Genomic DNA, 72,089 nt, shown 5'->3' on the forward strand with positions numbered 1-72,089 from the left:
AAAGAAATTTGCCTATGGTATGGGCAACCGAAGTCCATGGAAAGTCCTGTAGATGCTTTTACATGCTACACATAATGTAAATGCTTCCATCACTGTTGTAGATTAGCCTTGTAAAGCAATAGTTTGGTTGGGTATTGTTGGATATCTGCACACCATTTTAGGACACATATACATATTATTAATTGCTGATGAGCACAGGTAAGGTTCTTCCCTGTGGCATGTATGATGTGTAAAGTAATTACTCAGTAAAGGGAATTAATTACTCAGTTACACAGCCTTCGTACTGCAGGGCAACACTTTCCATGTACTGGTCCTCAATCAGGGGCATAACTAGAAACCACGGGGCCCTGGTATGAAAATTGTCCTGGAGCCTGCAACTTCAACAGCTGGTCTGTGACAACATTGCCACCAAAAAACTTGTCTGTGCCTTCTTTACCCCTTGCCCCCTCTTTCAACATACAACATATGTAAACACATGTACACACATTACACACACTTATTCATACTCACTAATACACACTCCATCTCACCCCACTTACACATCCATGCTCACAAACACCTACACATCCATGCTCACATACACACAATTACACATCCACGCTCTTACACACACAAGTATACATCCATGCTCACACACACAAATTACACATTCATGCTCACACACAGCTACACATCCATGCTCACACACAATTACACATCCATGCTCACATACATACATAAATACAAACACATATACATACCCCCACCCCGCTTACCTCTCACTGCTCCTGCAGCTGGCTGTCCAGCTGCTCACACACTGTGCAGCCTCGGTTTTACTGCAGGTTCACGTGATGTAACGTGACCCTGATACGCTCCTGTCTCCCGGTTAAAATAGTTTAGAAAGGGCCCTTCCGACCTACATCGGTGCGGCCCAGGTAGGAAGTGCCCTTTTTAAACAAGTTTGAATTGGTATGAGGAGACATGAACAAGGAGTTGCATGTAGTTACGCCACTGTCCATAATGTAAATGTGTCCTGGAAAGCATGACTGATGTTACCATACTGGGCATAGGCATGTAGTATACACAAGCTTTCAGCCCTCTCTTTATTCAGAAAGTTCCTAACCTACGTAAGTTGCTTGGTTTTGCACCTTTACGTGTAAGTTGAGTTTTATGTAACAGGGGGGCATGTTTTAGAAAAACTACAGCATCTACTACAGTACCTTATGTTACCAGTAGACTTGTACATTCAGATTCCATCAACTGCTTCTGTGTCCCCATCTCCTGAATGAGTGAGTAAATGAGTGAATCAATGTATATGTGTTATGGGGGAAAGATTGCACAGGCAGGCTGTTTAAAGGACAGAGGTGGCACAGGCAGACTGTTTAGGAGACAGAGATGGCACAGGCAGGCTGTTTAAGGGGCAGAGGTGGCACAGGCAGGGTGTTTAGTGGCAGAGGTGGCACAGGCAGGGTGTTTAATGGCAGGTGTGGCTGTTTAGAGGTGGAACAAGCAGGCTTTTTAAGGGGCAGAGGTGGCAAAGGTAGGCTGCTTAGGCAGTACACACTAGAACAGGAAGGGCTTAGAAGCCCTTTACAGTATTCAGTTAAAGATTATTATTACTTGATTTATATAGCACCATCATATTCTACAGAACTGTACAGTAGAATGGGCACTGTTCTCTTCGTGACCCAAATAACTCTTCTTGTGATCCCTCTTCTAAGAGCTCAGAATATTTGATGGGTATGAGTGTATCAAAGTGCTCTAAGCCAGTAAAAATCATAATAGTCTACATACAAACAGAAGAAAAAACTGGGGAAATTTAAAGAAATGATTTTTTAAATGCCATAAATACTAAAAAATAATAAAAAAAACCTTGGTGAAGCCCAACTCAATAGCCATGCCGGCAACCAAACTTCTAAAATAAGTGTCCCTATTTGTACACTTGAAATGAGTTCATAGAGTGGTCTGTAGCATGTAGAATTCATAGGTGTCTTGAACAGCCTTTCTGCCAGCCCGTTTCAGTGAAAGCAAGTCTTACCCAGCATGTTTTACCACCGTTTCTGGAAAAATACCAGTTATTCTGTCCTTGTTATTCTGTCCTTGGCCAGTACCGAATGTTTTATTACTGTGAGTTGGTAAAATAATCAGCTAGGTCAGGGGCGTCCAACATGCGGCCCGCGGGAAACCTCAAGGTGCGGCCCGCGTGAGATCGGCAGCCAGGATCACAAGAGCCCTGCTGCTTACTAGTGATGTCCGGATCATGAACGAATCGTTCATTTGATCCGGTTCTTTTTAGTGATCCGGATGAGTCGGTTCACTAGACTGAACGATTCGTTTGTAGCGGTTCAGTCTGTGAATCATCATGCAGCTGTAACCTGATCCTAGAGCTGTGAGTCATCTGCAGAGCACTCTGGGGTCAGGTTACAGCTCATTAATTCTCACAGGAACGATGACTCATAGAGTCAGAGATTCGTTCAAAGAGTCGAATGAACCGAAGAGTCGAATGAACCGAAGAGTCGAATGAACCGAAGAGTCGAATGATTCGAATCTTACAGGGATCCGGATCTTACAAGGATCCGAATCTTACAGAGATTCGAATCATTCAGAGAAAATCACTGATACCATACTTTTATAAATAAATACATTAATAATGTTCACACTGCCCCCAGGATTTAGATTCCCCTGAGTTTGCCCCCCTTTACCTATAACTGCACCTACAGTTAACTTTATTAAATTAATTAAATTAACCCTCAATCATCAGCATAAAATTAACCCTTATACCCCATCAACCATAACTGCCCCTGAAATTAACCGTAAAGATCCCATTAACCATAACGGCCCCTGAAATTAACCCTAAAGACCCCATTAACCACAACGGCCCCTGAAATTAACCCTAAATACTCCATTAACCATAACTGCCCCTAAATTAATTGCATGTACTCCAGATAAATTACCTAATAAATTGGTATGGTTGATGGGGTCTTTAGTGTTAATTTGGGGGCAGTTATGCTTAATGGGGTGTTTAAGGATAATTTAGGGGCAGTTATGCTTAATGGGGTCTTTAGTGTTAATTTAGGGGCAGTTATGCTTAATGGGGTGTTTAAGGATAATTTAGGGGCAGTTATGCTTAATGGGGTCTTTAGTGTTAATTTAGGGGCAGTTATGCTTAATGAGGTGTTTAGGGTTAATTTGGGGGCAGTTATGCTTAATGGGGTTTTTAGTGTTAATTTAGGGGCATTTATGCTTAATGAGGTGTTTAGGGTTAATTTGGGGGCAGTTATGCTTAATGGGGTGTTTAGTGTTAATTTAGGGGCAGTTATGCTTAATGGGGTGTTTAGGGATAATTTGGGGGCAGTTATGCTTAATGGGGTCTTTAGTGTTAATTTAGGGGCAGTTATGCTTAATGGGGTGTTTGGGGTTAAGTTGGGGGCAGTTATGGTTAATGGGGTGTTAAGGGTTAATTTTAGGGGCAGTCATGGTTGATGGGGTGTTAAGGGTTAATTTTAGGGGCAGTCATGGTTGATGGGGTGTTTAGGGTTAATTTAATGGTGAGGGTTAATTTAATTAATTTAATAAAGTTAGCTTTAGGTGCAGTTGCAGGTAAAGGGGAATGTAAATCCTGGGGGCAGTGATTATTAATGTATTATTTATAACAGTATGGTGATATTCTCTGAATGATTAGAATGCCAATGAAGGCAGAGAGTCGTTCAAAGATCCGGATCTTACAATGATCCGGATCTTACAATGATCCGGATCTTACAATGATCTGGATCTTACAGTGATCCGGATCACTGTAAGATTCGGATCCCTGTAAGATCCGAATCTTTGAACGACTCTCTGCCTTCATTGACATCACTGGAGGCAGGGGGGAGGATTCATAATGAAAGGGGCGGGGCCAATCGTTAGTGTGCCTGCACGGAGTTACTGGAAAACAGTAACTCCGTGCAGACACACTGAGTGATCCGAAGATCCGGATCATGAATCGGATCATTTCAGTGAACGAATCGAAATGATCCGATTCACTTTAATGATCCGAACTTCCCATCACTACTGCTTACTTGTTCTCTGCTCCAGTCTTGCTTAGTGATGTCCGGATCATGAACGAATCGTTCATTTGATCCGGTTCTTTTTAGTGATCCGGATGAATCGGTTCACTAGACTGAACGATTCATTTGTAGCGGTTCAGTCTGTGAATCATGCAGCTGTAACCTGATCCTAGAGCTGTGAGTCATCTGCAGAGCACTCAGACACAGACTCTGGGGTCAGGTTACAGCTCATTAATTCACACAGGAACGATGACTCATAGAGTCAGAGAGTCGTTCAAAGAGTCGAATGATCCGAAGAGTCGAATGATCCGAAGATTCAAATGATTCGAATCTTACAAGGATCCGAATCTTACAGAGATTCGAATCATTCAGAGTATATTACTGATACCATACTTTTATAAATAAATACATTAATAATGTTCACACTGTCCCCAGGATTTAGATTCCCCTGAGTTTGCCCCCCTTTACCTATAACTGCACCTACAGTTAACTTTGTTAAATTAATTAAATTAACCCTCAGTCATCAGCATAAAATTAACCCTTATACCCCATCAACCATAACTGCCCCTGAAATTAACCGTAAAGATCCCATTAACCATAACGGCCCCTGAAATGAACCCTAAAGACCCCATTAACCATAACGGCCCCTGAAATTAACCCTAAATACTCCATTAACCATAACTGCCCCTAAATTAATTGCATGTACTCCAGATAAATTACCTAATAAATTGGTATGGTTGATGGGGTCTTTAGTGTTAATTTAGGGGCAGTTATGCTTAATGGGGTGTTTAGGGATAATTTGGGGGCAGTTATGCTTAATGGGGTCTTTAGTGTTAATTTAGGGGCAGTTATGCTTAATGGGGTGTTTGGGGTTAAGTTGGGGTCAGTTATGGTTAATGGGGTGTTAAGGGTTAATTTTAGGGGCAGTCATGGTTGATGGGGTGTTAAGGGTTAATTTTAGGGGCAGTCATGGTTGATGGGGTGTTTAGGGTTAATTTAATGGTGAGGGTTAATTTAATTAATTTAATAAAGTTAGCTTTAGGTGCAGTTGCAGGTAAAGGGGAATGTAAATCCTGGGGGCAGTGATTATTAATGTATTATTTATAACAGTATGGTGATATTCTCTGAATGATTAGAATGCCAATGAAGGCAGAGAGTCGTTCAAAGATTCGGATCTTACAATGATCCGGATCTTACAATGATCCGGATCTTACAATGATCCGGATCTTACAGTGATCCGGATCACTGTAAGATTCGGATCCCTGTAAGATCCGAATCTTTGAACGACTCTCTGCCTTTATTGACATCACTGGAGGCAGGGGGGAGGATTCATAATGAAAGGGGCGGGGCCAATCGTTAGTGTGCCTGCACGGAGTTACTGGAAAACAGTAACTCCGTGCGGGCACACTGAGTGATCCGAAGATCCGGATCATGAATCGGATCATTTCAGTGAACGAATCGAAATGATCCGATTCACTTTAATGATCCGAACTTCCCATCACTAGTCCTGCTTCCTCTGTGGGGAGAACGCGCCCCCTGCTGAAGTCTGTGAGCGGCATCGAGAGCTGTAGAGCAGGTAAGGGGGTGGGGGAGGTTGTGTGAATGAGTATGTCTGATTGAGGGAATGAATCTGTGAATGAATGAATTTGTGTGTGTGTGTGATAGCATGGATGTGTAAGTGCTGGACCCTAGGCATGATGGGACTATGATTGCTGTTAGCAATCACACTCCTATCATGCCAAGTCAGCCAGTACATGCTGAAACCTGGCTAGCTGCCCCCCCTTGTGTATTGATGCTGCCAGCAGTATGGGGTCTGCACTTACAGCCACCCTGTACTAGCACGTATTGGCTGACTTGGGATGATAGGAGTGTGGTTGCTAACAGCTAACAGCAATCTGCTAACAGCAATCACAGTCCCATCATGCCTAGGTTCCAGCATTTACTGGTTGCCTGGGTATAAAAAGAGTGTGTTCGCTGTTAGCAATCACACTCCTATCATGCCAAGTCAGCCAGTACATGCTGAAACCTGGCTAGCTGCCCCCTTGTGTATTGATGCTGCCAGCAGTATGGGGTCTGCACTTACAGCCACCCTGTACCAGCATGTATTGGCTGACTTGGGATGATAGGAGTGTGATTGCTAATAGCAATCAATCACAGTCCCATCATGCCTAGGTTCCAGCATTCACTGGTTGCCTGGGTATAAAAAGAGTGTGTTTGCTGTTAGCAATCACACTCCTATCATCCCAAGTCATATTGTTGATTTTTTTTGTCCAATTGTGGTGTGTTACTTTTAATAAAAGTGTGGTTACACACTAAAATTGGACAAAAAATACAATGCCCAGCCAACCAGTACATGCTGGAATCTGGGTATGCCTGAGATTGCTGTTAACAATCATAATATATAATTTTTTTGTACAATTTTGGTGTGTAACTTACTTTTATTAAAAGTCTGTGGGGGGGTCACTGTCAGTTTCGGCTAAGTGAACCCTGAATTTTCGGTTTTGGTCCAGAATTTTCATTTTAGTGGATCCCTAAAATAAATAGAACTATTTTATTTTTACTTATCCAGAATCCTGTTTGTAGGCCCAGAAATCAGTGAGCGGAAAAGTAAAGGTTTTGTGTCATTTACTTTATTTTAATCTGCATATCTTATTAAAGGCCATATTTTCTCTCAGTGAAAAATGAGTGCGGCCCTCGCACATATACAATTCTGATGAAGTGGCCCACTGCAGAAAAAACTTGGACGCCCCTGAGCTAGGTGGCAATGACGGCAGATCTGGACATGCCATTTGTTACACAGATACTTGCAAAGGCATCGTAGGCAAACAACTATTATTCCTATTTATTTTCCAATAATACACAGTAAATCAGTAAACACAGCTGCCTAACAGCAAATAATACATGGACATTGTTTCTCAGTGCAGAAAGATTAGAGTACTCGACCATGAAAGAAATGGAGAAGGTGACAAGTAACATAAAGGTGCGGCTATAAACACTGTAAGCGTAGGCAGCATTTTTTTTCCCAAACTGCCTTTAAAATTAGGAACAAGAAGGAAAGAAAATATCCTGCAGGGCTAAATAATTGTAAAATGAGTTAAAATGTAATTTAAATATTTATTTTTATAGTATATTTTTACTATAGTACATCAAGTTAAGGGATCTATTATACACCAACAAATAATGATAGATCTGAGAAAGACTTATATACGGCTGTTTCTGGTAGGTCAGTGGTCCATAAGGCCACCAGCTATGAAGCTGTTTCCTCTGAAAACTCTCTATTTTATTTCACACCAGTGGAACTGATGGAATTTTGCATACTATATTTTATATTCAACAAATACAAAAAGGGAAGCACACCCTAACAGGGATATTGAAGATTTTAAGGCTTAAATGACTATGGGGGAAAATATAACAAATCAATGAATCTCTGGACAACCTGCAAATACCATATTGTCCCAATTATAGGCCTAAATTAGGGGTGCGGCCTATAATCAGGGTTTAGATATTTTCAATTCCTCTGTCTAATCCACAGACGGAGGCTGTGCCCCCTGTCTCCTTTTTATGCAGCTCTGCTTCTATCTCTGTCGGAAGAAAGAAGACAGAAGAAGATAATGTTCTGTCTTCATTTCTTTCGCTGGTCCTCGCGTGTTCAGTCTACAATCCTGGTGCACTTCTGTAAACGGGAGTCGAGACTGAACACACGGGGACAAGTGGATAAGGTAGGGAGAGAGAGTGAGAGAGAGGGAGAAATACTTTTAGAGCTTTCTAGTAATGTTTTGGTTTTTTTAATACATTTTCTTTAACTTAACCCCTTCGCGACCTTTGCCGGTTCAGGACCGTCATAACAAGAAGGTCACTAAATGACCTTTGACGGTCCTGAACCGTCAAAAAATTAAATAAGCTTAGAAAGTGATAAAGGATCACTTTCTTCGCTTAAACGGCCTTGCTGCAATGCCTCGATGTCGAGGCATTCAGCAAGGCCGAGATCGGCATCGGGGGCCATGTCTGGCCCCTTCCCGGGGCGTCAACAGCCGCCATACATTGTATGGCGGCGGACGCCCGTTTTAAAAGCGTTTAGGAGGCGATCAACGATCGCCTCCTAAACTTAAATGGTGTCGCTGGAATGCCTCGATCAGGAGGCATCCAGCGACACCAAACACTTACCTCTGGGTGGGCTGTGACCGCTCCGGAGAGCGGTCACAGCCGCCGCTGCCGGTGATCTTCGCCATCAAGCAAGATGGCGGCGGCCCGGGAAATAAAACAATAAAGACGAAAAAGTTCGCTAGAGGGTCTCCAGACCCTCTAGAGAACTGGCTCCACTTGCTGGTTGAATACAGGTACTGCATTCAACCATGCAAGTCAATGGAGCCCAGCTTTCTAATCACTATGTGATTAGTAAAATATTCAAAAAAAATAAAAATAAATAAAAAATGGAAAAAAATTTTTTTAAAAAATGTGCTAACATTTAAAAATAATTATGCAGTGATGTCACTAGATGAACCATCCAGTACCAGCAAAATGTGTAAAAAAAAATATAAAAAAAGTATTAAAAAAATAAAATAAAATTAAAAAATAAAGTTTATTATTTTGAGCAAGTGCTAAAATTTCTCAAAAATCTCAACAAAGAGTTAAAATAAAAGCACTTCAAATACCCAAGGGGTGTCTAATATATAAAAAAAATGGCTGATGGGGTAAATTGGAGTGGCCTAGCTCAAAGATAGGGCATAGGTACAGACTGACCAAAATGGCGAAAAAAAGCGCACTTCCCAAATGTGGCATTTTAAATCTGAAACAACCCGACAAACCCATGCATGTCGGGTATCACTGCACTCAGGAGATGTTCCTGAACACACATTGGTGTGTTGTTTGACAGTGGCATATACCAGGACCTGTATATCTATAACTAAAGTACAATTTGTGTGAAAAAAAATTAAAAAAAATTACTATTACAAAGTTTGACAAAGTGTAGTTCTATAATTGGTGCATGGAAAGGGTTAAAATAACAGCATTTGGAATACCCTGGGGTGTCTAGTTTTCAAAAATATATGGTTTGAATGGGTTAAATTGAGTTAACCGGCTTCAAAGATATTCCAAAGAGGAGAGGGAGGCACAATGACCAAATGACCACCTGAATTACGCATGCCCCAAAAGTAGCCTTTTATCAGCCAAACAATCTGACAAACCCATGCATGTGGGGTATCGCTGTACTCAGGAGATGTTGCTGAACACATATTGGGGTGTTGTTTGACAGTGACATATACCAGCACCTGTATATCTATAACTAAAGTACAATTTGTGTGGAAAAAAAAATAAAAAAAATTACTATTACAAAGTTTGACAAAGTGTAGTTGTATAATTGGTGCATGGAAAGGGTTAAAATAACAGCATTTGGAATACCCTGGGGTGTCTTGTTTTCAAAAATATATGGTTTGAATGGGTTAAATTGAGTTAACCGGCTTCAAAGATGTTCCAAAGAGGAGATGGAGGCAGACTGACCAGATTTGTTAAAAAAGATTTGGAAATCATAAAACGCTGCTTGTACTTATTGCCCTATAACTTACAAAAAACAGCAAAAAAACATAAAAACATTGGGTATTTCTAAACTCAGGACAAGTAGTAGAATCTATTTAGCTAGTTTTTTTACTTGCTTTTTTAGGTGAGTAAAAGATTTTTCAAATAAAAGTCATAAAATGTGTTTTTTTTCAATTTTTCACCATGTTTATTTTTTTTTATAGTAAATAAGATGATACGATCAAAATAATGGTATCTGAAGAAAGCCCATCTTGTCCTGAAAAAAACAATATATAACTTATGTGGGTACACTAAATGGGTGAGGAGAAAATTACAGCTGAACACAAGCACCACAAAAGTGTCAAAACAGCCTCGGTCCCACAGGGTACAAAACGAAAAATGAGCCCGGTCCTTAAGGGGTTAATATCAAGCTTTAGTGGTGGGGCCTATATTCAGGACAAATACGGTACATACAGTAAATGCTTATTTAAAAGCACCTATCTGAAGCATAAATATTGGGGATTCTGTCACACTGTATGGCCATGTGATGTCTAATGCAGCAATATGTCGACGTACCCCAATTTCAGTCCTGTCTAATCCTAACAACACTGCAGAATTTAAATGCGTTTATATCAGTGGACATCTCAGGAAAGTGGTGGCCTAAAAAACACCTTATTCATACTGTAATTTATAATAAATCACTGTTTCAATATAACCTTTATATTTCAGAATACATTTTAATTCCTTCCACCAAACTTAATCATCCACAATTTGAGTTTCAGAACCACTTTTCTGTCGGTAGATATAAACAAATTAATTTTGTGAAGAATTTACCCCCGGCGGTGCAAAAATAAAAGGCCCTAGTACAATGTTTTGCTTTCCATTTTTCTGGTAGTTAAAAAAAAAATTTTTTTAACAAGTGTATTTTTTTTACCACAGAATGTTCTTAATACGTGCCCTCCATTTTGAATTTTTTTCACTTCAAAGGCTTGCACTGTAACAGTTACCGTTTGTGTTATGCGATGGGGACTTGTGCATTGATTGTGTACCGTATGTTAACATATATGTTGTATACTCTTTGCAGCTGTAAAGCTGTAGCAAACGGTCCACCATGGAAGAGGTCTTTTCCGAGTGGGCCGGCCTGACAATGGCGTGTTAATGAAATGTAGCATATATCTGTCAGGTTGTGTCACTTTTCTCACGGAACAGTCCATGCCTCCCAACATTTTCAAGGGGGGCATTTTGGTTGCAGGTTGTGTGGTTAGGGTGCTTTAAAATTTACATTTTGAGTAACTTAGTGACCTAGTGGGAGCGATTTGTGTAATTTAGAATACTAATGTATCACGTGCAAGCATTGTATTTCCCACATTATGTTTAGAAACACAACAGTATGGCTTTCGCTATAGCAAACATTCTGAGCTGCTGGATAGGGGGGGACGTCAGGGGAGGAAAGACTGTCGCTCGTAAACAGTGAGGTAAATATGGCATGTACTGGTGTAACTGGCTCTCACCGCTGGAAATAACATACGCTTTAATACTATCACGTGGTGTGTCAAACCAAGTTATTATATTTTAGGGGCGTAAATGTCTAAACCGAGCGCTGAGAGCGCAGAAACATCATCCTGCACTTCCGAGACTATGTGTGCGCTTCTAACCTCTTACCTAGGCTGCTCTCTGACTGATAGGCTGAGTGTGGATGTAGGCGGGGCGTGCGGTGGGATGAGGCTGTGATTGGCCAATGACCCCGTTGCTGTGGTAGCGGAGTGGCAGGCCGGTCTCGGCTGTCAGTAAAGTCAGGAAGAGCCTGCGATGTCTGGCCGAGGCGCGCAGCGGTCCGGTAGGGTGATGCCGCGGTCGGGTTATAGCACCGTCCGCTTTCTGTGTCGGTGTCTATACGGGGGGCGTTCGAATTTATATGACGTTACACATTGGCAGGCATGAATGTATAAGCGTGTCTGCGAAGTGTTCGCAGTGCGTGGCTGCTAGTCGCAGGGATATACGGAGAGAGGCACACGCGTGACTATTTCTTCAGTGGAAAGCGGTTTTCGTGTTGGTGTTATTATTCGTGTACCTTGCAGTTACATCTCGCCTTCGATACGGGTCCATGTGGCTCTTGTTAGCCAGGGGGGTAATGTGACAATGTATCAGGAGCTTTCCTTCTCTTCTATTGTATGCATGCTTTTTAGAAGGTTGAGGGCAATAGGCAATAGTTACACCATCGCTGGATCCCTTCTGTGTCCATCTCTTCTGCTTGGATGCGCGTTATAAGGAATGATGATGTATCTAAAGTAGTGATATATTGCAGAGTACAGAACTATTACTATAACTAGATACTGGGCCAGATATTGTTTATTATTTAACATTTGTTTTAAATATTAGCCTCATATTAGTTATGTTTGTACATGAAAATGTTTATGTGTAGTATATGAGTAAAAATGCCAGTGTGGCGGGTTTCTTTTTCCATCCAGACTGGAAAACCTTAGGGATATGTTTTTTGACGTGTCTAACTAACTACACCCTCCATACCGGCCCTTCTATATTTAGAGCTTATGCTTTTCACACCCTAGTGACCAGAACTTTTTTTTAACCCTATATACCGTGTTTTTTTTCATTCATGATTTGTCTTTTTTTTTTTTTTTTTGATGTTTAATTTCTTTAAAAAAAATTAAATGTTTATATTTTTTTTTTCTCAAAGATGGATAGGGCTTTATTTTGCTAGCCCAAGATATAAATAATATAAAATATGTACAGTATTTTTAGTTTGGCGAGAGCTACACTAAATCATTTCTACAACATTTATTTTAAGGGGCAGCAAAGCTGTTATTTTGTATTTGAAGAGTATGAAATGGTTTGGCTTTTTTCTTACACACAATTTCTTTACTTTTATTATTATTATTATTACTATTTTGCTTTATAAACATTTTAATACGAGTATTCTTGTCATGGTGACATCTCTCGGATCCATAAAATGAATCCCCCACCCATTTATATTAGTTCTTTTCGAAGAGGGAGAAACTTTGTTTCCTTTGCTGCTGATCACACAGTGATCAGGAGCAGGGCTATGTAACCCATCATTACTGATCACAGTACTTGAGATCAACCATCAAAGGGGTCAATAGATATCTGTACTCTTCTCTTTGTGTCCGGTGATGTCAACATTCACCCCACCGGAAGAGAATGTTGGAACAGGAATTGCACTTGAACAGTGATGTTGGCTGTCGCTGACGGGGAAGGTTGCAGAGATCCCTTCTATTGGGATGAAATAGTAGATGTATCATTTATGCTTTGTCACTGAAGGGGTAACCTAACTTTTTACTTCCATAACCAGAAAACATTAACCAGTTTTTGGAAGGAACAAGTTTCAACTAATCCAATGACTCTTTTTGTTAAGCCATCACATTTTGCAAAGCAAGCCTAAGAAAGGCTGTCCATTCTTTGTTTACCTGGCAATACGAGAACCTGTAATATTAGATACATCATAATCAACACACACAATCAACATCATTGTTACATTTGCCTGGAGCAAATAGTCTAGGTGTGGAAATGTAAGCAGAATGGATGCCGCTTACAAGAACAGGAATATAACATTTATTTGTACGTGTTTCAGTCATTGAAATATAATTAATAGCCCTTACTTAAAGTTTCCTCTTATGAAGGCTTCTAGGGGGTTATCTAGAAAAGAGTGACTCTGGCACAGTATTTGTCTTGCCCCCCAGAAAAACTTGCAAGATGGGCTTATTAGCCAGGCCCGAGTCTAGTGTCACTGATACCTGGGTGCATTTTTCTTTTTTGGTGCCCCTGGGTGGGTGTGGTGATATTGCTAACCCCTCCCCTTAACAAACATAACCCCTTTTTACCACACCCATTTTCTACGGCGGCCCCACCATCCCATTGGGCCCCCCAGCATCGTCATGTAACATGTCACTCACTACCCACAGTGCCATCTTTGTCCCTAGACATCAGTGACATCTTTGCCCCCCAAACAGCATTACACTTAATGTGTCTGTGACATCTGACACTGTGACTGTAAAGAAATCGCAGAGCGACAGTGGCAAAGCAGTAGATAGCTCCTTTTTATGCCTGAGGCAAGAACAGAAAATTGTGCTCCCCCTATATGAGATGTAAAACAAATTTCCTCAAACCCATTTTATTTATTCTTATTTTGACACATCTATACATACTGAGGCTGATGGTGAGGCAGTATAACTTTCATCTATATATTCTGAGCCTGACAGTGTTATACCACAATTCCCATCACCACAGCAGTATAACTCCTATCATCATATAGTGATCCAGACTATGAGGGTGGTACAGTGTATCTCTTATTATAAAGCAAAACAGGCACAGATGGTGGTACATCACATTATACTGTGCCAGACGTTCATGGTTATACACCATGACTCCCATCACTATATACTGAGCTAGACACTGGTGGTGGTACAGCATAACCCCAATATTCCATCAGCATATTAATATCAGTTTTTAATTATATGTGCTGGGCCATTGGTGCAAACCCTCCAAGTTTTTACACCAAACATATTCCCAATTATACATTATGAAGAGCCGTTTTAACTATATAAAAAGACCAGCTACACCACGAATGCAGTAGAAGATATAAAGGCTTGACACAAGAATATGAACATTGATTCATTAGAGATCAACAAATTCAGTTGTTATGCCCTCAGCACCCAAGTTACATCCAAAGGATTTGCCCAGCACCCAGGTTACATCCATGTGTGTTTTACTTTTATTTTTCATTTAGATGTTTTATTGATTTCACGAAAAGGAAACAAAACTTTGCTCTCGCTACCTAATCTAATGGCTCATCTTATTCTGTCAGTTTTGCAAAGCTCTTTGAATATACTGTATGAAGTGTTGGGTATATTGATGCTATTTAAAGAAAAGATAATAATAATAGCCTGTTAAAAGATCATTTGCCGTTGGTCCTGGTGCAAATTCCATTGCTGGTAGATAAAGTCTTAATATCGACCTTTTTAGTTCTTACCACTTCGTACAGAAGCCCTACAGAAGTATAGCAAAATAAGGTTTAACCCCTTGTGAATGTGGCCTGAAGGGTACTTAGATCCAGCAACTCTCCTTCCTCTATTATTTTATTTCTAAGAAATAGAAGAGTCATTTGTTATGCAAATTATCACCTGCCTAACCATAGCTTTGCTCCGAAAACAATTATAGTAGTTGTAAAAACATAAATGCTATAGTAGCTTTTAATTTAATAAATGTAAAAGGGAAATGTCACAGTCGCAACTCTCAGCATATCTAAATTGGCTTATTCTAATGCAGGGCTTGACAAATTTGTTGTGAATCTAGGCGCCAGCTAAAAAAGTTAGGAGCCAGAATTTTTTTTTAAACTAACAGTTGGTTAGGAGTGATCTGATCATCATCAGCCCACTTACTAAACTCACAGCATTTGACCTGGAAGCACCCTGGACTTTCAGGTCAGTGCTGTTTTTTGTTGTTTTTTTTATTATTATTTTTGAGATATATATATATATATATATTTAACGCTTTCAATGCTGATGCTCAATTGGAGCACAGCATTGACTGATATTTAGTCCCCACAAGCTTGTGGGGACAAATGTTAACCCCTGCAATGCCATGAATGTGTTATACACAATTGTGGAATTGAAGGGGTTAACGCTGCACTGTCGCTCTCATGGAGCGATCAGGCAGCAGGGTGGTGTTGGGGCTGGTCTCCACACTCATGTGGAGACCAAAGAACCCTCTCCCCCTGTCCCTGAAGCTGCCTCTGGCAGCTGGGAAGCAATTGCTGGTCTATAGACCAGCCATTGCAGGGGGCAGTCTGATGACTGCTGTAGGCTTCCATGCCTATAGGAATCATCAAAGGGCTTGTGGGGGCTCGTTTTTGCTGTTGCTGGGCTTCCAGGCAGACCACCAGCAGCAGAGCCCCTTACAAAACGGGAATTAACCCCTAAATGCCACGATAGCAGCATTGAAGGGGTTAACGCTGCACTGTCGCTCTCATGGAGCGATCAGGCAGCAGGGGGGTGTTGTCAGGTCCCCACACTCATGCGGAGACCGAAGAACCCTCTCCCCCTGTCCCTGAAGCTGCCTCTGGCAGCTGGGACGCAATTGCTGGTCTATAGATCAGCCATTGCAGGGGGGAGTCTCTCTGATGACTGCTGTAGGCTTCCATGCCTACAGGAGTCATCAAAGGGCTTGTGGGTCCTCGTTTTTGCTGTTGCTGGGCTTCCAGGCAGACCACCAGCAGCAGAGCCCCGTACAAAACGGGAATTAACCCCTAAAATGCCGCGATCGTGGCATTGACGCTGCCCTGTCGCTCACATTTGTGTGGGTACCCAATCAACACTGAACCCCCTTTCCTGAAGATGCCTGTGGCAGCTGAAAACGCTATTGCAGGTTTTCCTGCAATCGCAGTTTCAGCCTACAGGATCACTCCAGGCTTGGGGGGCGGGCTCTGAGTGGCTGTGCTGTCTGCCCAGACTCCTGGGCAGACAGCAGCAGCAGCGCCCCCGCGTGGGCATTTTATTTGTGGATTTAAGAGGCTGACAAACTCCTAGGCGCCAGGACAAAATTCTGAGTCGCCATGGCGACCTGGCGCCTGGGATTTGTCGAGCCCTGTGTTAAGGGGCAATTTCTGTAGGTACTTTTATAAAACAGATTCCTTCCATCTCTTGATCATTACACGGCATTAATCCAACTCTATGGGTTTTATATTGACTGCTGATTGGCTGCCTTCAGCAAAGTGCTCCCATTGAAATAAATGGGAATGCTTTCTGCACAGTCGTACTGTGGGTCTCAAATGCAAAGAAGAAAACCTCAAAAAATGTAACTTGACTATCATATGCATTTAAGTACGTATGATAGCTGGAGTCTCTTATTATTTAAGTGTTACCGTATCAGGTTAGGGAACCCTCTGAAAATTGTTATTGTTGGCATGTGATTAAAAAGGTGATTTATTTCATTTATATATAAAAAAAAAAAGACGAACACTGAGCTATATGATATCATTTTAGATGCAAAACACCCAATAACTGTTTCCCGTAATATATCTCAGGTTAACCTAAATATTGGGGTCAGTTTATAGGTTTCTGTGAGCTAGATTTATTCACAATCAGAAAGCTGTTAAACAAAACTGTTCTACAGATACTTGGGATTGTATCTGATGATAGGTACTTTACTATTACATTAATATTGCCGCCAGTAGGATTAATTGAAAATTCCTTTGTCGGATGACTGCTGTCTAGCATTGGTAATGTTTTATCGTAAGAAGACAGATATCCCTTTTCTCATCCGTATGCAGGTCAAGGCACTGAAAGCATCTATCAGAATGGACCGTGGCTGAAAAGTGGGCAGAGGCATGAACCCTCGAGTTCTCTGCAGACCAGCATCAGGTATGTTAATGAGCACCACGACTTATGCAACATGCTGGGCTCGCTGCTTAGTACACAAACATTAATTAACATTAATCTGGCCGTGCCGTGCCTGAAACACGTTAAAATGCAAATAGGATCTAAAATCCTGTAACTGTGGTGACTAGAGCTGGGTCCGAAGATTCTTGTGAGCAAGGTCCCTAGAATTCTACTGCCGGTGACTAATATGTTGTGCTTTCATATACTGATCTCTGCATACAGACCTTCCGTGCTCTTTAAAAAAAAAACAAAAAAAAAAAAAACAGCTCCCAAAATGTTCTTTCTGGCTCAAGCAATTCCAAATCGGTTTGTCCAGCACTACCTGCGAGCATAAACAGATCTTGTGCGGGATACTTTGTGAATTCACCTGGTGCCACTGCCTTTCTTTTGCAGACACAATAAAGCTAAATCCGATATCACAGACATGGTGCGCTCAGCAGACATGATCGCGGCAAACAAAGCGGAAATGCTGCCCTTTCCCAAATTCGGGCTGCGTGACAATTTGATTAAATCCGAGCTCCTCAAAAAGGAACAGAGCTACACCTCAATCCAGAACTACAGGTAACTGTGCAAGGCGATCATGAGAAGCGTCTCATTCACTAATCAGAACTTTTCATTTATTGCTCACTATACGGAAGGCAGCAGCTCTTATGCAGCAGCCTTAATATTTTTATTTCCCTGCTTTTGGTAATCAGAGTAATAAATGGAAAATTGGGCACACAACAACAAACACGAATATCATTTGCAGGTTTTTTGTTGGAACATACAACGTCAACGGACAGTCTCCCAAGGAGAGTCTACAGCTGTGGCTCGGTAAAGACTCGGAGCCTCCTGATGTGTACTGTATTGGGTACGTAAACAACGCAAGACAATTCACCTTGAACTTTATTAAAGTTATAGAGCTATATATTTTTTGAGACCAATAATAACTTCTAAATGTAATGTGTAGTCTAATAAAAAAGAGAAAGTCAAATAAAAGTGAATATATGCCAGTGTCAAATTGTATTTGCTGTCTTGAAATGTCTTGAAATCGGTAGCTGAAATACACCTGCTTCTTTTTCCTAGGTTTCAGGAGCTTGATCTGAGCAAGGAAGCTTTCTTTTTTAACGACACGCCCAAAGAAGAGGAATGGTTTAAAGCTGTATCTGATGGACTGGACCCCAGAGCAAACTATGCAAAGGTAAAAAAAAAAAAAAAGAGCCATCGTAGCTTTGAGAAAACCTGTGTATTTCTTTCTGTGATTTATAAAAGTTTAATGTGCGGACCCATGCTTAGATGCTCCATAAAGTTCTGTCAACTGTCACAAACGTGCAGTATTGCGCCAATGATTATATGCACAGGTATACTGTAGTATTCAAACTGTGGTCCTGTAGACAAAATAACTTATCATTATGGAACTCAGTATATTAAATATTATATATGATATGATGATGTAGTGTCTTACTTTTAGCCTTTAGCTTGTTCTTATGAATTTGGCCTCTGTCTTGTAATGTTGATTCTTGCTCTTGTTTGTGGTCATGAATTGGAAACTTTGACTTTGAACTGAACTTTTGGTGAAAGAAAGGCATCTATTTTTTAAAATCAGAAACTACAGCTTTGCCCATGTACATCAAGAGTTTATACACATTCCCTGTACTTGGAAGTCCAAATCCACCTTTAAGCACAGGATTATTTTAATGATGAAAAGATTATGGGCTCTCGTGTCCTGCCAGTAACCTCAGCGAGGGGAGCTGATTCCTTTTCTAGATGTTGTGCGTTCTGTTTTACATTGGCTTCCATTTAGAGCTGCGTATTCACAGTAAGCGTCCAGCTAAACAACAGAAAATATGCATCTTGTGGGTCGTGACCTTGAACCTTGAACTTGTCTGCAGATTTAGTTAGCAGCTTCGTTGTGCCTAAGAGCTTCTATGCAACTGGCTTGCTTACTCTGCTGTTTCTATCCTCCACCTGTGGTGGAAGAAGTCGGCTTGAGAGAAATAACACTCAAGTATTAGGTAGATTAAAACAGTGGGTTAACCCTTTGATCATGAGAGGGTTGTGTAATGTAACATTTTGCACATGCCTTAGAAATATACAAAGAACATAATGAGATGTATTTAGGAATAAGGTAAATACAAACATATTCCCCCTGCCTTCTAAAACTTTTTCGTTGTAGGAAAATGTAGCTTTGGATATACCGTGTTTGCTCAATTATAAGGGGTCGTCTTATAATCAGACCTCAAATAGGTCTGACTATGAGACTAAGATCCAGATCCCCTGCAGCGCTGCAGGGGACCTGGATCCTCCTGTCTTATGCCCCCCATTTAATACATTTCTCCCCCCCCCCCCCCAATTTACCAGTGCTTCTGACTCCCTGGAGTGTAGTCGGGGCAGCAGGTAGACGTCTGCGCGATTCGCGTAGGCAACTTCTGCTGCAGCCGGAAGGAGGTGCCATTAGCAGCCGGGGTTGTCTGTGTCCATCGCGCATACACCCTCTGGCCGTCAGAGATGAGTTCCCCCCACCGCTGTTTGATCTTATATTTGTTGAATCATGTGTTGTCTCCTTGTGAGCATTTGCTAGAAAAGGTATCACAGTTTATATTAGCAGCCATATATGTAGTTTTTATTCTGTCTGTAGCAGATGGCATTGGAATTTCAGACAAAATTATTGGGAGAAAACATTGTGTAGGTGATTGTTGGCTTTAGAAAGTACCACCTTCATCTCTGTGTTTATGTAACCACATGGACAAATGACTTATGGTGCTCTGCATTATTTCATGTTAGATCAAGCTGGTCAGACTAGTTGGCATAATGCTGCTATTGTATGTGAAGAAGGAGCTAGCTATATACGTCTCAGAAGTTGAAGCTGAAACAGTGGGCACTGGAATAATGGGAAGAATGGTAAGTGTAATATCCAGAAATGTTCCCTGGGACTACTTACCCTTGAAAATTAAGGGGACACGTTCGCCATTTTGTGTTGCACACCGTTTTAACAAAGTGGCACTGCACTAAGCCTTTGCGAAGTTACACAAATGTCTGAATAGGTAAGACAGTCGTCCACGTCTGCTGTTGATCTGCCATTTTTAGTAAAAAAAAAATATTTTTGCAGGGTAACAAAGGGGGTGTCGCAATCCGGTTCCGATTTCACAATACGCACTTGTGTGTTGTCAATGCTCATTTGGCCGCTCATGTAGAAGAATATGAAAGAAGAAACCAGGACTTCAGAGAAATCTGCTCACGAATGCATTTCTCCCAAGAGGACCCCACGCTTCCACCACTGCCCATTCACAAGCACGAGTGAGTTTGCACGCTCCGGTTTGCAAAGTGAAAAGTATACTTAACTCGGCATGCCCATAACACAATGTAGTGATGGTTTTTAGATAATAAACAATGTCAGTATTCCTTAACCCCTTAACGACAATTGCCGGTCCTGGCACGACACGGAAAAGCATGTGCTTTACGACAATTGACGTGCCAGGACCGGCACGTCTTTAAACGGGTGCAGAAAGCGATCTGTTTTCGCTTTCTGCACCCAAAAAACGTTGCTGAATGCCTCGACCTCGAGGCATTCAGCAACGCCGCTATCGGAACGAAGGGGCCATCTCTGGCCCCTCCACGGGGCGTCAACATCCGCCATACTTTGTATGGCGGCGGACGCCAGTATTAAAAGCGTTTAGGAGGCGATCGACGATCGCCTCCTAAACTTAAATGGTGTCGCTGGAATGCCTCGATCAGGAGGCATCCAGCGACACCAAACACTTACCTTTCGATGGGCTGTGACCGCTCCGGAGAGCGGTCACAGCCGCAGCTGCCGATGATCTTCGCCATCAAGCAAGATGGCCGCTGCCCTGTAACAGGAACAAACAAATTTTAAAAGTTCGCTAGACAGTCCAGACCATCTAGAGAACTTTGGCTCCACTTGCAGGTTGAATACAGGTACTGCATTCACCATGCAAGTCAATGGAAGCCAGCTTTCTAATCACAGTGTGATTAGTAAAAATAAATTAAAAAATAAAATAAAATTTATAATAATTAGAAAAAAAATAGTAAAAAACTAGTAAAATGTAAAAATCATTTCCCACTGATGTCACTATCAGGGGAACCTCCAAGTTGAAAAAAAATGTAAAAAATTTTTTTTTAAAAAGAAAAAAAATAAATATATATATATAAAAAATATATTTTTGTGAGCAAGTCCTAAAATTAGCATATTAGCTTAAAACAATTCTCGCATGGAAAGAGTTAAAATACTGGCATATTAAATGCCCGTGGGGTGTCTACTTTTAAAAAAGGTATGATTTGATGGGGTAAATTGAATTGGCCGGGTTCAACAACGTCCCAATTAACACCGGGGGAAGGATGGCCACACACCTAATTTCCAATTAGAAAAATGCACACGTACCAAATGTGGCCTTTTAGTTCCCACAAAAATGACAAACCCATGCATGTGGGATATCACTGCACTCAGGAGATGTTGCTGAACACATTATGGGGTGTCGTGTGACAGCGGCATATACCAGGAGCTGTAAATTCATACATAAAGTAGGTGTGTGTGGGAAAAATACACACACAAAAATACTACTGCAAACTTTGAAAACATGCTGGTGGTAAAATGTGTGCATGCAAAGAGTTAAAATACCAGCATTTAAAATACCCTGTGGTGTCTAGTTTTGAAAAATATATGGTTTTGTTGGGCACACTGAAATGGCCCGGCTCAAAGATGTACCAAATAGGGCATGGGCAGTGGATCCCCAAATGCCAAAGTTCAACATTGAAAAATGCGCATGCCCCAAATGTGGCCCTTTTGCCCCCAAACGGCCAGGCAAAATCCTTCATGTGAGGTATCGCTGTACTCAGGAGATGTTGCTGAACACATATTGGGGTGTTTTGTGATAGTGACATATACGAGAACTTTTTAATTCATACCTGAAGTAAAATGTGTGTGGAAAACCAAATGCAAAAAAATGACTACCACAAAGTTTGACAAAGACTGGTGGTAGATATGGTGCATGGAAAGAGTTAAAATACTAGCATTTGAAATACCCTGGGGTGTCTAGTTTTCAAAAATATATGGGTTTATTGGGCACACTGAAATGGCCCGGCTCAAAGATGTACCAAATGGGGCACGGGCAGTGGATCCCCAAATGCCAAAGTTCAACATTGAAAAATGCGCATGCCCCAAATGTGGCCCTTTTGCCCCCAAACAGCCAGGCAAAATCATTCATGTGGGGTATCGCTGTACTCAGGAGATGTTGCTGAACACATATTGGGGTGTTTTGTGATAGTGACATAAACGAGAACCTTTTAATTCATACCTGAAGTAAAATGTGTGTGACAAAACAAATGCAAAAAAATGACTACCACAAAGTTTGACAAAAACTGGTGGTAGATATGGTGCATGGAAAGAGTTAAAATACTAGCATTTGGAATACCCTGGGCTGTCTAGTTTTCAAAAATATATGATTTGATGGGGTAAATTGCATTGGCCGGGTTCAAAGATACCCGAAATGGCACATGAGGGGAAGAATTACCAGATTTGGAAAAAATGGCTTTGAAATAGCAAAACGCTACCTGTACTTATTGCCCCATAATGGGTAGAAAAAAGCAAAAAAACATAAAAACATTGGGTATTTCTAAACTCAGGACAAATAGTAGAATCCATTTAGCAGGTTTTTTTCATTACCTTTTATAGATGAGTAAAAGATTTTTCAACTAAAAGTTAGAAACAGTCATTTTTTTCTAAATTTTTCACCATATTTTATACTTTTTTTAGTAGTAAATAATATGATACAATCAAAACAATGTCATCTAAAGAAAGCCCTTCTTGTCCTGAAAAAAACAATATCTAATGTGTGTGGGTTCAGTAAACGGGAAAGAAGAAAATTACAACTAAACACGAGCAGCGCAGAAATGTTAAAACGGCCATTGTCACGAAGGGCACAAAAAGTAAAATCAGCCTTTGTCACGAAGGGGTTAAAGTGATCATAAAGCACACTGAGTGGGGCATCTTCAACTTACCATCAAACGCACCTATACTTGTATACCTCCAGTCCAGCAACATATAATAGAAATGCGAGTGGGTGTCTGCACAGGTGTATATCAATGTCCAGTTTGCTGAAGTTGCAGTTAAAGCATAATTAAAATGTTTTCACAACACAGACCCTTTTTCAGAAGGACTATAAGCAGTGTTATGCTATTGTTTTGTTGTTTTCAATATACACATGCTGTGCTTCAGCCTTAGATTGGAGCAGTGTGTTCTTTGCGTTGGATGTCCTTCTAAAACTCAATATGGCTGCCTTAGTGCTTCATACAAAAATATGGTGTGCGTGTCTCATCGTGTGGACTGTTTACATCTGTACCCACCTGTATTTATCTAAAAATATATGATATAACTAGTTCAGGTCTAAAGTGGAGGCACAGTGTCATTGTGAATTACCCACAGCGGTATCACTGCAAGCAGGGAGGTAACTCTGCTCTTCATCTTTTCAAGAACATCGGTTTTGGAAGCCGGGGATCTATCCTTTGTTTAGCAACCATTGTTTGCTTATTTCGGCGTATGAGTTGGAGATTTGTTTCTTTTCAAACTCATACAGTTCAATTCATACAGTATGGCTTTATATAATTGTATTTAGGCTTGCCATTTACCTGGAAAGTTGATTAATGTCACACTCAAAGATACAATAAAGCAAACAAATCACGATTATTTGGAAACAAAAGTCACAGTGCCTTTGATGTTTATATAGAGAGAAATGCAATTATTAAGTATTTAAATGTTGCTCTTCTAATTCAACTTTGAGTAGAGTCATGGTAACACCTTTATTGGCTAGCTGAGTAAGTGCTTTCAAAATAACTGAGATATCTTGCATCTTCTTCTGCTCCGTTACCCAGTAAAGGTATCGCCTTGACCTTGTTTCTTGTATTTCACTTTGCCACTCCCTACTTATCCTAACATTATGTTATACAATTTTTGTAGTGTGGTTTTGTGGCTTGGAGACCTAAACTACAGATTAAAAGAAGTAGACATGGAGAAAGTAAAGAAACTGATTGAAGACAAAGATTATCAAACACTCTACAAGTTTGATCAGGTAACGACATCCTTTTATGCGTCCACATAGAACTGGAGTGTTTGCTTCTGGCTTCGGAGGTTGTATGTGTTGTTCCTTCTTGTGGCTCTCCGAACTGGCAACTAAGGCCTTATTTGTTTTCACTTTGTAAAATGTCTTTCGTACGCAAAAATAATTATAGACAAATATTTAGGTATGCTGTATTTAAATCACCTGGGTGCTCTTTATTATTGCTATTTTGGTGCAAAGAGTTTAAACACTGGAGTGGTTTGAGAACTTTGTAGGCAATAACTCTAGAGCAAACTATTGTATTTGACAGATTTCTATTTTTTATTCATCTGTTTATAGCTTAAGCAACAGATTGATGAAAGGACAGTATTTGAAGGTTTTACAGAGGGAGAAATAAAATTTCAGCCCACGTACAAGTATGATCCTGGTTCTGATGAGTGGGACACAAGGTGAGTCAATTCCACTAGTTCAGTTCAACTCCTTGGTGACTAGATTTTTTTGTACCCTTCGTGACTGGATTGTTTTAACATTTCTGTGGTGTATGTGTTTAGCTGCAATTTTCTGCATTCTCATTTAGTGTATTTTGTTTTTGTCGGGACAAAAAAGGGCTTTCTTTAGATATAAAGTGTTTTTGTTATAGGGCAATAAGAACAAGTAGCCTCCTTACAGTCTACAGTCTACATAACTTTTTTTTTGTACTTTGTATTTTTTTTTTTGTATATTTCCAGCAGCAGGGGTGCAAAGTGTTCGGGCATCTATTTACATTTTTGAAAAAAAAAATATTTTTAGATTTCTCCACCTCATGTATCAGTTTGTCTGTCAGTTCTCATCTTGTCATATCTCTTGAATATATATATTGTATTAAGCGCTGCGTAAATTGTTGGCGCTATATAAATTAAAGATAATAATTTTTATATTTTACTGATTGTAGAGCGATCGGTAAGCAGGGCTCCGTTGCCCTGCATTTCTGATTGCAGTACCTGTGATCAGACTGCAGGGGGAGCTCAGATGCACCAGGCCTGTTTGGATAGTTACTGGCGAGGAGTCCTGGATGCAGGATAGAGAGTGATCAGAAAGGAGGCCGAGGTCAGGGTTACGGAAGACGGGTCATTGAGTAGAGGAGCCAAAATCAGGATACCAGCAAACAGCAAAGTCGAGGGTCAGGATACCAGAGAAGCAGCAGGAAGGTCAGACAATCCGGAGTCAGCAACAGAAAGGACAATAGCACGTAGCACAGTACAGCACAGCAGCTCTAAGGGAATCAAAACAACAGCAATCAGCAAAGGCTCAATGCTAGCTTTTAAATCTGCCGCCCGTTAAACCACGCCCATTTAAGGCACGCCTCTTTTGTGACATCATACTGAGCCACGTGATCGCTCTGGATATTTAATGGGATTCTTTTCTGTGATGTGCCTGGCACGCAGGGGCGTACCTAGAGTATTTGGCACCTGGGGCGGATCCTGTATGTGGCACCCCCCCACACACACACTTTAAAACTGCATAGCTTCTACCGTTATATACCGGCGCAGACACTGAAGGTGGTACAGCATAACACTTACTGTTATCATTATATACTGAGGCAGACATTGACGGTGGTACAGCATAACACCTATCACTATATACTGAGGCAGAAATTGACGGTGGTACAGCATAACACCTATCACTATATACTGAGGCAGACATTGACGGTTGTACAGCATAACACCTACCACTATACATTGAGCCAGACATTGACAATAGTGCAGCATAACTCCTATCACTATATACTAAGCCAAACATTGATGTGGTGTAGGCCTACCACTTCATTAGTAGTAGGGATGCACCGAAACGAATTCTGGACTGAAAATGCAGCATTTACCTGGCCGAAACCGAATATGGGCCCCCCCACACCATAAAAAAAAATCTAACACTTTTATTTCAAGTAAGTAACACACCAAAATAGGACAAAACAATTAAATAACAATATTAATATATATATATATATATATATATATATATATATATATATATATATATATATGATTAACAGCAATCACATTTCTATCATGCCCAGGCATACCCAGATTCCAGGATGTACTCGCAGACTTGGCATGATAGGAGTATGATTGCCCTATCTACCCCTTCTCACTCCCTTTTGTCCTACCTACCCCGTCTCACTCCCTTCTCCTTATCTACCCCCTCCTAACTATCTACCTTCTTCCACTTTGAAGTTCACTTACTTTTCAGGAGTCCTGCGGTGGGGGTGCAAGGCCTCTGTCTCCCAGCTCTGCCACTGTATGGAACAGTATAGAGTGATGGGAGTTATGATGTACTAGAGCATAATTATATAATGAAAAATACATTGGAAATGGAACAGCATAACACCCATCACTCGCACACACACCAATCCACACGCATACCAATCCACACGCATACCAATCCACACGCATACCAATCCACACGCATACCAATCCACACGCATACCAATCCACACATATACCAATCCACACACATACCAATCAACTCACTCACTGATTGCTTTCCTACCTTTCCTCTTTTCTCCTTACAGCTTCTTTTCCTCCTCTTCTTCAGTTCTTCTGTCTTCTTCCGGGTCAGAGGGCACGGACGGCAGTGGGCGCGGTTTCAGTGTTGTGCGCCGGGATCTGACAACAAATCCCGGCGCACAGCAGCTGTTGCCGCGCGGATCGCAAGGGAGCGATATCGGAGGTCTTTAGCAGACCTCCGGCTCCCTTGAGTGGTTTTAAGCCGGGTTCAAGGGTTGAACCCGGCTTAAAATCACTCAAGGGAGCCGGAGGTCTGCTAAAGACCTCCGATACCGCTCCCTTGCGAGCCTGCTCCTCCAGCGGCGGACATTGCTGTCTGTCTCTGGAGGGGTGCCGGCAAGTTGGCACCCCCCTGATGAGCGGCACCCGGTGCGGACCGCCCCCCGCTAGGTACGCTACTGCTGGCACGTCAATTGTCACAAAGGTGATAAGAAACTGAATAGATTATATCTAATTGCATGGAACAAGAATAATCTACACTGCCTTCTACAGGTAGATTATAAATAAAGACCATTACATACTCAATGAAAAATAACTAATTAACTCTCAACTCATTGATTTGCTTTGGCATCAGCAACCGTTCAGTCATTATGCAGTATTTATCATTTATACTGTGAAAATGCAGAAATGGGTGTAGCGTCACAATAAAGCCTCTAGGATAAAAATGTACATTTAAAGTCAAACTGTAGTAACACTTTCTTGGGGATGAATTGAGATCCACTTGTGCACAAGAATTTTTATTTTCCCAATGTCGGTTAACGTAAACCCAAATTTACTAATTAAAATAAGATATCTTAGTCATCTTATTTTAATAAGTAAATTTGGGTTTATGTGCGGTATATAACTGTAAACCGACATTGGGAAAGTCGATCAACTTTAAATTGGTGAAATGTACTCACTGCTTCCTGGGGAAAAAAAACCCACATTGAATGTGCATCTCTTCAAAATCCAGTTGTAATACTTGGTATATGTCAGCTAAGATATCTTCCCTCCTTGCCTCGGACTATAGTGAGAAGTGCCGTGCTCCAGCTTGGTGTGATCGCATACTGTGGAAAGGCAAAAATGTATCTCAGCTGGATTACCGAAGCCACATGAGTCTCAAAACAAGCGACCACAAACCGGTCAGCTCTGTCTTTGACATTGGGGTAAGGTTCGCCCTACGATCCGCTTCCGTGACTGGCAATAGGACCGCAGTTTTTTTTAGATCAGCTCTTGTGTTGGAAATTGGCAGGCTTATCACAATTCATTATAAATGGCTAAAAAAAACCAAACATTTAATCCTGTCTAGTCTTAAAGGGGTTTACTAACTAAAATGAGAATTTGCAGGGGGGTTGTGGTTTTAATGCTTTTGTTTCACTATTCATTTTGAAGGGTAAACACTTGGTTCGCCACCAAGAAATATATACAGCTCTGTATAATACAAAAAACAATGGGTTAGGAAACTGAACAAATCTCACTGATTTAACTGTACATATCAAAGGCCAACCAAGCTCCTCTCAGGAGGCTGAGGGTTCAAAATTAGACTTTTTTGTAACCTGTGTGCAAAACCAGGAAGTTTTATCGTTGAACAAAGACAGAAAAAGTGCTGAAAAAAGACAGCCTCCACCTTTAAGGTGTCAAACACAATGGTGTAAGAATGGATTGATGCATCAGGCTTTTATTTGTACACATGTTTCTGTATATTTCATGTTGCTGATCAACATATGTAGCCGCCAGGAATCCTGTGATAAACAGGTTTGTTCCATGTAATCTCTGACTTCTGGGGGGGGGGGGTAGCTAATTAGGTAACCCTGTTCTTCCCCATTGGTGCATCCAGGACCGCTATTAGAAATCTTGGGGCCCAGTACAGGTCCCCATGCCCATCCCATAATCCAGGGGTGTCCAACCTAACGCCCTCCAGCTGCTGCAGGACTACATCTCCCATACTCCTCAGCCAGCCCCTTAGCTGAAAGAGCATTATGGGAGATGTAGTCCTGCAGCAGCTGGAGGGCCTCAGGTTGGACACCCCTGCCATAATCTCACCTATTGTGCCCCCCCCCCCCACACACACACCTTACTATACTCCTCCTTTTGTCACTCGAACACCGTACACTTACATACACGCACGCGTTCGTTCTGCGGCTCCTCCATTCCCTCCACCCTAGGTTCACCCTAATTTTAAGAAAACCAGAAAGAAAGAAAGTCGGCTCCGGTCAGATTAAATTATTGTGACATTTACAGAAAAAAAGCACAGGGAAGCAAATGTTTAAGGTAGCTCCTACCTAGTAACTCAAATATCTTAATTTAAAAAATAAATAAACAAGTTACAGGCGGGTAAACCTCAGTGATAAAGAATTATCTTAAAATGTACCTGCATATCATAAATCTAATAAAAAAAACAACTAAAAAAAAAACTTGAAGACATAATCTAGCATATATATATAAAGGTACGTTTCAGCCAGGTTCCCCTCAAAACCAATACTTAAATTTTTGGAGAAGTTTGACATGTTTCTGTGGGAAGTTAAGAGGAAGTCAACAGAGCACACTCTCGTTTTTGCAGGTGAAAGTAGTTAATGGAAAGCTGTACAAGAAAACTTTTGAAGAAATTGTTCGTTCGTTGGATAAAATGGAGAACGACAGCATTCCTTCAGCAAGCCTGTCTCAGACAGAGGTAACATGCTGTAGTCTACCTATCCCATCCTCCAACGTTTCGGAACCTTCGGAAATCATGTACAAGCTCATCCAATTACTTAGCACCTTCTCTATTTGTTCTTGTGTAATTATCGTTCACACCACACTTCGCTTTCATCTCATAGACTGCGCTGTGCGTGTCCAGTTATAACCAATGCTAGAATGATCTTGTAAATCGGTACAAGTGTATGGATACATATGAGTGCATGTTGTAACGTACTACGTTCCAATTTATATGAATTAACAATATGATTGCTTTAAAGTTGTGTTTATGACAAATGAAAGACTCTGATCTTCAGTCCTGTGTGTTTGTTTTTTCTGTAGTTTCACTTCAAGGATGTTAAGTATATGCAACTGCAAGTCCAGACATTCACCATTCATAATGACGGGCAAGTGGCGTGTCAGTTTGAGTTCATCACTAAGCTGGATGAATTGTTTTATAGCAAACAATGGCTCAGGGCCAATCCAAGCAAAGGATTTCTCACACCAGGTAGTGCTAATTTCCTTTTGTGCTAGTCCCTGAGGAACTGAAATGACCTTGTGTCAATAAGTTGCCTTTCCTACTATTCCCTGTATCCCAGAGCTGGACCAATATTACCTCTCTGTTTATTCCTTAACCAGCGTGGACCAATGACAGGGGCATGTTAATGAGTCCGTGCTTTCTTTGACCAGAGTTAACTAGCAATAATAATAGTTGGAGTTATAGAGTACTTATGTGCGTGATTGCCAGGATCCGTATTATAGGGAGGATATAACATTGTAATTTATTCTTCATGATAAAGAGAGGCAGGCATACTGTATATGTGCCTTAAGTAACAGGGCAACATACAGGAATTTATCAGTTTGGGGTAGTAGGCTGTCAGACTTGGCAAATGGTCCTGTTACACACAGTCTAGACGATTTAGCTGATTAGACCGTTTCCACAAAAAGTCACGTCATCTATTGTATAATGCTCGCCGATGTAGAGAGAAGTACCGTTGCCATGACATAAAGCATGGTTACGTCCTTTACGTACTTCCCCAATTTGAGCTATTGTTCTCTTTTTACTATAGGAGCCAAAGCAGAGATAGAACTGGAAATGTTTGTCAACAACCAGTCAGCCGCTCGACTCAACTCTGCTGAGGAGATCCTTGAAGATATTCTAGTTCTCCATTTGGAGAGAGGGAAGGATTTTTTTCTGTCCGTGACGGGGAATTACCTCCACAGCTGCTTTGGATCGTCCATCCAGATGTTGTGCCACATGAGAGAGCCCATCCGAGACATGCCCGTTGACAAGATCAGGCAGCTGGTAGCATTTCAGATTTTTCATAGGGGGCGATAGGTGAAAGGAAATGTTTGGTACCAGGGATGGATTAAATATTATTATTCTATGATATAAATGCTGTCCTAATCAAATATTAGGGCACCAGATAATAGCTGGCATAGAGCACATCCTTTTGTCTTAATAGCAAAATTAGATTTAGAGGGTGCCCTGTGAACTGGGAACTGTCTGCAGAATAATTTGGAAATAAGAAATATACTATGTTGCGTTGACTCTTCAAATGTTTCTTTATTCTAAGGCGCTCATGCCACTACAAACGAAGGAAGACTTTGTTGGTGAAGAGAAGCCTCTTGATGTCCCGAAAGAACTCTGGATGCTGGTTGACCATTTGTATCGTAATGCTTCCCAAGAGGTCAGAAACACTTATGTCTTGTGGCCCGATTGAAATGTCGAGCTGAATAGAAGTTGTATTGTAATTGGATAGAAGGATGCGGCCTCGGACATGCAAAGCTTTAATTTCTAGATTTTCTCTAACGTTGAACGTGCTGTTGATTATTTGTATTTAAATGTAATGTGTGGCACGTGAAAAGCAGATCTGTCACCTTTTGCAATACAGTACATTAAATTCACAGATTAAATTAAGCAATATATATACAGTATAGGCTATGTAGGATCTGCTGTAAAGGAGGCACTGCGACAGATTCTAGTATGGAGAGTTGCAGCAAGCTTACCCAAAGTCGCACATAAAAACAAAATGGTTCAAAAGGAGAGTGGGCAGATATGAGGGGATGGCGGTAACTGCAGTTTCCACCAGGGGCAAACAATCTTCTCTGTTTGCTGTTACCTGATAGCTATATTTGTATTAAACATTATTCCATGTTCCTTATTTTTGTACTTGTAGGAAGATTTGTTCCAGCAGCCAGGGCTAAGATCTGAATTTGAAGCCATCAGAGACAGTCTGGATACAGGATTTCCAGAATACCTTTGTATCCTTCCAGTTACTATTCTTTTTTTTTTTTTTTAAACGCCTCAGCTTCTGTTAGCTAATAATATACAAACCCAAAATGATATTCAGGGATGTCCAGAGAACTATTCATGATGAACACGCAATTAATTCTTACCCATGACAGATAGACACATGTCGGAAATAAGGATTGTTCTGTTGTATTCAGGACGCTCAGCAGGTATCGGTACATATCTCTGCAGCAGTTAACTTGATTACATCCGAAGCATTAGATATCTCTTCAATCACCCAATAGGACAATATCAATTTGTACACCTCTGTTAAATTAAGTTATATAGAATAAGCAGATGGCTCACATTTTTGGTGTTTATGTTCCAGCACTATATCAACCACTACCTGTTGAATACTCCTTTGTGTGCTGTTAGTGTGACAGTGCCCTCTAGTGTTGAAAGTTTTGTTTTTCTGGACGCAGTTTAACCCCTTCTTTACTGAGGGTACTAAACCTGGAGCTTTTTTGGATTTCTACAATATGTTTGTTTAGCTATGATTCCTCTTTTTCATTTTTCAAGGACAGAGAAGGCTTTCTTTTGAAAGCTGATTGTGTCATAATGTCTGATCCCCCTACATGACAGCAGGGATCATGCAGTTCTTCAAGTGTTCCAGCCATCTGAACTAACTATACCTGTTGGCACACATTTTTTTTTACTTTTGCTATCATAGTAGGCTGTCTGCTCCACGCACTGATCACTGCTCCAAACGAATAGGGAGTTTAAAATGCCAAACCACAAAGGATTTTATTAGCACATATAGAATCTACGTTTTCAGACCTCTAAGGGTCCTTTGTCAATTAATTACGTTTTTGATGCTGCTGATCGGTTTTGCAACTCTCCTTCACATTTATCATAGATTGGTGCAAAATAAGACAATCGTATGTTGTTTTTGTCTTTCAGAAAATGTTTGCTGTATCCCATGCTCCATGTCATATGATCATAATAAAGATGTAGCTTTAGGGCACACTACAGCAGTATGATCGCATTCCCAGGCTAAAGCATATAGATCAAATAAACAACACATGGAAACAGCACATGCATGTATAGATCCACCGAATAAAAACTCTATTTGCATATACATAAATAATGTACAGAAACATAGCATTGCAGGTAGATCAACAGAACACAAACCCAGAATTGCAACTGAAAATCACATTTAAACTCAGCACTGAGGGTATAGATTAAATAAACCACACACAGAAACAGCATCGCAGGTATCAACTGAATTAGACATACAAATCCTGTATTTGCAGGTATACATAAATAATGGATGGAAACATAGCATAGCTGATATAGCACACTTTCATTCACACAATCACACAAATTATTTACACATTAATGCATTCTTACAAATTAATTCTCTCACTCATTCTGACTCTTTATTTCAATATTCTTATTACCCTCCTTTCTCACCATCTACCCTCTCTCCCCTTTTCACTGTCTACCCCCCTCTCTCCACTTCTCAGTATCTAGCCCCCTTTGTAGTTCACTTACCATGCAGACATCCTGTGGTGGGAGCTTGAGGCCTCTGTCTCGCTGCTCTGCAGCGGTGTGCGCTGCCTCACTGCTGAGCGCCGGAATATGACTTCATATGACCTCTCTGTCCTCCCCGTCAGTACTTCCTCGCTGCTGCTGCAAAAAACCCAGAGTTTCAATTGAGGAGGCACACGTTGGGGCACAGCATGATGTAGGGGGGGCCTCTGTCTACTTACCTTTATTTCCTCAGAAATAATTACATCTAAGTTCCTCTCTTCTGTTGGTGGCGGCACCTAATACTGTATTTTGCTTTTTGGATTTTTACATCCCAAGTGCATAATTTTCCATTTATCATCCTTAAACTGCAGCTCTCTAATTTACTTAAATCATTAGTCATTTGGCTTATTCCACCCAGAACGCCTACCATTTTTGTAGACCTTCTTATCATCTGCAGAAAGGCGTAGTTTTACCTTTTTCAGTACCAAACCTGAACACTGCAATTTATTTAGTGTCTTCTGTGAGGGACAATGTCAGATGTCTCACTGAAATGTAGGTAGGTGATATCTACTGCTCCTCCCTGGTCTATTATTGTAGCTACCTTGTCTTCTACCTTAACAAGCAGACAAATTACTATAGATACCTTTGTCTGGCTAGTGCGTGGCATAAGTAAGGTAAACAGCTCTCTGTGACCCAAAAAATGACCATAAACAATAAAATGCATACAGGCTTTCTCCCTTGTTTAGTAAATGCCAATAGGGCACATACCATAGTCCTTGATACATTACCGCTTAGGTGTTATGTGTTCCATTCTAATGATCTTAAATATGGGTGAAAATAATAACGTCGCATCTAGTGCCACATCCTACAAATGTCCTCATCTAAATGTGTCTGTATTGCACGTTCCTTAATGTTCTGGCTAGCTGGTAGTAACCATTCTGTTGTTGAAGCCTTGCTGCTGTTCCTGGAGAGTCTTCCTGAACCTGTGGTCTGCTACCAGGATTACGACAGGTGTTTGGAATGTGTCGGAGATTATGCCAGCAGTAAAGAGGTGACTCAGTACACAGTGCTTTGGTTAATTTCAGAAATCGTGATGCTCATCTTCATCTCAAAGGGACAATCAAGCCATCATATGTACTTTAATGCACATGATAGCTGAGATGTCCCATTTATTTTACTTTGTGTCCCGTTTGCGTGGGGGGATTCTCGGTACTTTGATATGCATTGTTGTGTAGTGGGGAACAGACATCAGGGACACTACTTTCCCTATAACAGTAGCATTGGAAATTACTTGTTTTCTTTGTTTAATTACCATATTTGCTCGATAATAAGACAAGGTTTTTTTCAGAGCAAATGCTCTGAAAAATACCCTCAAATAGGTCTGACTATGAGACGACTAAGATCCAGATCCCCCGCAGCTGCAGGGGACCTGGATCCTCCTGTCTCCCCCCGCCCAACTTACCGGTACTTCTGAGTCCTCTGTGTGTAGCTGGGGCAGCGTGTAGATGTCTACACGATTCGCGTAGACAACTTCCGCTGCAGCAGGAAGGAGGTGTGGCTAGCAGTGGGGGTTGTCTGCGTCCATCGCGCAGACCTTCCCCGACTGTCAGAGATGCACCGGTGCGGGGAACTCCGATCTCTGACAGTCGGGGAAGGTCTGCGCGATGGATGCAGACAACCCCCGCTGCTAGCCACGCCTCCTTCCGGCTGCAGCGTAAGTGCGTGGGATCTACACGCTGCCCCGGCTACATGACAGGGAAGTCAGAAGCACCGGTAAGTTTGGGGGGGCGGGGGAGTGTTAAATGGGGGCATAAGGCATTTCTGGAGGCAGAGTGCTCTGTGAAATGCCTTTTAACCCCCTTAATGCCACTCTGCCTCCAGAAATGCCTTTTTAACCCTCTATACGCCACTCTGCCTCCTGAATGCCTTAAACCTCCCTATATGCCACTCTTCCCCATAATATGCCTTTTAACCCCCTAAATGCCAGAATGGGATATAGGGGTATAAGGCATTTCTGGAGGCAGAGTGGCACATAGGGGGTCAAAAGGTATACCATGGGGCACAGTGGCATTTAGAGGGTTAAAAGGCATATCATGGGCCACAGTGCCATATTGGTGTGGCAAGCCTGGGGGCAGATGTGCGTAACTGGGGGACAGGTTGGAAAATACAAGGAAATAAAAACAAAAAAAATATTTTTCTCAATCATAGCTTTTATTTAAAAAAAAATAGTTTACATGAATTAACATTTACTGGTAAAACTTTTTTCCTTTAGGATCGTCTTATATTCAGGCTTTTTCTTTTTTTCCTAAGTTAATATTCAGATTTGGGGGGGGGTCGTCTTATAATCAGGGTCGTCTTATAATCGAGGAAATACGGTAACATTTACTGGTAAAACTTTTTTCCTATAGGGTTGTCTTATATTCAACCCTATTATTATTATTATTATTGTATTTTTTTCCTAAATTAATATTCAGATTTGTCGTCTTATATTCAGGGTCGTCTTATAATCGAGCAAATACGGTATATTAGAATATCTCTGCATAGAGCAGAGCCACTCTCACCGTGTGAAATTATGAAATAAACTACATAATAGCCTTCCTCCAGACAACTGGCACTCTGTAACATGTCGCCCATAACCATCAGTGTGAATATGTGGTTTGAAAACTGTTGCAGAACATAGCAAAAATAGCTGCTTGGATTACATGTGAAATATTTGGAATTCACAAAAGTGTACCCTAAATATAACTCAAGGTCACAATTTAGTAGATGTTGTGGACCATTGGTTGTACCTGCCAAGCAGAAGGTTACAGAATTGAATCCAGACTGTTGCATGGACAGATTTGCTAATCCCGGCTGGGGAGACAGAGGTTAATATTTTGGCTAATTTGAAAGTTACTAGCACTTCAATATGTTTAACCCTGATGGATAGGGGTGGATTTATTTGCCATGCTGGCCTGGTGCAATTAAAGTTGAGGTTTCTGTAATAGTTGTTTGGAACTACAATGTAGTTAAACAGGCTGCCTGTCGATGGGTCTTTGTATAAAATATCCATGTTGGTAACTTTGATTGTACTCCAGAACTACCTAAATTATTTGCACTACTTTGCACCTCTTTTTGCCTTTCTTTTCACTTTGTTTCTAGTGTCTTGTTTTCTTTGTGTGATTGGGAGGATATCCTTGAATTAAAGCAATGGAGTATCTTCATAGCAATTTTGTAAATGGTCACTGACACTTTTCCCGCTCCTAGGTGATAGCATCATTGCCACTTTATCACAAAAATGTATTTAATTACCTGGTATCCTTTCTGCAAGAACTGCTGAATAGTTCATCACGGAACCATTTGGATGTCAATATACTGGGTAAGCACAGTTTATATTCATACATTTAAACGGGGTTCAAATGCAGATCAGTCACATTCACATAGGTTTATTTGAATAGAAAATGAAATATTTAATGGCATTTACTGTGTGATTATTCCCCTCCGTTAAATTATCTCTCAGCTATTAAGTTCCTGATTGTTGTTTATGGGTTCAGGCAATCTCTGTAAGGCTGTGCAAAGAGACAAAACTTCAGCAGAGGAAATTAATTAGATAATGCTAGTTTGCCATATAGTTTTGCTCCCTTGAGGTAAAAGTGCCCCCTACTTTTAAACCAAATATCTCCAAGTCATCATGCTAAAGGTTTAACAGGTGGAAGATCCCTTATAAAGAATCCCCATTACAATATTATTGTTAATTCACAATCCTGACTTACTTTCAGAGCCCTTCCCAGCGCTTCCCCTACTTGCATCTGCTCACTCATCTCCGCTCATCCAAGGATCTCCTTCTGCCCTATCCTCTGGAATGCCCTCCCTCGGTCTATCCATCTTAACCCCACCTTCTATCCTTCAAAAAATCCCTCAAGACCCACTTCTTGAGGACGCTTACAACATTACACATTAACACTGCCCCATATTCCTTTAGCTCACCTTTCCTAGTCCCTCTCCTGCAATACTTTTACTAGATGGCTGGTCCATCCCTAACCGGGTGTTTTACACAATAACACCCTCTACATAGTAAGCTTGTTTGAGCAGGGCCCTTCTCACCTGTCATATTGTTATATTATATACTACTTGTTATGTCCTGCCTACCCATTGTACAGCGCTATATAAAATAAATAATAATACTGGTAAGGTGTATTCAGCGGTAAATATCTTTTTAAAACTTTGATCTGTACAGTTTAGGCAAAAGCCTAAATAAAATATAGCTTGGAGAGCACTAGCATGTGTGTATACCTATGTGTGTATGTGTATATATATTATATATATTATACATATATAATATATATATATATGGATATAAAACAATATTTTTGTTTATTCCTATACAGCAAGTATATTTGGAAACCTGCTTCTTCGACCCCCACCTAGTCGTACAAGTCACACCAACACAGACAAGAGGAAATGTCAGGAATTTATTCAGCAGTTCCTTCTGCCCAAACAAGCACTGTGACGTCCAACTCGCCAATAATCAATCATTCCTAAGATCTAAGGCCAGAAGAAATGCTACAGGCATGCCACTTTTTGCTATTTCACAGTGGTTTTTTTTGTTTGTTTTTTAAGATTATAATTTTAAGACATTGCTTTTGTTGAAGGCATAAAGGTAAATTTGAATATATATATGAATATATATATATATTTTCCATACATAAACTTAGATCTGACTTGCACAGTTTGGATTTTAGGATGCTCTCTCAAGAAATCTATTTTTATATATATATTTTATGCCAATGGGAAGTCACGTTATCACTAAAATGAAAGGAAAAACGTAATTACTAATTTATAGGAAAACAAATAACTAGAAGACGACGATTACATAAATCTTAGTAATCTTATACAGCAAATCTTATATTGTTTTTATTTTTTCCCACCTTCGTTGTCCTCAGAATAATGTCCATAACAATATTTGTGAGAATTCTGTGCTGTAGCTTGATTACACCACGACTTGCATCTACCAGCACCGTGTGTGCTCTGTTACTCCATGCGTGCTACATGTCACCTGCCGGCAGGTAGCATGATAGTGTTTATCAAGGGAAACTGCCATATGGTAAAGGCCACAAAAGTGTGATTATTTTTGCCCGGTTAATTCTAGAACGTTAAAAAGCTGAGATCCCGGAGGATAAGCTGGTAAACTTCAGTATTTACCTCGATCTGAGCATGTTGGTTCAGGAGCTGACAAATCTTGATGGGCATCCCTCTCATTTAATTGTTTTGGGTTTTTTGGTTTTTTTTTGCATATATAGTAAATATTTTTAATCTGTAGATAATTTTTACTGTAAATTCTTTTGTACAAACCTTCTACCTGTGTTCAGAAAAAAAAATGGCATTTTTATATTATGATGTTACTTGATACAGATGCCCAATACTGAAGTCAACCACTCTGTTCAGTTTTACAATGTACAATATTTTGTATTTGGGTGTTCCTGACAAAACAAAATGTATCTTTCGGGTTTTTTTTATATGCTCTACTAATACAGAGAAAATATTTTCAAATACGTTTTGGATTACAGACTTTGTATATTAATAAAATATGAGTGACAAATTGAGTTTTGGTGTTTGATGGTTTGGGATAGGTAAATATGGTATATTGGTTACATGAACCTACCCAACACAGAGTCAAAACAGATGCCTGTAGTATCCAAGTTAAGAAAGATTCCAGGGAAACGGATTTTCTTACCTGCCGTCCAGCTGGCATTAAACATTTTCTGGAATTGCTGGGAAGATCTCAAAATTATCTTTTCTTTTTTGTATCGTGATTTAGTATAGATCCCAGATTTGGTGCCCTTTAGTTTTAGACCTGCTGTTTTTCATGGTGGCTAGTAATGGCTAACCTTTGACACTCCAGCTATCATGGATTACAGTCCCATGAATGGTTTTTAAGGTTCCTGGCTAAATATCTATCTATCATTGAAGTCATTTGCATTTTATTGCAATCGTTGACCACCTTTAGCTGGTTTTGCGGACATTTCACACACGGTCGACTCAATTATCTAAAAAGTTATGTAGAGATGATGTCGGCTGGAATACGTGATCTAGCTGTAATAAACTACCACAATAGTAATCTAGCTAGTTCAAGAGCAGAACTTCTGTGAATGACTCAACATGGAAGAACTATCAATAGTAGGTAATTGTGTATTCACATAATTATTAAGTACTTTAATTGGCTTTCATCTTTAGTGATGCTGTTTGGGGCAGTAGACTGTCCCTTTAAAGATTTAAAATTAGTAAGACATTCTAAGCAGATTTGAGTTTGGGTGCAATATGTCCATCGTCCAGCTGCCTAGCTCTGCTGGTCCCATGGATGGCTTCTGGTCCTTTAATCACCCTATGGATTAGTGATAAGATTGACGTTTATTATATATAGTATAGTCCTGTTTATATAGATATGGCTGTCTGTCTTAACGTTTTTGGTCATAACAGAAGAATGAGGTCTCTGGAGAGCAAGATAGATTCACACTAGAACATAGTTATCTTACTTCATCCAAAGCTTCTATTAAAAATGTCTGAGTCATGACTAGATCCTTTCAGTGTTCACTGAGCTTTTCGGTTAGCAGCGTACAATGTTGGTATTACTATTAGAAGATTTTTATATTGCTGATGATGTTGCGTTCCTTTATTCAGTCGTCATGGAAAAGGGACACAAATACCATAGAACACCTAGGAACTTAAGCAGCTTGGTCCTCAGCTCCCCCCCCCAATGAGTGAGAACACCAAGTGGAACAATATTTTATAATGTGGTAGAGCTTTCTGTGCACATTAATGGGGTCTGCGAAGCCAACGCTTAAACTGAATGGTGGTAAGCACATGAAGGGACACAAAAACACATCTCCTACGTGCAAGCGGTGGGGAGAGGGGCAAATGCATATGGCGGATTCTGTAGACTCCTCCCATGCACTGCAAAGGGAGGCATCATTCCTTGTCAGTCTTCCTTTGATGGAGAACTGGAAAGTGTCCCTAATGCTCTTCCATGTTTTTCAGTCCTACCAGCTGCATGTGAAGGCTCTAAGAGTAATGTTGAGCTACAATATAGGAAACATTTACGGGAGTCAAGCCTTGCTTGCCTCTTGTGTTTGTAAGCGCCTGCTTCAATCCAAATTAGAAATATACCCATTAGGGTAGGAGAATGTAAACATTTAATTTGCCATAAAAACCTATCTGCCCTACTGGATGAAAGGAGAATTGCTGGGCGGCCAATCAAAACAACAGATTTCGAAGACTACCGATGTTTAATATTCAGGGGAACTTGAAATATGCAGGCCAGGTCCAACCAAACACAATGTAACTCATAGAGCAGATGTTCCCGGTGTTCATTTCACAGATCATATCTGTGTTGCGTAACATTTGACACCATCTGTGGCTAATTGGTCCTACTAATGTATACGTCATGCATTAATATGTTTACGTGATTACATTGCGTGCCACATGTGTGACACAACCGGGTGTCGTGTCCCGATTTCCAGTGAGCACAGATCATAGGTTGTTGAGTATGTTAAGTATATGCCAGGAGAATAACCAAAAGTATAATGGGACTTTCCCTTTAAGGAGCAAAAGCCACAAATGAAAACTTTGGGACGATCATGAAAAGAAACTTGTAATGATCTAGTTGGGAGAGAATGCAACACTTGTTCAACTCAACGAGGGAAAATGTACCCGACACTCTAGCCAGGCCTGCATTTACCCCCCCCCAACCATGCGTAATGGGGGCCCCAAAATTCTCGGGGAGAAATAAAGACTTTCCTCATGACAGGTGACAGCAGCACCCAGTGACTCGCTGGGGAGAACTGTGGAATATACGGTTCTCTACACCCAGGCTACACTGCAGCACATGCGCACATGGTCCTTTACGGACACCCAGCCGTAAACAACACTAGCTTACGTTCAAAATCCGTCGGACCCCCGGTTTTTTTTTAATAACCCAAGCGGCGCTTTCCCACCACACACGCGTGAATTTAACATGGAGTCATTGACTCTTATCACCGCTGTCCTCATTCTTCCGCTGGTATCCTCCCCTCAGTCCCCGCCCCCCTTCCGCCAAGTCGGTCCCACCTCCTCCTCCTCCGACCTCCGGAACCACTTCCTCCGAAATCACCGGTGAGGCACCGAAAGTCAATGAGGAAGTTGTCGTCGCTGTCTGAATGCTTTGCCTCGGCGCTTGTGTTTTTGGGGGCCACAGGGCACACAGACCTTGCCTTCTCCGCTTGTGGGAGTTAAGAGCTCCCGTGTAATCCCACCTTGAGGTTACCGGCCATGGGGGAGAACAGCCCGGAGCTGGCCCTCATCTCGATGGAGGATGGGATGTGCTCAGACGAGAAAATGCGGAAGTGGTTTGTGGAGAAGCGAGTACGGGAGCCGGTGTATGACACCACGACTGTCCTCATCGAGCAGGACCGCCAGCCCTCAGGTGGGGAGGAGGAAGAAGAAGAAGAGGAGGATGAGGGGAACGTTGGGGGTAACTTACCCTTCTTGGATGCTGCTAATGAGCAGGGTTTCCTACTTCTGCCTGAGCAGGACGGTATGTCCCAGGGATATGTCCAACACATCATCTCACCTGACCAAATTCACCTGACCATCAACCCTGGCTCCACTCCTATGCCCAAGAACATCGAGGGGGCGACCCTCACCTTACACTCCGAGTGCCCAGAGACCAAGCAGAAGGAGGTAGGTGGGATGCACTGGAGAGTTTTCTCGTACTAGTATTAGAGACCATCCCTGTGTTGAGTAGTCTGGTGGCCAAGAGGTCTCCTCATGTCTTGGAAGACCAAAACTCACTGCCCCAAAGTCCTAAACTGTCTTCTTCTGTTTATGTGGGTTGGTGATAGCTAGAACTTAGGAGATGCCTCAGGACAACTGCACCTGTCATTCCGCAGAACGCCTCACTGTTGTAACGCTAGATCAAGAAAAGCCAAATGTTTTACTGAGAATCTTCCTGGAGTAGTTACTGTGGATGTTGCGCAACAGGCAAGTTGCTTGCTGCACTTTGGGAATTCAACCAAGCATATGGATCAGTGGGAAAAAGCAAATTCAGGGTTATGCCTTGAATTTGAAAATTACTTTAAAGGCGAATTCCTCCAGCCCCCCTCCCCCATTGTGTGGCATATTTATACTGTCAGTAACATACATAGGATCATTTTCTATGTAGGTTTTCATTACTTCCATAAGTTTTGCATGGCTGTTCCTTCGTTGTCCCCCTTGCGATCTACATGCCGTTTATACACTGTTGCCTTTCCTAAGCTGACGTCCAAAGCACCGTTTGTGAACCCCAAAGTACGGTCGCATGCTGCGTCCAAAGTTACGATCTCCAAGGGGCTTCCAGGTCACGAGAACTAGATTCTCGGCTTGCAAAGGATCATGTGTAGAAATAAACCTAGAAATAAAGAATAAAATTGGGAACAAAATTATAGTGCAGTTTCCCTTCTACTTGGGATAAGGCGTAAGCGTATCAAACTATATTTTCGCTTGCCGTTGATATTTCCGCGTCAGTGGTTTTTACTAAGCATGCACACAAATTAGCTGTTTGTGAAAATATACTAGTTTGTGAACACGAAGCTTCAGGCAACTACTGTGCACATCTGTGCTTGGCATGAAGCTGCCAGGAAAAGGCAACATGGTCCGTAAGGTTATAACTAATGTCTCCACACCACCTGATTAATCATACAGCTGATTGGGGATACCTGTATTGATTTATACGGCATTATCTCTTTCCACAGCACTGAGTAAATGGCATAACCAGCGGCTCATCGCCTAAAGGGACACTTCAGCCGTAAGCACATGAATGCATACGATAGCTGAGAGGTCCCTTTAAATTTCCATTTTGACCCTTTAATCGCCCCCAATTATTTTTCATGCCAGTGGGGATCTACTTGTGCGTGTATGCAAAAAGTGCTTTCAGTGGGAATGTATTCTTTCCACTGATTGGCTGCTTCAAGGAGCCAATCGCCCGTCAAGATTCACCTGGCAACACATGGAGGAGTGTAAGTCCTTTCTTTTTTCCCCCATATGAAAGTCCTCACAGGGTGCTTTAATGTGCATTCTTCATTAGCAGGGCTGTCTCTTGTAACAACTTGGGCTTGCAGAGTCCAACGGGGCCTACGCAGAACAAAAAGAAGGTGCCACAGGGGTTCTGTATACAAGTAATTCTAGGTCAGACTTTTAAATGTGAAGTCACTACCATGGCAACCAGTAGTACTTTTTATCTGCAGCCAAATGTGTCCAATTGGTTCCGGGGCTCATGATCTCACACAACAGGCTTTTTTCCCAAATAATTCACAATTTAGCACCTAATAAACACCACATTTATTACGTTCCTTGCCCTCAATGATAAAAGGGAAGGAAAGCAAGGGACCTGTCCGAACAGATAACCGGCCTTCTAAAGTTGTAAGGAGAACCCACTTACTTACTATTAAGATACTTTCAACCGGTTTATAGGAGACTAGGTGCGGGTTGCAGCTTGCCTTCGTCTGAAGCGAGATTGTAGAAACTAAACTAGCACATGCCTTATGCAACCAAAATAAGGAAATTGCTGTAATTCAAGGAAACTGTAGCTTTTGATTTATTAAAACTTTCACCAGGTAAACGTGTTAATTGCTCACATGGGCCATAAAAGAGAACGTAGAACCTTCTCTTATTCTTGTGCCCTAGTGTGGCGAGTAGTGATTGCGCACTTCAGTTTCTTTCCCGGCTGTTACACAACATGTAGGCAGGGGAGCGGAAAGCAGTTGTCATTAATGATAAACCAGCGTGTGCTTCGCATATCACATAGGCAAGGTGCACCCTGGGAAAAGGGTTTATTCTTCAGATCATAAGTGAAGCTCATAATCCTCCCTTCTTATTTATGCTAGCCGGTTCTAAGGCCAAGAACCGGCTAGTATATCATGATCACCATGCTATAGCAAGAGGAAAATGAGCACAAAAAAGTTACAACCTGTTATATTAGGAGGAGGGGGGGGAGCAGCTTTTTCCACTATGGTATACACACACATGTACACTGATCAGCCATGACATTATGAACACTGACAGGTGAGTTGATTAACACTGATAATCTTGTTATCATGGCTGGGATATATTAGGCAGCAAGTGAAGATTTCGTCCTCACAGTGGATGTGTTAGAAGCAGGAAAAGAAAAGGATCTGAGCGACTTTGATGAGGGCCAAATTGGGATGGCTAGAAGACTGGGTGTCAGAACACACAGTGCATCGCAGTTTGTTGCGTATGGGGCTGCGTAGCCGCTGACCGGTCAGGGTGCCCACGCTGACCCCTGGCCACTGCCGAAAGCCCCTACAATGGGCACATGAGCATAAGAACTGGCCCACGGAGCACTGGAAGAAGGTGGCCTGGTCTGATGAATCATGTGGATGGCACCAGGAAGCACTATGGGCAATGTTCTTCGTGGAATCCTTGCAGCAAAAGGGGACCTACACAATATTAGGCTGGTGGCCATAATGTTATGGCTGATTACCCTGTCATTCAAAAGTTAGGGGTCGTTTAGCAGTTTTCATGGGAAACAAGGATATTTACTGGTATTTAATTTTTGTGATATTCCCTCCTGCTCCCTTCATATAGTAAAATGTTAATCTCCTACTGTTTGGATATCAGATGTCGAGGTGTTAAGCCACTAAGATTTGATGTGAACATAGTTTGTGATTTAAATATTAAGGTTGCAGATTGTGCTATTTTCTATGATTTCTGTTTTTTGTTACAACATGCACTTGTTCTAGGTAGATGCTAATCGTATATGGTGTTTTCTGTGGGCGCACACGCGCTCTTTATGGTGGGTGTTGTCATACATGTTATTTTGCGGTTTAATGTTTGATCTTTTTATTCTTACAGGTAAAGAGGTATCAGTGTACATTTGAAGGCTGCCTCCGTACATATAGCACAGCAGGCAACCTGCGCACTCACCAGAAGACCCACCGAGGAGAGTATACCTTTGTCTGCAATCAGGAGGGATGCGGGAAGGCCTTTCTTACCTCTTACAGCCTCAAAATCCACATACGTGTGCACACCAAGGAGAAGCCGTTTGAGTGCGACGTGCAAGGGTGTGAAAAAGCCTTCAACACTCTGTACAGGTGAGGTTGATTCATGCTGAACGTCACACCCGCGGGTTTATTATACCAACTGTAATACAAATACTTTCCATAAACTCAGCCCTATGATACATGTATAGAGTGGGAACCGCATACATTAACCTCTTAAGGAAGAAGTGTGTGTTTAAAATTGGCTATTAATGGAATATGGGCCTATGGGAATTTTAAAATGTGCTGAACAGAATCCGTATTTGAAGTTGGAAGGCGTTTTTAATGTGCTGTTGCAGTATATGATCTTTTGCATTGGCAATCCCCTTGGCAGGTTGAGAGCCCACCAGAGACTTCACACCGGCGAAACCTTTAACTGCGTGACCGAGGGCTGCAGTAAATACTTCACTACCCACAGCGACCTGCGAAAGCACATCCGGACCCATACCAGGGAGAAGCCTTTCAGGTGGGCAACTGGGCAACTGTACTGGCCCCTACCTGGTGAGGAGAAAATTCTGTTATATTAGTACTGAAAGGATGGTAAATAAGTGCGGCTCCCTTTGCTGCATTCCGCATGAAAAATGGGACGGTATTACATTGTTCATCTTCATGAAATATTTGAGTGTTGAGTTTAGGTTTGCCACTTGGATAACTGAAATACTTTAATTAGATTCTATGCCAGATCCTTGCATTTTTGTGCATAGAACACACTTTAATCTCATAAACTCTTAAACATCCATTTACCCATATTTTATTAGTATTCCATATTAAGAGCTTTGTGTTTTCTGGCTAACATTTGGTTGGTTTTTTTTGTTTCTTTTTGCAGGTGTGATCATGATGGTTGTGGCAAAGCATTTGCTGGGAGCCATCACCTTAAAACACATGCCAGGAAGCACACAGGTGAGAACACGGCTTACGAAAACCATTTGTCCTTTTCCTATAGAAATAGTTTAGATAACTTTTAACACGTATCTTTTTTTTGTGAAGGTGAGAAGCCCATTTCCGATGGATGTGAGAAGACTTCCAGCACCAACGGCCTAAAGAGCAACAATGGTCATGATCTCACTGGTTTGGATGACTTCTTACCCAGCCGTACAACCTGCGAGGTAAATCTGCATAAACACATTTTATTTTCATGTACATCTCACTTTATTTGCAATTTACTTATATGCCTTCTGCGTATATTGTATTATATTATTATCTGCCTACAAGGTTTGAGTTGGTATAGCATCTAGTCTGAAGAGTGCGGATGCAAATATTTTAATATAATTTGTTCCATAAAGAGACTATCCGGTCCTGGTATTTACCACATCAAAGTGTATGATGGTGTTATATCTTCAGATCCTATTACATATATCTTTGGTATCCGTTCAATGTTGAGACAATTTGGGTTGAATCTGCCAACGGTTTTCATATGTAAATCTTCAACTTGCTGCCCTGGCATTATTTCAGCGAGACACCTTATCAGACATCCTCTGTATGTAGGTTTTCAATAATGTTGGCATCAATGGTGATCTCTGGATTTAAAAGGATTACATTTAGACTGTCTAAAACAAAAACTGTTACAGTAACAAGTGATCCTCCTTTGCATTAAACGCAGCCATGCCCAGCTTGTATTAGCATATGTCAAACTCAGAAACTAATGTGTATAACTTATCGAGAAAACATGTACGTTGTTTACCTCCTTTCAACGCGTTCGGTAACATTGCCAACAGCATTCTGATTTTCAAGAATATACTTTTCAAGAATACAGACATTAATATTGTCTTTTTTTTTTTTTTTTTTTTTTCTTCTTTCCAAACAGGACGGGAACTATTGGTATTTGAGTGATTTAAGCATGTTATCTACTGACTCTGAGCTACGAGAAAACTCTGACGCTGTAAGTTCTTTGATTTAACGGAAACCTTCTCTTTAGTCTTCCCCAATTTAATAGCCGGACCTACGGAGTTGTATCACATGAGGTCAAATCACATGATGCCTCTAATAACTTTGTGATAGTGAAGCCATACACCAAACAGATTCTGGGCTGGCTTATGTTTCATGTCAACAGACCACAATTAGCAATATTGTGCATTTTGAGAGCTGTTACTTTTACTGAAAAATGAGGTCTCCTGTTTTAGTGCTGCCCAGCTTGGGGACCACATGCGTCTGTCTGAACATTTGTATTTTCTTAAACCGATAAAATACTTTTATTTGGTGGTTCCCTCTGAGATGCATTAAAGTCCTTTTGCTAAACTAAAGTGTGTGGGTTATACACAATGTGGTGTTGACATACATGCAGATTAAGCTATCTAAAGGACGTGAATTTCGTAATATTAATATCTTATAATGTATTTTAAATAAATGTTCAAACGTATATTGCACTTTGTATATTTATACCCAATCATTAAGTCAGTCCGGTCCACTTAAGGTTATTTTGCTTTGGCCCTTTGAGAGTCTCTCTCCATTCTTGCCCGTGTTTTAGGATTTCTCTTGTTAACATGAAAGCAAACACTCCTTATTAACCCAGAGCCATCTGCAATGAGTTTGTAGCCCTTAAGGGTATCTTAAAAATCTCTTTTTTTTTTTTTCCTGGGATGAAATCAATAGTTTGGGTATGGAGTATAGAGATGCCCTGCTGTACTCCGCTGTTGTAAAGGGTGGTGATTCGAGTGATTTTGTCGCTCACAGAACTGACACTCACTGGGTATCTTTTGTTTATCATGTCATTCTCTGTATAGCTGTAGAGACTCGGGGTTGGGAAATTCCAGTTGTGAAATGCTGCGACCAACGCGCCTGGCTCCATTTTTTATTTTTTTTTATATCTAATGTTTGGTCGAACGACTACTGAAGCTTTTGATCATATCTATTAATAAGCTGGTGTCCCTGGACGCAGAATTTAGATGTACTTCAAGGTCCAAAACATTCAGTGCTCATTAAAAGAAGCTATGCTAAGAATCTGGTTATCCATTTTTTTTCTCTGTACAAGATGTTGGTGAAAGAGCTGTTTGTGTCAGGAAATTAATGCAAACGTTTGTTTTTTTCCTACAGAGTCCTGGGCAATCCCTTGGTGTATTATTACCACAAAACATTTTTGAGTCTATGTTTCTGAGCCCGGAAAATACCCAAGACCATGATCTAGCTGACCATAAAGGTAGCCAATGTGTCTTGATGTAACATGCATTACTAGATAAAGCCCATAGTACCGTGGGCACAGTGGGTGGGATTATAATTCTCGCGCATCAAAAATCTCTTTGTAAACAATATTTTGTGTATAAGCTGTTTTACTTAAGCGATATAAAGAGTTTTCACCTGGATGGCCTTTTTAGCTTTAGCTCTAGAAAAACGGACATGCTCATCACAAAACTTAAACATACTGGAAATTGTCTCGTTCCAAAATGAAGGGAAGCTCCAAGGGGGGCCAAATCGACATGGTATCCATGCTACTGTAAACAACAGTGTTGCTGGCCACAGGTTCTGTATCATTCAGATAACTTGACATTGGCAACAGTGCACGCTATGTACCTGCAACCAAACATAAAGGGCTAATCGTGATATAATGCCAGTAAAATTGACTCAATGACGTAAAGGGCAAAATGCCAGTACAATTGCCTTTAGGTTATCAGTTTATTATAGTTAACATTGTATTTTACTTTCAAGGTAAGTGGGCTTTTTGTCTTCAATTTAGCTTTAAAAAGCTATTACTGAGCTCTTCCATTTGAAAACAATGGAATGACATACTGCGTTACTTAGTTACCCAAGTCTGTCTTATTGTAGAGATGATTTCATTACATCGATGTTTAATTGTTTTTCGTTATTAACTGAATTCTGTTATTTACATTTTATTACTCCTTTTTTACAGTGCTGACTTATTGTATACCTTGATTTCTAAAAACAAAGGTGTTATAAATTTAAAAGCTTCTATACTCTGTAAATCACGGTTACATATACCAACTTAAAAATAAACTAATACAACTGTACAAGAAGAGCAGGTGTACAAATCAAGTGCCGATATGTATAGCCACTCTCTTTTCCCTTTTTGTTTCCCAGAAGCGATGTTAAAAACCTGGGTCTCCAACATCCCATTGATGGCACCAGCAGAGAGCAACTCAGCCGAGCCAACATCTTCAGCAGCCCCTGTGCTTAACCTGTCTGTCTCAAAGGCTCCTGTGCAAAGTACAGCTGGCGCAACTTCTGCAACCCCATTACCAGCTGTCATGGAGTGTGACCATCAGCAGGCTCCCCCTGTTTCATTACCAGTGAGGCAGTCCCTGGAAATGCCTGTTCGTAATGGAGCTCATTTTGCCTCCGGCCAGGACAGCTTTGTTGCCTCGCAGACCTCGCAAGCGTTGGTGGAGGGTTTGACTGTTGTTGCGGGACCTTCGTTGGCTGCTGCAGCCGGTTCAGAATCCGTCCTGCCGACATTAATACAGGCTGCAGTCCCCAGCTCGCACCCAGTGCTAACCAGTAACCCAGCAATAACCATTACCCAGACTCCCAGTGCTGCAGCCCTTCTGCCACCCAATCTTGTTGTGGGTGACCCGAACATTCAGTGGATATTAAATGGAGCCACACAAAGCCAGGATAAATCTGTAAGTACTTTGAGAATTGAAATGTATTTCTTGGTACTTTATAATTGTTATGTGGGCTTTCTGGGATGTTTTAACGATTGCAAAGACCACCAATAGTTTTTTTTAAATTAAGTATTGTGTTAGGAAGGTTTACACACTGAAGTATGCATTTCTGTGAATCTAAGTCTGAATCACATTTTGTAAGTTAATTTTTTAAAGCTGTAGTAAAGAATTAACTCCGTCAAACAACTGGATTCTCTCCCTGAGAGCTTCATCTATGAAGAAAGTTCCGAACATTGGATGGAGCAGAAGGTGTAGCTGGTGTTAATTTCCTTTATTTTTCTATTATTTTCTATTATTTTTTTATATTTCATATATGAAACACAATTTCCAACAAAAAAGGCATCGTTCTGTTTTGAATGTGCTTATGTGATACATACTTACGTACGTATACTTCATTGCACCTGAATATTTTTTTCGTACAGCTCCAAAATAGCAAAGTAGGGGCTAACTAATAAATCCATAGTCCGTGCAAGGCTAACCCAAAGATGCAGTCTAGAGCTTTTGTGTGTCGGACATTCTTGTAATAAATGTGAACTAATTGATTTTTCTCTTTCTCACAGCAAACGGCTCCAAAGGTAGAGAAGGTGTATTTTACTACTACAGTTCCCCTCACTGGAAACACAGGTACGGGTTTCCCCTAACTTTTTAGTTTTGCCTTTTTGTATACAGTAGGACTGACGGTGACATTCATTTCCCCAATTTGTTCAGGTATGAAACACAAAGCCACAGAGTTTTATATGAAAGGCCACAGGCTGCCCAGCACTTGTGTTTATTCACTATTCAACATCTAAGACTTGGACATCAGTACTCAGTAAAGTCAAAGGCTTTCTGGAGTAATAACCCCTTTTTGTGACACACATATAGCGTCTGCGGGCATCCATTCGCTGGAGTCTTGAAAATGCCAAAGTACTGAGCTGTTTTGTGACCCCCACGGAGACCTCCATTTAGATCAAGAACTTCTGTACAAGTAATATGGGAGTAATAAACGTAACATGGTATTTGCTTTTCACTTCCAGTTGATATCGAGCCTTGCTAATTCTGTGTGGTCTCTTTTTCAGGAAATGCCATGCAGCAGATCGGTCTGAGCCTTCCTGTCATCATTATAAAGCAGGAGGAGTCCTGTCAGTGTCAGTGTGCCTGTAGAGACTCTGTTAAAGACTCTGCTACAAAGAGCAAAGGGTGTTCCTCTCCAGGGACAGCCACCAACACCAGACCTGAAGTGCAGCCGCTCCCTCCTGACCCAGGAACCCTGTCCTCGTCCCCATGTGAAGGCAGCAGTGGTCACCTACTGAACTCAACAGACTCTCCGCAATGGACACCATCTCCCATATACCTCTCAGACTTCCTCACCCTCCAGAACCCAGAGAACTCCAGTTCCCCTGTCCCCGTGGAAGCCTTATTGCACGGGGATGACATCAGCCTAAGCGGTTTTTCTAAGTAGAGGAGATACTGCTTTTTCAGTTGGACTGGTTTGGGGTGGGGGTTTCTCTTTACCATTTCTATCCAGATTGACTGCCGAACTCTGCAAGCCTTTTCCGACACCAGAAGGATTAAACAAGAGGGCCACGCTCAACGATAACGCAGCTGACACTTTACCTCTTGCATACGCTTATTTTTGGTTTCTACTAGATCTGCAGAGATCTTTTGTGTTTCGTTGTCACACAACCCCTGTTGAAGGAAATTTTGACAGTTCTCCTTCTGGCACTGAAAATGGGTTTGAAAAAAAGAGACTAGATCTATTAACCTATTTGTTTTATTGCACTATATGTCCTTTTGTTTGTGAACCTGGATTTTTAGAGAGGAAAATATATATATATATATGTATATTAATAGACACTAGTCACAGAAAGAGTCTCCTTATCTTTTAAAATAATCAAAATGTGAAGAAAGCCCAACTGAAGAGCAAAAATGCTAGCAATCGGATTTAATTTACAGTGTTTGTACATGAAGTCTCATTCTTTCCAGTTCCTTCAACACTTCCATTCGCTTATGCCTTTTGTATATTCAGAGTTTTAACTTGGACCATAATGGGATTTTTTTCTTCTTCTAGGAAAAAAAAACCTTTAACCTGGCTGGGATTTATAATACATTTGACGAGGTCTAAAATTCTGGTTTTTAGGGTTATTTTGGTTGAATCGCAGTGTTTTGTTTTTTTTTAGAAGCTGAACATTAGCACAACACCGTTCAGAATGTCTCTGACTGCTAAGCTAAATGTACCTTTCAGGCGAGTAAAATACAATATATGTTGCTTATATTATAAGATTTTGTTAATTAAAAAAAAATCTCTTCTAGGCATGGGCATATATATAGTCAATCATAGGATGTCTGTTCTCCACTTGCGGACTTCTAGACAAACTTGGGCAAAATCACCTACATCTCTTGACGCAAAAAAAACTGGTACATTCTGGTTTCTGTTTGGGCCATGCCAGCCTGTGGTTATCGGGTATACAGACTTCTTAGACATTATAAGGTATATAAAATATTATCTACAATAAAAATAGATATCAAGAACCGCCATTTTGGGCGGGGGTGGATAGGGGTGCAGTTACTTTTTTTTTTTATTTTTTTTTGTTTATATGATTAAACAGTGTAGCCCTTAAATTTAGCAATCTTTTGGATTATTGAAGAACATAAATAGCAAAAGAAAAAGTGTAGGGGATGGAAACTAACATGTTTATGGCTTTATGAACTATGGAGTTGTGGATTTCTCCAACAATAATCCAATTAAAAAATGGCTCTTAAACTCCGTAGCCCTGGGATAAATTATACTAGTCATACCATAAAATAACTATTTTACTCTGAGCAAGTTGACATGATTTGTAAAAAAAAAAAAAAAAAAATCTGATCATTTGAATGGGTATGGATTCTGTCTAAAATGAATTTAATAATCTAAAGATCATATTTCAGAGCCTTCAGGGTTATTTATTGTCATTGTAATCTTGTCTCTTGCACCAAAGAGAATTTTTTGCAGTCAATTGTGGTAATTTCTAATAAGCGTTTTGGGAAAGTTTTTAAAATATTTTTATTTCATGAGTCAATATTTAATATATAACAAAGTTGTGTTGGATGTGATTATGGCACCATTAGAACCATTCCATTGGTTCCTACGTGGATAAAATCAGTCTTAAAACTCCGCACCGGAATCCCGATGTATGCATAATCTCCAACTTCCCCACATCATCAGTACTTAAACTGTACATTGAATCCTTGTCTTCTTATCCACTGGTTGATCAATACTACAAAGTTAATGAATGTTCTATCTCGCATATTACAGGAAAGGAAAATGACATACTGATTGGCAATATATTAACAAAGAATATATGATGCAGTGGAAGCTTCTTCTAGAAGAACAAAAAGTATTGCTGTATCAGCCTGTAGAAGCTTTTAATGGATCAACACAGAAAATGATGTAAAAGTCCTATCTTTTGGGGCCTGAGAGGTCTTTACAGCTCCTTCTATGTTGGCACGTTAAAAGGTATTGACCTAAACTAAAGGATCGATTTTTAACTTGGAGCAATTATTAGCTACTTTGACAGTGCCACAGATGGAGAATTGTGTGGGTCATTGCTAAACCAAGCGACTTGTACCCTTGTACAACCTCTGCCAACCTTTTTCAATGTAGTCAATCCTATTTGGTTTAACATTGTGTTAAAGAACATTTGAAAAAATAGCATGACTTCTTGGTCCAACGAGTCAACGTTGCTTGTTTTGGAGGTACTCGGTTTAAAAGTCGAGAAATAGTTTTATCTTATGGATGCTAAGATCTGCAACTAAAAGTATAGCTAGAAATTCCCGGGCCAAAACTTACCTCCTCCACTTGCCCGATTCTAGACAAGGATCGTGCGGATCCTGAGGAAAGGTAAGTACTGTTTCTGATTGATGTACACAGAAAACACATCACATGTTTTATCTCTGTAACTATTAGAAACAAACTTTTTGGTCAGGTTGGGGGAACTTTGGTCTCATCAACCCCTGCCCATCGTGACTGACATTTGTCACGGAGTGTGTTAGTGCGGTGTTGTTCGGCATGTAAGTGGCTAGAAAAATGAGTTTGGAGCTTAACTAAACAATGAGGCAGATATGAACTATGTTAGAATGGATGGGTGCGTACGGACGGCAAAGGGGTGGGGGAACCGTATGTAGGCCATCTTCTTCCATAGGTCCCCTCCTGTACCTGAGTGTGATTTGGAGGAGCTGCCAGCACAGTCCTCCCGAGAAACAATTCCTGACTTGCGGTCCCCATGCCACCTGCTGCTGGCTCCACACCAGCGGGTGATGTGACCACAGGGGAGGAAAAGCAGAGGTCTATCCCTGCAGTTGCACAAAACTGAGTTTTGAGTTGAGGGAGGATACTGGTAACCAGGCACTTAATTGAAACTCTTTTTGAAAGAGTTGAAATTTTTTTATTTTTTTTTAAGTCATTTTAATGTCAAAATTTCTATCCAACCTCTAATGCTTCTGGGATACTACGAACTACTTCTAGAAGTAATTTTCTGAAGCTACAAATGGGTGGAATCCTGGGATGTGTGTCTTTATCATTGGCTCCTCTTCCTTGGGAGAGCAATTCTGCGAGTGGATTGTTTACGTATTTAAATAATTCTCTAAACCTCTAAATGTTACTGTCCCAAAGTTACATTACAGCGTAAGTGAGATGTCATGATAACACTATTTGAGCTCAGATTATTGGGGAAAACCATGTAGGTGGATGGGGCAACCATTTTGGGCCACTACCTGAAGTTTTATGGTGTTTTCCCAGCAATTCCTATGGCCACCAAATAAGAATTAGAGATTTGGACAACTGAGGCCCAAGAACTGGTGTAATAACGAAATGGCATAAGCCAAATTTGTCTAGGCCCGGATACATTAAAAGTAGAACCATGTGGCAATTTATAAGAGGGTTACGTCTGCTTCAAGCATACTAATATTTTAATGGTCAAAAGAGGGACTCTTTTGCTTCTAAGGTTGTGGCTAGGAGTTTTTATTAACCCTGGGTTTTTCGTACCTCAAATACCGGAGCTCTTTTGCCGTTTTTTGTCGGTTCAACCATTATTCCCATGTCCTGGGAATAGTTTAGCCATATGAACTATATATTGTTACATGATTAACGGAAAATGTAGTATAGAGTAATTTAATAAAAAAACTACAGAAAAATAGAATAAAGTTATATATATATATATATATATATGAAATGTACAAAAAATACCCTCAAAATGTAACAATTCAGGTGTCCTGGTTTTGGAAAAACCTCAGTCATATAGAATTTCGATACTTTCCTAACAGCGATAGGGCACGTATCATAGGGTGTACGTTATAATTTCCAAACTCTTTAATTTTTGCATTTAGTATGCTGGGTTTATTAACAAAATTAACAAAAAAACACTACTTTTTGATATTTTTTTCTCCACTGCCTACCCAGTTCTCTCTAACCACCCACCGAACTACCCTAACACTATACACTGAAATATATGGACATGACTATACTGGCTGCTTGCGGGATGAAGTGAGAATCGGCCCCAATGGGTACGCATCAGAGTGCGGCGGTGTAATTTCTATAGGATGTACTGGTACGTCCACATGGTACGAAAGGGATTAATCTGAATTTACGAACTATTCCTAACTCTCTATGTAACTGAATTGAGAATACACATTAGGAATACGTTTTATATACATTTTTTTATATTGCTGCCATCTCCCCCTGAAGACTACAGTGGTCTGCCCTCCCGATGGCTTTTTTTTTGGTGGGGTAGAAAAGGAGGGGCGCCGCAGTAGATGGCGATTGTTTAAAACTAGAAGGACAGAGCCTTAGATGTATAGCAGTTCTACTGCACTGAGAGGTGGAATTTAAACATGCATGGGAAGTGCATAGGGTTATCCTTAGGCAATTCCAAGGACCCAAGACTAAAGAACCCATTGTTATATGAAAGGACTCCATTATGGAGAACAGAATGTGGTTTATATTTTAGGATAGTTTTTGACAATCCCTTATTACAATATGGGAGGGGGGGGAGGGGGAAATAGTGCCACTGCAATTTCTAGAATTAATTCACAGACAACATACATGATATATATATATATATATATATATATATATATATCCAGATAAATAAGCACCGATCAAGTCGTGAATCAGTCAAACACTGAGTCTGTGGAGGGAATATACCATGTAGACAGATATATATATATTTATACAATCTACACATTTTGCTAACCTTGCTATGTGGTGAAAATGTGCATATATATATATTTATATATTAAATACTATTTTTTAAAATTGTAATATTGTCAGCACAAAGTAGTGAACAAAATGACTCGCTAATGAAGTGTAATTGTGTGAGTTTGTGCATTCTTTGATTTGTGTATTTTTGCTTTGGTTTATTACATGAGTCACAGTTAAGAGGAGCTGGAAAACCTATGCTTGGTACGGGAGACCCGCCGATCTGTGTGACTACACGCTTAACGTATGCAATGACGTGTAATAACTAGAGGATGACGCACGGGGGCGCGTCTGCCTGACCCCGGAAGTGTTGTGCAGCCCACGTGGTTGAATGGAGAGCGCAGACTGATGAGACTGGTTACCCGGCTTTTGCGTGCTGTCTTTGGAGTCGCTATATACCAAGTCCCTGGCCGGAGGGACATGGCGAGCAGGGTGCTGAGTCTTCCTGGGGGAGCAAATGGTTGTAAAAACGGACCCACTACGGAAGTCAAAAGTGAGAAAATGGTGGAAAGGGAGAAGGGAAATTTAAACATGGGGCGGAAGGGTTGCCTTCTCTACTGACCACATCAGCAATGTCCAGGGCTAGGGACGCAAATGGACCGACAACAAGGGAGAGGGAGATTAGTGGGCTGCTGATGATGTAACCTGAATGGTCTCAGGAAACAAGGGCATGGAAGGCAGGTTAATGTATATTTCCTATCATTCCCAGTGGTTAAACGGGCACATATTTATTAAAATGTGACTCAGACACCAGGCTGCACCTAGACTTTTTATGGATGGCTCCTAGACAGCATGTATTTTATAATTTACAATTGTTTTCATTTTGTTATTGCTTGCTCTTGTTATCTGGTGGGCTGGAGAACACTGTGATATGTTAATAATGGGCAAAGCTTTTGGGAGTCTGGATTTGGCTTTAAAAGAAAGACTGTCCCTCATAAAGCATTTGATAACCTGCGATTTTCAAGGTGGATCGAACACCCATTGAGCTTCTCCTACTAAATGAGCAGAGTTGGCAGTTAATGCATAGCGATATCAGGGAACTGAAACGTTCAGCTTTCCTGCAGATTCACCTTACAGAGATTAAGGAAATTTAACGGGTCAATGGGTTGGAATCATTGTTTTTAGCTTTAAGAAAGTGGACCACTGAACTGTCTGATGTTCTATTGTAGCATGACATGTCAATAAACAGTGTTTATACAGAAAGTGGACATAGTAGAAAGTCTTGCTCCGTCTTGCTGTCACACAGGCCTACTAGACGGACCGGGGTGGTGGTATAAGCAAAGAATGTTTCTAGGGAGGCTGTTCTTCATTTGCACCTCTCTTGCACCAGGTTGGAAGGATGTCCTAAACACTTCAGTTGGCGTCCTAAAGCAGGGTGGAGTGATTGCCGTGCCCACTGACACCATTTACGGAATCGCCTGCCTAGCCCAGAACTCTCAGGCTATGGAGAGCATCTACAACCTGAAGGGACGTAATGGGACCAAACCACTGGCCATTTGTGTGGGGGACATTGTGGATATTTATAGGTTAGTGCTTGTGTGCTACTTTTATGCCACGTTATCAACAATTTTTTATAAAGTTAATCCAGTAAATTAACGTGAAGAACTTTGTCAAGTGGAAAGTGAAGCCATCTGAGCTAGCTGTGACATATAGCTTCTATTTTGGAAAAAAATTGCTTTTTACTCGGCTGCATGATATTGTGTGGCGAGATACAGATGTATAATATGAAGCTTGATTATTAGCAGAATAGACCTAAAGTGAAGGGAAAAGATCAATAGATTAAGGAAGGATATACAATGCTGGTAAAAGGGTATTCAAATCAATTTTGGACATAACGTCTAACAAAAAAAAAAAGGTATTGATAGATTGGGAGATGTCTAGTCAAAGACAACTATAAACTGTATGTATGGATGGTGGTAAATATAACCCTGTATCCAGGCCCGGACTGGGACAAAAAATAGGCCCGGGCATTTAAGCCTGAGCAGCCCATATTTATTTATTTATTGTTAAAGCCCACCCTTCATGTACCATCTTTGCATTTAATCATTCACACAAATCATTAACACATTCATTAATGCAGTCTCACAAATCATTCAAGCAATTCATCCACACATGAATTCATTAATTGTCATACGCATTCACACAATTCATCCACACATTTATTCATTCATTCTCATACGCATTCACACTACCCCCTCTCATCATCTTATCTGCCCCTTCTCACTATGTTCCCCCTTTTCACTATGTAACCCCCTTCCCCACTTCTCAATATGTAGCGCCTCTATCTATCCCCTCTCCCCCTTTCTCACTACCTAACCCCCCTCTGCCCCTTCTCACTGCAGCCCCTTCCCTCACCCTATTTACCTTGTTGCCAGAGCAAGCAGCAACTGCGACCGCGCCTGTGGCAGGGCAGGATTGACTTAGGGGCTGATGGAGCTGCAGCTCCAGGCTCCTACCTTAAAATAGGCCCAGTCAGGACCGGACTGACTGGGCCTATATGGCCGCATTAAGGCAGAGCCCCTTAAGCCCGCCGCAACTGCAACCGGGTCCGCCACTCTAAGGCAGAGCCGGCCTTAGGTGTTCTGGCGCCCTGTGCGGACTACTCCTCTGGTGCCCCCCCATCCCAAAAAAAGAAAGGAATAAAAACTTGTAACAAAACTCCCCTTTCTCACTATCTATCCCCCTGTATCACTATCTACCACCTCTGCCTCTTCTCACTGTTATTATATACTGAGGCAGACATTGACGGTGGTACAGCATAATACTTATCACTATATACTGAGGCAGAAATTGACGGTGGTACAGCATAACACCTACCACTATATACTGAGGCAGACAATGACGGTGGTACAGCATAACACCTATCACTATATACTGAGGCACACATTGACAGTGGTACAGCGTAATCCCTATCACTATACATTGAGCCAGACATTGACAATAGTGCAGCATAATCCCAATCACTATATACTACGCCAAACATTGTTGTGGTGTAGGCCTACCACTTCATTGTCTGGCTTAGTAGTAGGGATGCACCGAAACGAATTCTGGACTGAAACCGAAAATGCAGCATTTACCTGTCCGAAACCGAATATGACCTCCCCACACCATAAAAAAAACCCTTTTATTTAAAGTAAGTAACACACCAAAATAGGACAAAACAATTAAAAAACAATATTATATGTATATATATATGATTGTTAACAGCAATCACATTCCTATCATGCCCAGGCATACCCAGATTCCAGGATGTACTCGCAGACTTGGCATGATAGGAGTATGATTGCCCTATCTACCCCTTCTAACTCCCTTCTGCCCCATCTACCCCTTCTCACTCCCTTCTCCCCTATCTACCCCCTTTCCCCCTATCTACCCCCTCCTAACTATCTACCCTCTCCCTCTTTGAAGTTCACTTACCTTTCAGGAGTCCTGCGGTGAGGGTGCAAGGCCTCTGCCTCCCAGCTCTGCCACTGTATGGAACAGTATAGAGTGATGGGAGTTATGATGTACTTTTAGAGCATAATTAGATCATGAAAAAGACATTGGAAATGGTACAGCATAACACCCATCACTCTCACACACTTACCAATCCACACATATATACCAATCCACACATATACCAATCCACACCTATATACCAATCCACACGTATATACCAATCCACACACATATACCAATCCACACACATATACCAATCCACACGTATATACCAATCCACACGTATATACCAATCCACACGTATATACCAATCCACACGTATATACCAATCCACACGTATATAGCAATCCACACGTATATAGCAATCCACACGTATATAGCAATCCACACGTATATAGCAATCCACACATATATACCAATCCACACATATATACTAATCCACTCTCACTGAATATTTTCCTACCTTTACTCTCTTCTCCTTACAGCTCCTTTTCCTCCTCTTCGCTCCTCTTCTTCAGTTCTTCTGTCTTCTCTGTCTTCTTCCGGTTCAGAGGGCACGGACAGCGGTGGGCGCGGCTTCAGTGTTGTGCGCCGGGATCTAACAACAAACCCCGGCGCACAGCAGCTGTTGCCGCGCGGATCACAAGGGAGCGGTATCGGAGGTCTTTAGCAGACCTCCGGCTCCCTTGAGTGATTTTAAGCCGGGTTGAACCCGGCTTAAAATCACTCAAGGGAACCGGAGGTCTGTTAAAGACCTCCGATACCGCTCCCTTGCGAGCCTGCTCCTCCAGCGGCGGACATTACTGTCCGTCTCTGGAGGGGTGCCGGGTGCCGCAAGTTGGCACCCGCTGATGAGCGGCACCCGGTGCGGACCGCCCCCTAGAGTGTGACGCCCTGTGCGGTCGCACACCCCAAAGGCCGGTCCTGCTCTAAGGGGCCAGGAAGCCCCCACCAGGGCCGGCCTTAGGGGTTTGCGGCCGCACAGGGTTTAAATTAAAACATCGGGGTTTTTTCTCAACTTTATTTAACATCCTCCATGTTAAATAAAGTTAAAAAAAACTTTATTTAACATGGAGGATGTTAAATAAAGTTAAAAAAACCCCCGATGTTTTAATTTAAACCCTGTGCGGCCGCAGACCCGTAAGGCCGGCCTTGGTGGGGACTTCCCGGCCCCTTAGAGTGGCGGACCCGGTCGCAGTTGCGGCGGGCTTAAGGGGCAGGTGCCCCTTATGCCCTGCGTTAATGCGGCCGTAGGTAGGATAGGGGCCTGGAGCTGCAGCTCCATCAGCCCCTAAGTCAATCGGCCCTGCCGTGGCCCGGCCCACCGGGCAAACGCCCGGTGTGCCCGATGGCCAGTCCGGGCCTGCCTGTATCTAATCAGAGGCAGGGCTGGCTCTGCCATATAGACAAAATGAGCAGCTACCGAGGGTGCCATCATAAGATTCTTGCAGGCAAATACAGGCAAATGTGAAGTGCAAGAGGCATAGTTTGCTGGGCACTAGAACGGTCTAAAAACTCTAGGTCCAGCTACGGGATATAAAACCAAGAAACCCCAGCACAAAAGACCAATGCATTTGATATCTAGCTTGGAAAGGGGTGCACTGGTAGGCCAATGCTTGTGTGCTTGGATACACTGCATCAGATCTCACTGTATACATTTTAAAGGCATAAACCCATTTGACTTTAACTGTAATATATACGATATTCTCTTTAGATGTAGGTTTTTAGTAATTACCTGCCATTTACACTCATCTGTTCTCACTTATCCTGGCTCCCATGTGCTTGGCTGTCTCATGGGTCTGTACTTCCTAAGGATCATCACTTTATGTTAATCCCGTCAACCACTTCCTCCTTTTATTCACAATGTGTGCATATGAGACTCCTGCTTCTTAATATGCCATTCCATCAGAAGAAGAAACCGCCGAGGTCCCAAAAGTTCTTGACTCTTTCTGCGCTGGCCAAGGTATCCGATTCTATTATAGACTCTATCCAATCATAGGCCTTTCAGATGTTCTTTTTACCTTGTATTGTATGCAGGTACTGCCAGGTGAATGTTCCTGACCAATTACTCCATGACCTTTTACCAGGACCAGTTACTCTTGTTTTGGAGCGTTCTGAGGGGTTGAATAAGGAGCTGAACCCTTTCACTTCTGTAAGTATGGGGACGAAAATGTATGTAATCGTAAAATAGCAATTTTTTTGGTTTTATCTCTAGACATGTGATTATGATTTGGATCGACACCTTTCAAGAACAGATCCTTTAATATCTTTGGAGAATGTTGATGGATGTGGTCATCCTTATCAGATATAGGCATATCCTAACTGTATAACATTTGATATGTTGCCTCATTTTGTACTTTTTCTTTTTTTGTAGTTGGTGGGTGTTCGCATTCCTGACCATGCGTTTATCAGACAGCTGGCACAACTCTGTGCTGAGCCCTTGGCGCTAACCAGTGCCAACATCAGTACCCATGAGAGCACACTGACAGCAGAGGTACAGCCACTGATAGATCTTTTTTTTTTATCTCAATGTCTCAAAAAGTCTTTCTCCTCTTTCCTGCTGTAAATATTTACCTGTGGATGATGTCAGAGTTTGTAGCTTAGGACAAGAAATTCTTCAGTCGTACTTTATATGAAGAATGCCTCCTTCTCATTATGAATATATCAACAAGCTAGATGAGCTCAATTTTCTTTTTATTATTGCCAGGAATTTAAAGACCTGTGGCCCATGCTATCTCTGATAGTGGATGGCGGGCCCATCGGCGATATCTCAAGTGTCGAATGCCGATTGGGATCAACAGTAGTCGATCTTTCTGTTCCTGGTAAATTTAGAGTAATCCGCCCCGGATGGTAAGGCTCGCATAACCATTATTCTCTATTAATAGTCACCTGTGCATGTTTTAAATGTTGTGAAAATCTCTAAGCTAAATACCCATTAAATGTGATCTGAAACACAATGTTTCAGTACATGTAAAAGACTTATTTCATGTGTGAGTAGCTGGGTCGGCATCCTTCCTGTAGGGCAGTACTGAGAGCAGATGCTAGTTCCTAGTTTCAAGTCTTCTGATGATCTAACCCAGGTCACTATAGCAGTCATTTTGCGTGTAGGTGGAGGAAGACCGCAGGGACAGATCTCTTTTTTTTTTTTTTTTTTTTTTTTTTTTTTAGTTGTACCAAGCAAAATTAATTAAAGGGCTCATTGCTTAGGTTATTGCATTTGTTATACACCAAATAAGCAACACAGTGTGTGTGTATTAGAATAATTGAACATTTAGGTAACTGCAGTAGGGCTCCACAGTAACTACTTAGGGCTCCAGAGTTTAGCGAGGGCCCTTAGCAACAGCTTGTCACTCTTAGAATTGTCTCACGACACTCAGCATAATACGAGGACGGTAAATGCAACTTTCCTCATTTGCATGTTGAGAGCTTGTCTATAGTAAGGCATTTAATCCAGATGGTGCAATTTGTGATGCCAAACGCCCAGAAATGTAATTAAAGTATAAGCTAAAAAGAAACACCCACAAGGGCCCTTGTAGTAATTTTTATTGTTAGATGGTCTTCCCTTGTTTTGCTTTACTGTGCTTAGAGTTGTATTATATATTTTGAATGGCTCTTCTGAAGTTTATATATGTGTATGTAAACTAGTTTTAATATGTGCTTTCCTTTCCAAAGCGCTCTGGCATCCACCATGGAAATCCTCAACAATACATATGGCTTAACACCCTTGTCATGACACCTGCGTTAATGGGCTTGCTCACGGACATTGTAACCTGAAGCAAGAATGGACTTCAGAGGATAACTGAATATCCACACAACTATGTTACATTGTTTTGATCCATTTTGCAAGCAGTGGATATCCCATTATTTTAATCATTAGGTTATATTCCAGCTTTTTACTTCTATATGATAAAAAAAATATTCTCTGGATTTGAGAAGGTTTAAGACGCAACAACAAAAACAAATTGTCTTGCAATGCCCTATGCTATCTTGACATTTTATCTGTTTTTCTTTGTGAAAATATTTATTTATTTTTTTGGTGGTAGAGGGGAAAATAGCTACCATTTACAATAAAACCAATATATTCTGGATGTAGATATTCATCCTTTATTGTACCCTCATTTGAATTACAAGATTTAACCTCTTAATTGTTTTCTTCTGCTCTGTTGTGTATAATTTACAAGAACATTGGACAAATATTTTTCCAAGTCATTTTTACATGCCGGTACTGTATCCTTTAGTAGGATAAAGAAAATAAACACGCTCGATACTCTGATATCCAGGGCCGGCCCGACAATGGAGCCGAGTGGGGCAACCGCTCCAGGCGGCACTTTTGAAGGGGCGGCACTTGGCACTTTTTTTTTTTTTTTTTTTTAAAGCGAAAGAGAGAGAAAGGGGCGCCGAGTGGTTTTCGCTTACCAAGCTGTCAGTACCCGCTCGGTGCCCCTCTGTCCCTCCTCTGCGGCGAGTCTCCCTTATCGGTCTCGGTGCCGGTTTGTAATGCTGAGTGCCGGAAGATTACCTCATTTCCGGCGCCCAGCATTACAAGCCGGCACCGAGCCCGAACAGGGAGACTCGCCGCAGGACTGCTGAAAGGCAAGTACAAGGGGAGGGGGGGTAAGGGTAGATAATAGGGAGGGAGGGAGAGGAAGGGTAGATAATGGGAGGGGGGGCGGCAGGGACGGAGGGAGAGGAAGGGTAGGTAAGGGGGAAGGGCGGCATTTTAAAATCCGCCCGAGGCGGCATTTTGCCTTGGGCCGACCCTGCTGATATCCCAAAGTTATTCAAAACTCAAAATGTTACTTTTTGTGCATGGAAATTAAATTCCCAACGTCCTCATTAGTTGGATTAGATTATAGTCCGATCCATCTTCTCAGATTAAATAATTCTGGCAGTTCCTGCATAGAATGTGGTTTGGAATTGAAAACAGGTGACATTCCTCCTGGTTTACAAAATAATGTATCGGTGGTAGCAGAACTGTTTAAATGACTTTTTCTGTAGTAGATATGTTACACAATTGTGGCATTCCAAAGTTTTTTTTGAATAAGGGAATGCAAATTAATTTGAATGAATTGTAGCCCATGTTTATAGAATGTGGCTAAACCCTTCACTGGACCAAAATATATCAATTAGTACAAGGGTGTCCAACCTGCGGCCCTCCAGCTGCTGCAGGACTACATCTCCCATACTCCTCCGACAGCCACTTAGCTGAAAGAGCATTATGGGAGATGTAGTGCTGCAGCAGCTGGAGGGCCGCAGGTTGGACACCCCTGAACTAGTAGAATGTCATGTCCCAAGGAACTACTGAGTGCATGATTTATATTTACTGCAAACATACATATGGAAATTTTGGCTATAGAGTTTGATCTTGTTCCTGTCACAGAAGGATTTGCATGCATGGGATTACCATGAACGACTGCTCCACAGAATGTGCTTTACAGGCCTATAAGATCTCAGTTATCTGAAATCCAACCATACCAAGTATTTGGGGTCCTCAAAACATGCCCTTGGTTTGGCTGTGGTAAAAACTCAGGGCTGCAAATCCACACACTGCAGATTAGCACGCTACTCAAGCATGACGTTCATTTACTCCATTATTTATTTTTGTTTACATTTTTGGACCTGATTTTGTACATTTTATCAATGTTAAAACAGAAAACACAGAATAAAATTATTTACTAAACTACAGTTTAATAACTCTGCTAATCCTTTTCATCATTTTGACTTTTCAGCCATGCTGATACCACTTTTTCTATTGCATATCACTCGTTTGCTTTTAATAGGAAACCGTGTCCTATTTATGATTTACTTATAAACCAGTTACTTTCAAGCATCGGATTCAGAGGGCACTGATAATGACTGGCACAAATAAGATAATCATCTGGATAAATCCAGTATAGTTATTTCTCAAAGTTTGTATTTACCTAATTTGGTTTGTGTGAATAATACAAGAATACATTTTTATTTTTTTTTACTTTTAATCAAAATTACAAAACTGAAATTAACATAATTAAAGCAAAACATAATGTCTGCCTGATTTTTTTGGGGGTGAAGCATGATGAGTATGTCTGCATCATCACAATCTGTGTAGGATCTACCCACTTGACTACCTAATAGAAATGCCAGATGATTTCTCTTGCATCCAGAAGTCATTCCATGTAGACTTTGAATTCCTTGAGAAAGGTCATCTCCATATTTACTACTCCCAGGCAGGAAAATATAAATTGTTAAAATAAAAAGTTTAGCTGTTTTGCACAAGCAGTGGTACACATTTTCAGTGTCATCAATGTTTTCCTTTTTAAAGAACTGCGGTCTGTGTACAGATGCTTTGTAGGTTCACATAAGCCACTGCTCTTTCTCCTTGTTGAAATGTTCAGCCCACTTCCTGGTAAGAACCAGGTAGAGGTCAGGCTGGTTTGGCAAGTAGTCCAAGTAGAGACGAGTGGCAGTTTTCTTTGGCGTAGCCTTCTCGATTTGAGTTCCTTCATGCCACTCATTGAATGAAGTGATGGATACTATTTCTGGGCGCACAGTGAGGGCAGCTTGAAGTGCTGTTTCATAATATTTACCATTTACTCTGTTTCTGGTGTTGTGGTTGTTCCATGGCCGAATACTGGTGTCTATGTAACCTGGTCCCACGCTTGGTATGAACATGAGATTGTTGGTGTCACAGAAGCTCTTTATTGACTTCCAGTTCTGGTGAGAGGAGCCATAGGAGAAGCCATTGGAGGCAAAGTAGGTGTAAATCCCATCATATCCAGCTTTAAGAATATCATGCTTGTGCTCCTCCTCCACCAACAGACCAATGAAGACCCCGTCATAAGGAGTGTTGCGGATTGAGTGAGAGCCAGTTAGTGTCAAGAGGTTTGCCCAAGACTCTTTTGGAGTCAGGTAGGAGTCATAAATGTAGAAAAGAGGCAGGCTTTTGCTGGTACTGGTTTTGTATCTGTAAAAGGCAGCATGCGATCCAAAGCTAGGAGACACAGAAAGATCTGTAATTAGCCTATGTACCGATAACCATGCTATGCTCGTTTAAATTTAACAAACTCATAGTAGACCCTGTAATGATTTTTCAAGGACAAGAATTTGAACCATTATAGTGTTTTTCTAAAATAAAATGCATATACATTTGGTGACGGTACAGTATATTTTCCAGCTGGGTGGAAATTCTGTTTTCTTCTATTAGTATATACAATTTAGATTAAAAATAAAGATGGAACCACACACTGGGGCCTTTCAAAAGTAAAATGCGACACACAAATATTAAGCTCAAAAGACTTACTTGTCAATTATGTACTTAATATTTTCATGCAGTGTATGATCATCACGTCCCTTGTATGGCTGTATATGAAACGCCACCTATCACATAAATAAGAAATAAAATGAGAATACTGAACATAAATTCATTAAATTACCAAATTATTTTTTTTCGTATGGTATAATATGGTCAGTGTGAGGGCCGGTGAAATGTCTGTCTACTGCAGTTCATAAACAGTCCTCTAGCAGTGGAATGTGAACTGTAACCTCAAAACTGACTTCAGGACAATTAGGTTTATTCTCTAGAGGAAGAGTTACGAATCTGAGTTGTGTTTCCACTCCTTAACATAACTATCCATTACAAAGGTCCGAGCCCTTGGGGCTTCTGTTGCAGGAAGTGCTTGGATGGCCATGTATAATGTGTAGTTCAGTTAGCAAGATTTCTTTAGGCTCCTCACCAACTGAATTGTGCTAAACAGAAAACAGGCTAGCCATCACCTTAGGAGATCCCCAAGGATGAGATCTATCATGTTCTTCAACAATGTAGATGATCTCGAATGGAAATAAGTGGTGCGCCATTACCCACTTTTTGTTTTTACTATCTGTTTATGTTTTATTTTTAATCGTTAGAAGTGTTTTATTTATTTTGTAAAATCTACAAATTACTTTTAAAATATCAACAACAAGAGAAGCCATCTGAGGACATGTTACAGGATGCATCCTGTGTCCGAATAAAACATTATCTGCTTCTGTTTTGCAAAAGCAACCAATGGTGAGATCTGAGTCAAAGTACATAGACAAGAGTAGAAAATAAAACACCAAAATACTATGTAACTATGTAAAGCTTTGTCTCCTATTTAAAGATCTCCTTTTTTTTTTAAAGTTTCTTAATGGCCAAATAACAAATCTTAATCCTAGCCTTGATGTCTTGTCTAGCAGTAGGTTGATGGTTACAGTTTGCAAAAACACAATATATGAGTTGACACCATGTAATGGACTGTTGATGTAACCTTGATGTTGTATCGATGTGCTGCATCTAGAATAAGGGGCACCAAATCTTCCACAGCTTCGCCATTTTCATCTGCAGTACCAGGGGGATACCATGACAGCACAAGCACTCCTTCAAAGTAAACCATAGATAAATAATAATAATAATAATACTAATAGTAAATAATGTCATGTTCATGTAAAAAATACTATATGGCTGAAAATGAAAACTGAATGCTTTTGGTTTTTTACTACTATGTCCAAAGGTTGTGTTGTTACAGCATATTATAATCTAAATCAAGGCTGGGCAACATGAGATCATCAAGTTATTTTTGAACTATAATATACATTATACTCAACCAAAGAAAGAGAAAATGCGCATGTGGCTTAACTCCAGCTGAATGAGCCAATAATAATTTGGGCCAAAGCACACGCAGCAAGCCCACTTTGAAGGATACCAGGTAATAATACATTAAAAACTTAGGTGGAGAGCAATTTGGTGGCCCGATGCCAAACATTTTTTTTGATTCGTCGGAAAAAAACACTTTACAGTACAAACAAGTAAGAGGCAAAATGCACTGCAAGGAATTGTGATTTGAGCACAGTAACGTATATCATGTCTATGTAGAAACATAGCAAAACAATTATTTACTCCTACACACAAGGAATTCAGATCCATTAATACATACCTACAGCAGCTGCTCTGAGTTGCTTCATATGTTCTTCTAAAACCTCAGGTTCTTTAGAACTGTAGGGTCCCAACTCTGGATAGAAACTAGAGCCAATGTCTTCAGGAGGGCTGTGTCTGCCTTTTGGGTAACTTGCAGATATTTTAGGATCCCAATGAGGTACCATCACATGATCCCAATGGATGTAATTCCCATCAAACTTGGGGTTTCCATACCACATATAGTAGAAAATATGGAGGTCATAATACACCTTTGTCTGGTCCGGTGCAGCCATGGTACCCTGAGGTCGAGAGATGACCTCATTAGATACAGAGCGTCTCTCAGACTGATCAGCAAAAGGCATGAGATCTAGTCCAGGTGCCAGGTCCGAAAACCCATCAGAAGGCTTCAAAGTCCTCAAGCCCATCATGGTACCAAAAATGAAAAGTGTGAAAAGAAATAGAGCAATACATGCTTTCCTACGAAGTCTGGCCATATCAAATAATTCTCCTGTCAGTGAACTCCAGGATACCTATAGATATGGCTAGTTACATTAGGCTCCAAGTGTGGTTCTCCTAGAAAAAGACAGAAAGCAGATGACATAAATGGTGAACATGGTGCTCTAATCAAACAAGTCAATGCTGCAATGTATGGATTAAGTGCAAATGGCTCATTCTTCAGTTTTGCTTAGGCTTTCTGCCAACCTACCAGGTATTTATAAGGAAATCATGACTTTTCTATGGTGGGGGTTTTACTAATACGTCATGTTTCCAATATATGGTTTCCATTCAGAGATCATATTAAGAAAAAAATACAAGTGCTTGTTCAATGTTATGCTCCAAAAACTTGAAATGGCAGCATGCCTTTATCTGGGGACTTGTTCATTCCAATGTCAAGGTGAGTGAGAACATACTTAGGAGCAAAGACTAAATATAGCTCAAATTCTACACAGGTTCCATAATGTGAATGTGTATTGTTAAATACACTGCTCCATCTACCCTGCAGTATTCAACAAATTTTGATGAGGGATTCACTTATGATAGGGTCCGAAAAACGTAAGAGGAAACTAGGAGCAAGACAAAATAGGTATGGTACTTTTAGAAGCCAAGAAGGGATAAGTTCATGCATGTAAAACACGTTAAGTGCAATTTTAGTATCTATGTCAACCAACCTGACCAACCTGAATCTCACCAAAATCAAATTACCAGCGCACGTCCCCTGAGATTAGCCAACTGGAACATCTTGTAAAGATAGTTATGTATGACCCTGCTATCTTGGCTTTTGAATTAACAAATATCCCATTTTGATAATCCTTAAAAATTCTGTATTTTATGGTTATTTTATGGTTATATTATGGAGCACCATTTCTAAAAATTTCAAGTATGCTCTAGATCTTTACTTGGCATGGCATGACCTCTTTGGGAAAATGTGACCAATCACGGTAAGAACTATATTGAATGTTTATCATATTGGAAAGTTTGAATCATTCTATAACTTTGTTAAAAATGCTAAATAATTATTTAAAAAATATCAATACCCGTAAACAATTACAATATGTATCTTTTTAATGAGTCTTCTTTGCATAAGTGTAAGCGCTCGTTTTTCTATTTATTTTAAACAGTCATAACTGGTAAGCAAGTGTTCCTGGAAACTAATATTTGGTAGGCTGATATTCATTGGGCTCCAAGCTATTGAGCAAGTTCGAAGGAAACTCAGGGCTCCAGGTTATAATATAACTCAGCAACTTGATTCACTTACAAAACATGGACTTAAGGAGTATGGCAAAAAGGATCTGTCTCGACAGACATCTCCCTATTCCTATACCAGAACGCAAGTTCACAAAAGTCACAAGGTATGTTGAATGTCTGAGAACACAAAGAATGATATTATAATTTGCTGCTGTCAAATCCCATAATCTGGAAAAGAATAGTCAAGCTTATTAGGGTCAAAGGCTGTTAATGATGGGACATCATTTCACAGGAATACTCTTTACTTAGAAGGAACATCTGCTGTGTGGTTTATATTTCAGTTGCAAGGCTACAGTTCCTTTAATGATATTAAAGTCTACTGATAGTTTAAATAACAGGAGAAGCGCTGAAGCAACACAAAGAACTACACAATGCAAAAGGGCCATTAGAACCTTGAATATTATGCCAAAAGCGGCCATCTACTTTCTTCAGTGAGGTATGATGCATTATTGATGCCTATCATTGCCATCAGTGATAACGGTCTTGGATGTGTTGCACAGACTGCTGTCCAATTTTTCATCTGGTAAGACAAATCTCACCTAGACTCACAAGTGTTCTAAGGTAAGAAGGCTCAATCAGGGGACTGTCTCCTGAAAACAGGGACACCTGGTCATCCTATTCATTCAGGGCCCTAAAACGTAAATTGTACAGAATTAGCTGGCGCTATATAAGTAAATGTAATATAAATGTGTCACACCTACATCACATATTTGGATAACAGTGATACATCATACTGTATATAAGAAACTCCCTAGATCAGGGGTGGGCAATTAATTTTCCCATGGGGCCACATGAGAAATTGGAATGGTTTTAGAGGGCCAGACCTCTACAAACTACAAACTCCGAAGCCTTGTCCATTTTGTTAACTTATGTGCTGTTTAATAAAGTTATTCAAGCCTACGTCATTGGTAGAGGTGCTTGAATAAGTAAGGCCTGAATAACTATTAGCACAGCACAGAAGTGAACAAAATGAACAAGGCTTCGGAGTGCATACCGTATTTTTCGCTCTATAAGACGCACCTGCTGATAAGACGCACCTAGATTTTAGAGGAGAAAAAAAAGGAAAAAATATTTTGAGCTAAAAAATGGGCTAAAATATTTATTACAATAACTGAATAAGCTATGAACACAGTAAGACACACGCAGTAAGGCACACACAGACACAGTAAGACACACACAGACACAGTAAGACACACACAGACACAGTAAGACACACACAGACACAGTGAGACACACACAGACACAGTGAGACACACACAGACACAGTAAGACACACACAGACACAGTGAGACACACACAGACACAGTAAGATACACACAGACACAGTGAGACACACACAGACACAGTAAGACACACACAGACACAGTGAGACACACACAGACACAGTGAGACACACACAGACACAGTAAGACACACACAGACACAGTGAGACACACACAGACACAGTAAGACACACACAGACACAGTGAGACACACACAGACACAGTAAGACACACACAGACACAGTGAGACACACACAGACACAGTAAGATACACACACACACAGTAAGACACACACACAGTAAGACACACACACACAGTAAGACCTCCCTCCCTAACCCCCCTTCTCAGTATCTCCCCTCTAACTCCCTAACCCCCCCTTCTCAGTATCTCCCCTCTAACTCCCTAACCCCCCTTCTCAGTATCTCCCCTCTAACTCCCTAACCCCCCCTTCTCAGGATCTCCCCCCCCGCCCCGGTCACTTACCTTAAACTCCTGTGTTGGAAGCGTGAGGCGTTTGTCTCGGGTGCCGGCGCTTCACTGCTGATCGCCGGCGTCTGACGTCATATGCCGGCGCCCAGCGTAAAGCGCCGGCACCCGAGACAAACGCTTCCAACACAGGAGTTTAAGGTAAGTGACCGGGGCGGGGGGGGGACACCGGACTCATTGGTGAGTCACCAGGACACTCTTTGCGGGCCGGTCCGAGCTATTCAGCGGGCCGGATGTGGCCCGCGGGCCGTGCTTTGCCCAGGTCTGCCCTAGATCCATGCTGTCAAAAGGGAAGTAATATGTTGGGGGGTAACAGTTTAAACTAGTTTTTAAATAATATAATCTGTTCAACAAAGTTGCATATCACTCATGTATATGAGTGATATACGTAATGCCTTTGCCCAATCTACTAG

The 72,089-nt window shown here is 41.0% G+C and overlaps 4 protein-coding genes across 4 annotated transcripts; 3 read left to right on the forward strand and 1 right to left on the reverse strand.

Annotated features, from left to right (window-relative positions):
- Nucleotides 1-17,351: 17,351 nt before the first annotated feature.
- LOC149286260 (type II inositol 1,4,5-trisphosphate 5-phosphatase-like) lies at nucleotides 17,352-37,447 on the forward strand. The gene is made up of 16 exons (XM_089494309.1): nucleotides 17,352-17,509; nucleotides 17,697-17,798; nucleotides 18,014-18,128; nucleotides 19,712-19,828; nucleotides 20,037-20,224; nucleotides 23,898-24,009; nucleotides 24,337-24,446; nucleotides 27,550-27,685; nucleotides 29,080-29,190; nucleotides 29,535-29,700; nucleotides 30,263-30,498; nucleotides 30,770-30,883; nucleotides 31,373-31,457; nucleotides 33,882-34,009; nucleotides 36,205-36,316; nucleotides 37,326-37,447. The coding sequence occupies exons 1-16, from the start codon at nucleotides 17,373-17,375 to the stop codon at nucleotides 37,445-37,447; spliced, it is 2,091 nt and encodes a 696-aa protein (XP_089350435.1). The 5' UTR covers nucleotides 17,352-17,372.
- Nucleotides 37,448-41,241: 3,794 nt separating this feature from the next.
- On the forward strand, nucleotides 41,242-51,059 carry LOC149286261 (metal regulatory transcription factor 1-like). The gene is made up of 11 exons (XM_089494311.1): nucleotides 41,242-41,652; nucleotides 44,821-45,059; nucleotides 45,340-45,471; nucleotides 45,832-45,905; nucleotides 45,993-46,111; nucleotides 46,810-46,884; nucleotides 48,036-48,138; nucleotides 48,202-48,204; nucleotides 49,035-49,576; nucleotides 50,179-50,242; nucleotides 50,677-51,059. Exons 1-11 carry the CDS (start codon nucleotides 41,242-41,244, stop codon nucleotides 51,057-51,059), a joined length of 2,145 nt encoding a protein of 714 aa, XP_089350437.1.
- A 5,193-nt stretch (nucleotides 51,060-56,252) lies between these two features.
- On the forward strand, nucleotides 56,253-63,003 carry YRDC (yrdC N6-threonylcarbamoyltransferase domain containing). The gene is made up of 6 exons (XM_089494312.1): nucleotides 56,253-56,325; nucleotides 57,163-57,358; nucleotides 61,308-61,422; nucleotides 61,645-61,764; nucleotides 61,978-62,120; nucleotides 62,943-63,003. The coding sequence occupies exons 1-6, from the start codon at nucleotides 56,253-56,255 to the stop codon at nucleotides 63,001-63,003; spliced, it is 708 nt and encodes a 235-aa protein (XP_089350438.1).
- Nucleotides 63,004-65,603: 2,600 nt separating this feature from the next.
- On the reverse strand, nucleotides 65,604-68,675 carry MANEAL (mannosidase endo-alpha like). Its single transcript, XM_089494340.1, has 4 exons — nucleotides 68,201-68,675; nucleotides 67,535-67,644; nucleotides 66,550-66,626; nucleotides 65,604-66,240 (listed from the first exon to the last, which is right to left on the reverse strand). Exons 1-4 carry the CDS (start codon nucleotides 68,673-68,675, stop codon nucleotides 65,604-65,606), a joined length of 1,299 nt encoding a protein of 432 aa, XP_089350466.1.
- Nucleotides 68,676-72,089: the final 3,414 nt, after the last annotated feature.

This window comes from Sceloporus occidentalis, unplaced genomic scaffold, assembly GCF_023333645.1.
Source record: "Sceloporus occidentalis isolate IW3139 unplaced genomic scaffold, rSceOcc1.0.p SCAF_71, whole genome shotgun sequence".
NCBI classification, from domain to species: domain Eukaryota; kingdom Metazoa; phylum Chordata; class Lepidosauria; order Squamata; family Phrynosomatidae; genus Sceloporus; species Sceloporus occidentalis.

Coding starts and splice junctions, on each gene's coding strand:
- LOC149286260 (XM_089494309.1), top strand. CDS start 17,373: ATGGTGCGCTCAGCAGACATGATCGCGGCAAACAAAGCGGAAATGCTG. Junction 27,686..29,079: donor GCTCTGTCTTTGACATTGGG/GTAAGGTTCGCC, acceptor TCGTTTTTGCAG/GTGAAAGTAGTTAATGGAAA. Junction 29,701..30,262: donor CAAAGGATTTCTCACACCAG/GTAGTGCTAATT, acceptor TTTTTACTATAG/GAGCCAAAGCAGAGATAGAA.
- LOC149286261 (XM_089494311.1), top strand. CDS start 41,242: ATGGGGGAGAACAGCCCGGAGCTGGCCCTCATCTCGATGGAGGATGGG. Junction 46,112..46,809: donor CCAGCCGTACAACCTGCGAG/GTAAATCTGCAT, acceptor CTTTCCAAACAG/GACGGGAACTATTGGTATTT. Junction 49,577..50,178: donor CACAAAGCCAGGATAAATCT/GTAAGTACTTTG, acceptor TCTTTCTCACAG/CAAACGGCTCCAAAGGTAGA.
- YRDC (XM_089494312.1), top strand. CDS start 56,253: ATGGCGAGCAGGGTGCTGAGTCTTCCTGGGGGAGCAAATGGTTGTAAA. Junction 61,423..61,644: donor AGCTGAACCCTTTCACTTCT/GTAAGTATGGGG, acceptor CTTTTTTTGTAG/TTGGTGGGTGTTCGCATTCC. Junction 62,121..62,942: donor AGAGTAATCCGCCCCGGATG/GTAAGGCTCGCA, acceptor TCCTTTCCAAAG/CGCTCTGGCATCCACCATGG.
- MANEAL (XM_089494340.1), bottom strand. CDS start 68,675: ATGGCCAGACTTCGTAGGAAAGCATGTATTGCTCTATTTCTTTTCACA. Junction 67,645..68,200: donor ACTCAGAGCAGCTGCTGTAG/GTATGTATTAAT, acceptor TTTACTTTGAAG/GAGTGCTTGTGCTGTCATGG. Junction 66,627..67,534: donor CACATCGATACAACATCAAG/GTTACATCAACA, acceptor TTTATGTGATAG/GTGGCGTTTCATATACAGCC.